The 72,089-nt window shown below is 38.6% G+C and overlaps 2 protein-coding genes and 1 long non-coding RNA gene across 6 annotated transcripts; 2 read left to right on the plus strand and 1 right to left on the minus strand.

Annotated features, from left to right (window-relative positions):
• Positions 1-6,410: 6,410 nt before the first annotated feature.
• On the plus strand, positions 6,411-12,387 carry LOC149836501 (10 kDa chaperonin, mitochondrial-like). Its single transcript, XM_090005383.1, has 3 exons — positions 6,411-6,515; positions 7,708-7,847; positions 11,902-12,387. The coding sequence occupies exons 1-3, from the start codon at positions 6,411-6,413 to the stop codon at positions 11,948-11,950; spliced, it is 294 nt and encodes a 97-aa protein (XP_089861509.1). The 3' UTR covers positions 11,951-12,387.
• Positions 12,388-13,978: 1,591 nt separating this feature from the next.
• Positions 13,979-20,131, minus strand: LOC149836502 (uncharacterized). Of its 2 annotated transcripts, none has more exons than XR_016432023.1 (6): positions 20,065-20,131; positions 19,639-19,689; positions 19,455-19,521; positions 16,820-16,860; positions 14,308-14,388; positions 13,979-14,162 (listed from the first exon to the last, which is right to left on the minus strand). It is a non-coding gene; the product is annotated as an uncharacterized LOC149836502 (long non-coding RNA). The 2 variants fall into 2 exon arrangements; XR_016432022.1 differs by having other exon boundaries at positions 14,248-14,388.
• A 38,282-nt stretch (positions 20,132-58,413) lies between these two features.
• Positions 58,414-63,512, plus strand: LOC149836503 (putative mediator of RNA polymerase II transcription subunit 26b). 3 transcript variants are annotated; one of them, XR_016432025.1, is made up of 11 exons: positions 58,414-59,845; positions 60,335-60,403; positions 60,527-60,609; positions 60,737-60,789; positions 60,891-61,006; positions 61,117-61,144; positions 61,233-61,645; positions 61,743-61,833; positions 62,029-62,376; positions 62,597-62,820; positions 62,962-63,512. XR_016432025.1 is itself a non-coding variant. In XM_090007024.1 (9 exons), exons 1-9 carry the CDS (start codon positions 59,432-59,434, stop codon positions 62,151-62,153), a joined length of 1,392 nt encoding a protein of 463 aa, XP_089863150.1. In that variant the 5' UTR covers positions 58,414-59,431; the 3' UTR covers positions 62,154-62,615. The 3 variants fall into 3 exon arrangements, 1 of the variants encoding a protein (XP_089863150.1); XR_016432024.1 differs by lacking the exon at positions 62,962-63,512 and having other exon boundaries at positions 62,597-62,955; XM_090007024.1 differs by lacking the exon at positions 62,962-63,512 and having other exon boundaries at positions 62,029-62,615.
• Positions 63,513-72,089: the final 8,577 nt, after the last annotated feature.

Raw genomic sequence — 72,089 nt, forward strand, 5'->3', positions numbered from 1 at the left:
TATTTGATAAGGAGGGATACCAAGAAGGACATGCCTAATAAGAATGGCCCTGTCCATCTTGGGAGAGGGTGGAGTATGTTCTCCCCCGATGATTCACTGAATCCCAAGTTTGTGTTCGGGGGTTTGAATAAGCACCACGTATACAAGCACATGGGGCTCGTATTCTCGTCTATGTTGACATCACTTAGCATTGGAGTCTGGTGTGGTTGCAAAGACTTAAGTACCCTTTCTTGCTATTCTTTTCATAAAGCGATGGTTTGAGAAAATAACAAAAATGCCCTTCATTCAAAAAAGAAAAAACAAACAGTTTAAAGAAAGGACAAACATGTCTTCTATCCAGAAAGTCGAGGATGATGTTGACTCTTCAAAGTCTACACAGCGAAACGAACCTTAATCGTTTCGTCGATGGTGATCCAGCGAAACGATGGTGAGTCGACGATCCGATGGTGAGCCGACGATCCGATGGTCATCCGATGAAACAAACCTGAGCCATCAAAAATGTCTGTTTGAACTTTTCGTCGTTATCTTCTTCTTCTTCCTTCTCCGTAAAACACTGTAAAACCCTCTCTCTCTTTAGAGAAGAAATCAAGGAAGGCAAAGAGTTCCCCCTAGAGAAGGCCATGAACATCAACCCTCTCACTCTCTCCCCCTTCTCTCTCTACTTATGTGCACATCAAACAAACGATCCTACATTGCTCCATCAAACACCGGCTGACTTGCACACTGACTGTAGCATCGTTCAACTTGATGAGTTGTGGAGTCTGATTCATAGTTTTTGCCATTACAGGAGGGGGTTTGGGGGCTCCTCCTAGCGTGGGTAACATCATTCAACTTGATGAGTTATGGAGCCTGATTTAGAGTTTTTGCCCTTACAGAAGGGGGGTCCGAGGGCTCCCCCCAGCGCGGATCCCGTTGCGCGGTCAGCGGGCGGGGGTCAGGGGGGGCGCCCCTGGCGGGGGGCAACGCCCTCCGGACCAGATTTTTTTTTGGTCTTCCAACAATGATTTGTAGTATTATCGGGCTTTCCTACAGCGATTTGTAGTATTTTTGGGTCTCCAACGAGCCCCACAATGATTTATAGTATTATTCAACTTTTCAACAGCGATTTATAGTATTTTCGGGTCTCCAACGAGCCCCACAATGATTTATAGTGTTATCCAGCTTTTCAACAGCGATTTGTAGTGTCTTCCGCAAATCACTATAGCGATTTATAGTGTTTTTGAGTCTCCAACGAGCCCCACAATGATTTATAGTGTTGTTGGATCTCACTATAGCGATTTGTAGTGTCTTCCGCAAATCACTATAGCGATTTGTAGTGTTATTCAGTAAGCAAATCGCTACCCGAATCAAAACCAACTTGTCAGGGTCATATCTCTCTAACCCAAGATCATATTCCAAATTCGTAAAAAGTGGTGTCTTCGTTTTGAGTCTAGTTTATTCCTGTAAATTTTCAGTGATTTCTATCATTCCTCATTTTAACTAAAAACCAGACCCCTATTATTCTATGTTATTTGAGTTGTACAACATCATTCTCACTTGACATCCACATCTTAATTCCGGCATGCTCCTTGTTGGATTTTCCATTGATTTCTTTCAACATTGCTTGTAACAAACATATGTCTTTCTCACCACGACACCCTGTGCATTTTTTGACCGCGACACCCGGGACCTGTGCTGGGGGAGAGCCCCGGCCGGGACACCCCTCTTGTAAGGGCAAAAACTCTAAATCAGGCTCTACAACGAATCAAGTTGAACGATGCTACCCACGCTGGGAGGAGCCCCCAAACCCCCTCCTGTAAGGGCAAAAACTTTGAATCAAGCTCCACTACGAATCAAATTGAACGATGCTATCCACGTTGAGAGGAGCCTCCAAACCCTCCTTCTATAAGAGCAAAAACTCTAAATCAAGCTCCATAACTCATCAAGTTGAATGATGCTACCCACGCTGAGAGGAGCCCTCAGACCCCCCTTCTGTAAGGGTAAAAACTCTGAATCAGACTCCATAACTCTTCAAGTTGAATGATGCTACCCACGTTGGGAGGAGCACCCAGACCCCTCTCATGTAAGGGTAAAAACTCTGAATCAGGATCTACAACTCATTTAGTTGAATGATGTTACCCACGTTGGGAGGAGCCCTCAAACCCTCCTCCTGTAAGGGTAAAAACTCTGAATCAGGCTCCACAACAATCAATGTGCAGGTCAGTCGTGCTTGATGGAGCAATGTAGGATCTTCTGCTGGATGTGCACAGAAGCAGAAAGAGAAGGGAGATAGAGTGAGTGAGAGGGTTGATGTTCATGGTCTCCTCCAGGAGAGATTTCTTTCTCGGATAATCCTACAGTGCAGAGACTAGGTCTTAAATAATCATCTTCGGGGCACTTAAGTCTTTATAACTACTCATTTTCTGGAATCGTCATTTTTTTTTCACCAATGGAGGAGAGGGTACTTAAGTCTTTGCAATCGCATCAAACTCCAATGTTAATTAATGCTGAGAAACATGGAGATACGAGACACACATGCTTACATACGTGGTGCTCTTTGGGACCCCCCAAACATGAGATGTAGCTAACTGCCCTGTTCGGGGGGGGGGAACATATAACCTGCCTCGCCATCTTGGTGCCTTCTAGCTTCGGGCCACAAGAGAGTTTTATTTTCAATGCTGCTCCACAAGACGCGTGGGCATAAACGGACAACACTTTAAAGCCAAGATAATTGAAGGGGAGGTTAGAACTCTTGTAGAAAGGAACTGATTAAGATGTCACTTAGAGTTATAGTCTCATGCACATGCTTCTCTCAAACATAATCACAATCCATTTTTATGTGTTTAGTTCATTTATAAAAGGTACTATTGATGACAATATAACTCACATTCTTGTTGTTAAAACACATGCACAAGGCACTAGATGCTTGAACTCACGTATCAACCAACAATCTTTTAAGCTAGACCATCTTTATCGTACCATGATATTCAACTTTAGTTTATGAAAGTAAAACTTTTCTTGACACTAAATAAAGATTCATATAAAAAAAAAACCGTGGTTGAGTATTTTGTTATTGGGATCACCTCTTCAATCACCGTCAATGTAAGCAATTAAATCGCATTAAACAATAGCAATTGATGTTTCTCTTCATTTATAAACATACATGAGAAGGATTCGAAAGCCTTAAGTAATGACCAAACCCACAAGATTTGAGCGGGGGATGACCAACCAAAAATAAGAATGTCGTATGCATGTCATTTTATCATACTTGAGAAGGAAGTGTTGGATCTGAACCAGGTCCAACTTTGAGGTGCTGGTAGGTATTAGGTAGCTTTTCTAGTCAGACCTGGATCGGGAGGACCAGATCAAGTCTGATATTGATGCTAAGAATCAGACCCCATAATACGGTCAAAACTCTACTTTTTAAAGGCTTTTGTATGTAAAGTTGTTGGATCTTGGTTAGATCTTGGGGTGAATTTAAGCTTAGTTTATGAACATTCAAACCAGACTAGGGTCCATCTAAAATGCAGACGTTAGGAATCGGACCCATTAACTAATCAGACCTAACTTAATATGACAACGAGTTGGGTTTGTATCGGATACCCGACCCAAACCTCAATTCTCGGGCATGGGCATTAAAAGCACCAAATAAAATTCAGGTCCACCCAACCCAAGCAATATGCGAGCAGTCATTGTTTTTTTCGAGAATAGAAACAACTAGACTCAAGTATTTTATATGTATTTTTAAGAATTTTCATCTTGGGGCCAACCTTTTTCCTCTAATTTCAAATATGGGTTACACATTTTTGAAATTTTAAATATCGGCCAAACTTTTCCTTTAATCTGTCAAACAAGAGCTTGCATTTATTATAGCCCTTTAACTCAGCTAAACCATGTCAAATTACAACAATGACCTTAATCATTAAATTGTTCACAAAATTCACTTGTTTTTTAAGAAGATAAGTACTTTTCATTTTTCAAGAAACATAAAAGGACTCATGTTTTCCAATACAATGGGTGGGTCCCTATTTGACAGTTTCCAAGAAAAGTTTGGTAATATTTAGAATTTCAAAACATGTGGCTCATATTTAGAATTATGGGCAAAAGGTTGACGTTAAATGGATTTTTTCTAAAATTATGCGGGTCCAGGTTTAAGATTCTATTTTCATGACCCGAAAAAACTCGACAATTTGTTATTTGGGCAATTTCGGCAAACCATGATGGGTCGATTACCTAACCGTTTGATAGCCATGTACCACTCCATGCCTTAATTCTATAGGTTTGATACAAGATCTGATCGGGTAAGACCCGATCCATTGACAGCCCTACTTGGACCCTTAAACCCGGAAGCATATCGGGTCATGCTGAACATGAGCGAAACAGGTTATATGTTCCCCCAAGAACACGCAGGTGCATGTTCTCCGGTCTGAATGAGCGCCACATATGTAATCATGTGAGCTCATGTTCCCATGTGTGTCGGCATCACTTAGCATTGGAGTCTAGTGCGTTTGCAAAGACTTAAGTACCCTTTCTCGCCATTAATGTCATAAAATGACATTTTGAGGAAATAACAAAAATGTCCTTCCATCAGAAAGAGTTAAAATCATCATCATTTTCGCCCTAAGGAGTAAACTCTTCTGCTTTGACAGAAACTCCTCGCAATATGGTGCCCTAAACATTCTGGATCACCCTTTGACGACGCACCATCTATTGTAACAGGAGCTTCGATTGACGATAGACCATTTGCCATCGTCTGATGTCGTCAAAGAACCTTTTGTCGCTTTCTGCTGTCGTCGGAGCACCTTTTGTTGTTGTCCGCTGTCGTCGAAGCACCCTTTGTTGTCGTCGTCATCTATTATCGTCAGATCACTCTTTATCATCGTTTGTTCGTGAGAAATAGTTGAACTACCAGAAAATCAGCATTTTGTCTATTGTTCATCATGACACCAGGGTGCAAGCGTCGAACTGAGTAGACAGAGAATAATGATTTACAGCATAAATAATGGTGACAACGTCAAACTGGGTAGAGTAGCGATTTATAATAAAAATCAGATAAAAGAGTAGTGATTTACAGTAGAAATCAATTTAGAGAGTAACACTTTACAATAGAAATCAGATAAGAGAGTAGCTATTTACAGTAAAAATCAATTCAGAGAGTAGCGATTTACAATAGAAATCAGATAAGAGAGTAGCGATTTACAGTAGAAATCAGATAAGAGAGTAACGATTTACAGTGAAAATCAAATTAGAGAGTAGTGATTTATAATAGAAATCAGATAAGAGAGTAACGATTTATAATAGAAATCAAATCAGAGAGTAACGATTTATAATAAAAATCAGATTAGAGAGTAATTATTTACAGTAGAAATCAAATCAGAGAGTAGCGATTTACAGTATAAATCAAATTATAAAGTAGCGATGTACAATAGAAATCTGACTTCTACTGTAAATCGCTACTCTCTTATCTGATTTCTACTGTAAATCGCTACTTTCTGATCTGATTTCTACTGTAAATCGTTACTCTCTGGTCTGATTTCTACTGTAAATCGTTACTCTTTTATCTGATTTCTACTGTAAATCGCTACTTTCTGGTCTTATTTCTAGTGTAAATCGCTACTCTTTTATTTGATTTCTATGTAAATCGCTACTTTCTAATCTGATTTTTACTGTAAATTATTACTTTTTGATTTAATTTTTACTGTAAATCGTTAATCTCTGATTTGATTTTTACTGTAAATCGTTAATCTCTGATTTGATTTTTACTATAAATCGCTCTTTTCAACAGAGAAATGATAAAAAAAATCATGGCCGCTCTGAGAGAAATCTTATTGCTCTTTTCAACAGTTATAAGAGAGAAAGAAAAGAAAGAATTTATACAAGGCAAGGGCGACAACCCTAAACCTAAATAAGTTGAGTCTGATCCATAAGAAACCCGCGTCGGAAGAACCCCCAAACCTTCCTTTCTGTAAGAGAAAAAACTATGAATCAGGCTACACAACTCATTAGGCAGAAATGAGAAAGCGGTCATATATTGTAACATAAGCTAAAAATAAAGGCGAAATGTGCAAATCTATTACTGAAAGTACATTTTTATCCAATAAGATGGAACATTTTTGTCAAAAGCATATCTACTTTTTTTATATATTATTTTATTATAAAGTTATCATGGGGCAACATTGACAAATCCAAAGACATTAGCGTTTTTGCACATGCCCACATCGTGGCCATCCGATTTGCATTTTAAAGACCTAAACAGTCAACGAAAACCACGTGGCATTCATCCAAAATGCAAACAGACGGCCACGATGTGGGCATGAGCAAAAACGCTCATGTTCAGCATGACCTGATCTGCTTCCCTTAAACCCTAGTTCTTTGTGTTTAATGGTTTACAAGCCAAGCTAAAACCCTACGGACCATCCTCTTCTCTAGCAATGGCGAAGCGTCTCATTCCCAGCCTGAACAGGGTCCTCGTGGAGAAGATCGTCCCTCCATCGAAGTCCAATGCCGGCATTTTGCTGCCCGAGAAGACCACCAAAGTAAAGAAATCTCCCCACTAACAAACTTGACTTCCATCAACGTTTTTGTTATTGTGGGTGTTGTTTTTTTTCTGCACAAGAGGCTTGTTTTGGTTTATTTTGGGACTGTTTATATGTGTTTCTTTTGCGCATTTGATGTGGGTACTTCAAAAAGTGCGTGGTTGGTTTGCCAACTTCCTCTTTCGTTTAATTGCTTGTTCATTGTGGTGGTTGATTGAATTGCCTTTTTCTAACTCTGCTTCTTTTGGGTATTCGAATTATATTCTATTGTGGGCATTTCGTTGATTTCTTTCTTCTGGCTGAATCCTGTGGAATGTGTAAATTCAATGGGGAAATTTGAAAGAATCTGCAGTCATTCTTTGTTAACAGTTCTATGTAGCTGTTGTTCTTGAACTATTGCAAGCATGTGCTCGTCAATGTTGTTAAAAATCAAATCGAAATCGGCCTGAATGATCCGATTCGAATTGAATCGGCACTCCACCGATTAATTGAAAACGCCCTGAATGGGGTTTTTTCTTTCTTTTTTAATATTTTGTGATAATCATGATATTTATTTTCTATTATGTTTTTTAAGTACTAAGTGCACATCTTAGAATTTGATTGAACCTCTAAGTCATCATTTGCTTCATTTCTATGTTTAAAATTTCCCGAGTGTTTTATTATTATTTTTTTTTATGATTGTTGAATTCTTTTAAATAGACCGATTCAAAATGATTCAGGCCGACTTTCTGAATCTTTTTGAAAAACAATTCTGCTCAAAAACCAATTCTGACGGCAATGGTGTTCATTGTGCTTGTTGTTTCATGAGTTGGGATTTGCGCGATAAGTCTATGATTGGATTCAAAGAGTATTTTATCTCTCTGATGTCATTTATGCCTTATAATGATCCTGTACCTATTATTAGCTTGAATTCGTTAATGGTTTCTGTAAAAAAATGTATCCAACATGGTTGGATTTGGAAATTGGTGATTGGTGTCAAAGATTTGATATCCGAGTCATTCGGTGGAGCTTTATCATTTCTACATTTGAACTTTTTTCCTTTTTTTGTTCTTCTAAAGCATCTGATGCATTGACAGATTTCTTACACTGCAGAAATGGATTTTCTGATGATGAGTTTGTAGCCTTTTTTGCTTTTTTAGACTTCAGGGAATTTTACCACTCGCTTAACTTTTTCTTAATTTGGTTGTTTTAGTTGAATTCTGGGAAAGTAGTTTCCGTTGGCCCAGGTACTTGTGATAGAGATGGGAATGTTGTTCCTGTTATTGTGAAGGAAGGGGACACCGTGCTTCTACCTGAACATGGGGGCACTGAAGTGAAGCTTGGGGATAAAAAGTAAGCCATTTCAGTTTTTCTTTTACTTCTTTCTGTGTTGGTTGAATGTTTGATCTTGCAATTTTACAATGTTTATGATTCTCTGATTTTATTGCTTCAAAATGATATGGCACAGATTGGCAATTGGAATCACAAAGTAATTGAAAATTGTTGACTATTTTGACCTATTTCTTCAAGTTGTTTGGGATCCAACAAGACCGAAAACAAAAAGACTTGCATTATTTTTAGTTTTTTGACCTTGATAGTATTTTGTTAAGTTACTAATGGAGATTAGAGAGATATCAACACAAGGAATATTCATCCTCTTAAATTCCACAAATGCACAATTTTTGTATTATGTGTTTGGCCTGTTTCCTATAGTTTGCTTCCTCATACACTTTTATGATAGAACTCAATCAAGAGAATATTCCCAACAAAGACCATTTTTAAAGCTCGGAAACTTTAGAAGCCATTAAATTATCCCCAACTTCATTAACAAGCAGTGTTTTGTGTGGAAAAAATGCTCTTTGGATGCAGGTTGTGTCATGTTTCTGTGATCTTGCTTTTGTACTGTTGTGTCTGGTCTGATCTGATCAACATGGTTTCTCTGGAAAATCAATTTGTATGTTTTACTTGCAATAACCTGCAAGAACAACCTTGTCCCTTTCTCACCTTGCAATCAGGTTCGTGGAGGACAACCGGCACCTGTTGATTGATAACTTGGCTCTAGTTTACAACAACAACAACAACTACGCCTTCATCCCAAAACAATTGGGGTCGGCGATATGAACCAAAAAAGAAAATCATTCTGGGTCTTCCACATGAATCCTTCTCCTCCAATCATTTCTATCCAATGCCATGTCCTCGGTGAGGTTCAAAGCATTCATATCCTGAGTTAGTTGTAATTTTGTATTTGAATTTGTGGAGAATTTCAAAATGTGGGATTTTGTTGACACACCTTTTGAACATAGTTACTGAAGTCTTATTCATCCTTCATTTGTTCACCATTGTATCCAATGTGCAATGCATTCAGAAACTGAAAATTTATGCAAAAGCAAATCAAAGATAAGATCATCATTTCAACCTATTATTTGAAATTCCAAATCATGAGAATTATTTATTATCCAAGGTCTCTAATGTGATGTTATGATAGTCAACAATTATTCCTGCCTTGGCAATGACTTTTCCTGAATAGAAACATCCACCAAAATGACTTATTGGTAAAAGAATCATCTAGAATATGTATGCTTTTGTTGTCCATTGATAAAAGAATCAGCCCAACAGTAGTGGTAAGTACTCATACTGATTTTTGAAGCATGATATTTTGTAGCGATTCCATTAACCAGTAACTGATTGTGTTAGGGAATGTCGTAACAGTGTAAAGGATTATGGCCCAAAGATGAGTATTGGATCCCTGCAGCTGAAACAACATTCTTCTCTAAACTTATTCCATGTGTTTTCAGTCAAGTGGTTATCATCAAACATTGATTATTGTCTTGATTTTAAACATAGGCTTGTGGTGCAAATTGATTGTCCATGACCGAAAAGGCATCTTATTCTCATATATGATTCTTCAATGAAAAATGCCCACATTGTATGACAAAAATGAACTGTACAACATAAATGACATGTTTCCTGAAAAACCTTGAAATTTCAGAAATCCGTCTGCTGTCCAAAATCGCAAATGCTATTATTTTTAAGACCTTTTTAGCCTTTGCACCTATCATTTTCGGTGTGAATTTTCTTCATATGCGAAATGCCTCTGTCTTCACTCGAAACACCTTAGCTGTCGCAATCGCCGACAATTGTCGCCTCAACCGACATTTGATCTCTATCACCCTGTCAAAAACCGATCTCTGGTGGTGCAGGTATGGCAGATTCCACCGCGACTGGCGGAGCCACCAATTGGCGATGGAGAATGGCCTGGGTTTTCTGTTGGAAACTCAAAGTTTGAAACCTCGCAAATACCTGAGTTACCGCACATTAAAAATTTATCAAATTCGCATAAAACACGTGCAAACGAACTTTTTTTTAAATTCGAACCCACAAACATCGCAAATACTTGAGTTACCTCGCATAAAAAATGTAATAACGTCGCATAAAAAATGTGCGCAATTTATTTTTAACTCGAACCAACAAACCTCACAAATACTTGAGTTACCTCACATAAACATTTTACTAATTGCTTATATTTTTATGCTTGAGCCCAATAATCGGTTCGAGTTTAAAAGACAATTCACTTGCCTATATTTTTTATGTGAAGTCAGGTATTTGCGATGTTTGGAGGTTTGAGTTTAAAAGAAAGTTTGTTTGCCCATATTTTATGCGAATTTAGTAAATTTTTTATACGCGGTAACTCAACTATTTGCGAGGTTTGGAAGTTCAAGTTTAAAAGAAATTTTGCAGCTTTCTTATGAGCATTTTTGAATTTTTTATCCGAAGTAACTCAGGTATTTACGCAGCTTGGAGGTTTGAGTTTGAGAGAAATTTTGTAATTTTTTATACGACATTATTACATTTTTTATGCGAAGTAACTCAAGTATTTGTGCAATTTATCGGTTCGAGTTTAAAAGAAGTTTTATAATTTTTTTATGCAAATTTAAGAATTTTTTATGCAAAGTAATTCAGGTATTTTCAATGTTTGGAGGTTCGAGAGTTTAAAAGAAAGTTTTCTCCTACTTATTTTATGTGAATTTCCTAAATTGTTTATGCAAGGTAACTCAAGTATTTGTGAGGTTTGTCGGTTCGAGTTAAAAGCAAATTTTGCAGTTTTTTTATGTAATGTTATTACATTTTTTATGCGTGGTAACTCAAGTATTTGCGATGTTTGTCGGTTTGAGTTTAAAAGAAAGTTCACTCGCACTTATTTTATGCGGATTTGGTAAATTTTTAATATGCGGTAACTCAGGTATTTGCGAGGTTTTAATGTTTGAGTTTCCATCAGAAAACTCAGACCATTCGTTGTGGCCAAGTGGTGGCTCCTCTTGCCGCGTCAGAATCTGCCATACCTGCACCACTAGGGGATGGATCCACTGGAGACTGGTTTTTGATAGGGTAGTGAGGATTTTGTGTCGATTGAGGCGACAATTGTCGATAATGGCGGCAGCTAAGGTGTTTTCGGTGAAGACGGAGGAAATTCGCATATGGAGGAAATTAACACCGAAAACGATAGGTGTGAAGGCTAAAAAGGCCGAGAAAATAATAGTATTTGCGATTTTGGACAGCAGACGGATTTTTGAAATTTCAAGGTCTTTTAGAAAACATGTTATTTTTGCCATACAATAGTCATTTTTCGATTCTTTAAAGATCTAAATGCGTGATTACATCAGATTCAAGAAAGAAGATATGTTCTACGTTCAAGTTATCTTGGAGAAATAAGGTTAGACACTAGGAGGTCTAGTGGCATACCTGGTGCAGAGAGAGAGAGAGAGAGAGAGAGAGATTTGCAAATGTGGGTGGGGAACATGGTGAAAGAGAGAGGGAGTTCAAATAAATTGAGTTTATTTTTAACATATAAGATTTTTATCACAAAATTTTATTCCTCAATTACGATTTAAAGGGTAGCTATCAATTCTTCAATATTATGGTGTGCTTTACAGTATCATTTTACATGGAAAAAGGCTGAAATATAAGAGAGAATGTAGGGCATATGAGGAATCATTTTGTACTCCTATTTTGATTAGATATAGAACGTGGGTTACACATGGAATTTTGTAATATGCATACCAATGCTCCTATTTTTATGCATGCATCCCTGAACAAATAAGAAATTGCCAACTTGTATCCACAACCAGGTGTTGGGCTTGGTTTATTGCTCATTACAATATATGTACAGATTTGATTGAACTTGGAGTTCATCCCTTGGCAATTCTTTGAGCTCAATCTTAAAATTTTTTATTTTTAATATGCTTCCTTGTTTTGTATAGTATTCTTCAAACTTACCCGTTACAGCTTATGACAATTAATAATGGTTAACCTAAAGGCTACGTTTATACTATTTTCATGTGTGATAAAACATTATATCTCTCCATGGATGATTTGAACCTCTGATAAATAGTTTTTTGGTATTTTTAAGGTATCATCTGTTCAGAGATGAAGATATCCTGGGGATTCTACATGACTGAATACTGATATATAAGGTTTCGTCAAGTAATCTTCAAAATACGAGCATTGCTGTGCCGTCCAAGGCTTTCTTTTGTTTTTTTGTTTTTCTTTAGGTACTCCGGTGTAAGTATGGTATTGATCTATCAAATGGTCATTTGCACATTGTTGAGAGGAACAATTTTGTGGTTTCAGTTTTCTGACTCTTGCCTTTCTATTAAGTGCGTTTGTATGCCTTTGATGTTTATCATATACCTTTTATCTTCTTTTTTAAAATCAAGAGCGATGCTTGCAGCCGCTAGTGGAATTTCATGATACATGTTGCTGCTAGATTCAATCAGTTCTCTTCATTGTGTATTTTTTCTGTCACCTTGAGCTACATATGCCATCAAATGTGGTAACCCTTGCTGGGTTGACCAGCCATGAAACCAACAATATCAGTCTGGTTTGCATGGCACTTTGGTTATGAATGCATGGCAGTATTCCCAAGACTTGCTGGTTTAACCCTGGAAAATATCAATACCAACCCAAACTGACGAACCTCCATTCACAGCAATTTTTTTGGTTCGAAAGTTGGGCGCTCAGTTGTTTGTGAAATGTTACTCCCCTAGGGAACATTTAGTAATGTTCTACCTGAATAAAAGATGGGTGGATCAAAAAAGAATTGTCAATCTCGCTATAACGCTTGCTGTATACGAAGGTTTTGCAATGAGTGGCAGCATATGAGCATAAGAGATGCTGGTTTAGCTCATCAATGTAAAAAGCAAGCACAAACCATGGCGATTGCTTGCAACTAAGGGTCGGCAACGGGCCCGGCGGCCTGATGGGCCAAGCCGACCCGGCCCACCATGGGCCGGGTTTGGGTTAAGGTTTTAGGCCTGGGCCCATTAGCTACTGGACCAAAACCCAGCCTGTTATATACATGGACAGGTCCGAGTCGGCCTGTGGGCTACCAGGCCTGTCCGATGGGACTGAGCTATTTATTAAATTTTAATAATATAAAATTATAAAAATTATTTAATTACATAGTAACTTGGTAACTACTATTATTTACCTAATTAGTTGCATTAATTTTATAAAAAATAGAAAGATAATTAGTTGGGTACATGAGAACTTGTTAATTATTTATTATTTATTACACTAATTAGTTGGGTTTAGGCTGGGCCCGCCCCGTTCACAATGGATGGGCTGGGTCATGGGCTGCTCTTCAAGCTCGAGCCCGTTAAGAACTGAGCCAAAGCTCAGCCCATTAGTAAATGGATCGGGCTGCACTTAAAGCCCAGGGGACTGAGCTCTAAATGGCCTGGGCCGGCCCAGCCTGATGCCCACCCACTAATTGCAACTATTAATGTTGGTTAGCTTACCAATCAAAGAAGCACACACGTGGGACTCTGGATATTACAGAGAGAGAGAGAGAGAGTATAGGGTGGAAGCAAAATATGATATCCGTAAAAATGGTTGTAAATAGGGATGGGCAAGAGGCTGAGCGGGTGGGCCAAGCCGACCCGGCCCACCATGGGGCCAGGTTTGGGTCATGGTTTTAGGCCTGGGCCTGCTACCTATTGGGACAAAACCCGGTCCGTTATATATGTAGGCTAGGTCCAGGTCTGCCTGCGGACTGCGAAGCCGGCCCGACTGGCCTGAGCTGTTTATTAATTTTTTAATAATATAAAAATTTTAAAAAATTAAATAATTGCATAGTAACTTGGTAACTATTATTATTTACCTAATTAGTTGCATTAATTTTATGAAAACTAGAAAGATAATTAGTTGGGTACATGGGAACTTGTTAATTATTTACTATTTACCTAATTAGATGCACTAATTTTAGGAGAAAGAGAAGGATAATTTTATGAGACTGGGTTTTCTGGAATTAGGTTTGACCGGGTCATGGGCTGCTCTTCAAACATGAGCCCATTAAGAACAAGGTCATCTCTGGGTCGGGCTGCACTTAAAGCCCGGCGGGCCAAGCTCTAAACGGGCCAGGCCAGCCCAATGCCCACCCCTAGTTGTAGATGGTTTAGATTTGCAATTTTCTGTCATGATTTTTTTTCTCATTGTAAAAGGTACTGGATAAAAGTTTACAAAGCAAAAAAACTGCAGCAAACTGCATACACTGAATTAGCTAGACAAAGTAAGAGTGGAGAACAAAGAAAAATGTCAGGGTTGTCATGTCGATCTCCCAGATGCATTGAGGATCCTCTTAACACTATCCGAACTCATTGTATCATATACCTGAAGAACAAAACATAAAGGTAAAGACTGGTTTAAAAATACATCCAATCAAGGAACAATATTACAATATAAAGGCAATGCTTACGAGTTTCTACTGAACATTCTGAATGACCTCGCAAAAATTTTCTGCTTATGCTGAGTTTACCTGTAACAGTTCAAACATGATTCATTGTAATAAGCACTCAAAAGCAGCAGTGATGCTGATGAGAACAGTAACAAGGGTTGGCTGCAACAGTAACAACAAGAATAATGAAACGATCATTTGCAATAAGCACTATAAGGATGATAGAAGTCATTTGCCGTTGAGAAATAGAGAACAAGAACAAAATTGACAACGATTTTTGCAGCAAGAGATGGAAGCCTTTAAAAGCATTCAATGAAATTACCACAAGAGTCACAAACTTGAAGCTACAGATTTCATTCATTGGTTTGTACTAGCAAATATACTAATTAGTTTTGGGCATGAAGGTCCAATTCGAAGATCAAAAACTTCATTTCCAGGCATTCGTTGATGTAGATAACTGTGTGCAATCTTCTTGATATATCTTTGACCTCCAACTAAAACATTTTGAATACCAGCTGGTGGAATGAACCAGACAGCTCCAGTTCACAAAGTCCATGAACTCATTTTTCTTGTGCCTTTACTATTTTAATTATGCCAACAGCACGCTCTACATTTCCTGGGCTCTAATTGCAAATTGAATAGACCATTTGGAAGTTTGCTTACTTGCCATATGACAGATGGGACCTCTGCAAATACGAATAAGATATTCGTAGTATAACAACACTTGTTGCTTACATGGCAAAACAGTCCCTCCACAATAAAGCTAAGAATATAAACCTCAAACAATATTAGATGAGATTTAAAAACAACCAATTCCTAGTCTAAATTATATTGACCAAATGCAACTACAGAAATTCCAGAAATTTTACCACTGATTTGAGGAAAACAAGAACTGGCAAACGGATATAGTTAAGAAAATAGAAATTCAAAACATGAGAGAGTTTGAGATGCTCATAATGTGGGCTTCGTACCCTGCTTGCATGTCTCATCCTCTCAAACTGTAGTTTTTCTTAATTTCTTGAAAAGTGGGAGAATGGAAACTCTGTTGAACCCATATCCAGTACAATACTGTGTAGTTCATGGCTGTGGCTTGCAATTTCTTATGATCATATTGAAAATTTATGAAACAGAGAAACTTTGGAAGTCATTCACATGATTGTGATTTTAAAATGAATCCATCAAGATGACATGATACCTGAGCACCTGAAACCCTTTGATAGAGAATGCATTATCATGCTAACAAAAAAAGATGACTTGCCTTTCGAAATGTGGGAAACTTTAGCAAAGAAGGATAAAGATGGAGAGAATTAAGGAGAGCTTGTAGTAAGTTCTTCAGAGGTCAATTTATTAAACATCAAATAGTACAGTTCTTTATCCATGCATCACTTCTCCTTGGACTACCGGAAAGAATTTCTTTACTGACATTCGGATCTGAAGAGACTGGAGGGATAAAACTCAAAATTCTGAAAGGTAGACACCTTTGAAAATTCAAGAATTTGGAATCTGATATTTTCTAAGTTAAGAAACATAAACTTGAAAACAGTTTCTTTCCTTTCAAAAAGGTGAAAGGATGGAAAACAAATGGTACTTGGGGATCTTGTGTTTGAAAATTTGGGATATGTGAACAAACATATATGCTATCATATTTTCTATGACTTTGGCTTGCTTGCCACTAATGCTTGGTACTGAACAGCAGTTTTTATTGGCCTTAGAATTCTGACTTTCTAGACTAGTAATCATTTATATTAATCTCCCATGTGAATTTTAGGTTGTTGTACTATAGCCTGTCACAAGGACACTTCACTTAGCATGCATATCTTGTGCGGACAGGACACGCCACTCGGACACTTCACGGATACGATACGACACTTCATGGATATAGTCAAACCAGTTTCTCACACAATCAATATTACTTATTTTGTATTCACTTGAGTTCTTTATCTTTTAAAATTTGGCATCAATTACATTACATGTCAATTTCAACTTGGTTTCATTATTTGATGTTCCTAATTATAGTGATTTAGAATTGTTGTTTTATACACACACACACACATACATTCATCTATCTGTGTGTGGCCGTGTCCTCGTGTCCTAATTTTTTAAAATTAGCGTATTGTACCAGGCGTATCTGCATCGTGTCCCATTCCTGCATCCATATCCATGTGACATAGACTATAGCAGATCCAGGCACACATAGATTTTTACTTGACATTCCAACTGTATTACAGCTAGTACAATCTAAATCTGAAAATAGATATTACTTTTATATTCTTCTTTCCAATTCAATTATAAATAGTTGAAGAATAACCACAAACACCAATGTCTACTACAAAGTCATTGAAATAGGAAATGAAGTATAACCAGATATAACAGTATAAAAGAATTACCAAAATATAAGAACTAGTCCATTGCCTATACATTATAGTTAAAAAACAAATGAAACCTAGAAATATTGCCAAGAAAAGAAAACAGAAAAGATGATTATAAGATATGTGTTGTTATGAGGCATACTAGAATGAAGGCAAATCCAACAACATCACAGGGAATAAACGGGATTCTCTTCAAATTTATTTACATGAAACAAAAAAAATACCTTTCCCTCTGCTACCGACCTTAATTTTTCCCAAAATGGATCTGTCAAAAGAAACATCATGATTATGAACAATGGCTCGTCAGAAGCATATATGATAGTGAAGATACTGCAGCATGACCATGAATCAGAGTCATAATAGGTTGTTTTGAAGGGTATATCAGTTACAGTGATAAAAAAATAGGAAGTATGAAACATTCCAATAAAAAAACTAGGCCAATGCTTTAGGCTCTGTTTGGGAACCCGTTGGAGGGAGTTGCAAGGAGTCGGGGGAAGTACAACTACTGGATTTGAAGGGAAATGGATTTCAAAGGAGTTGTGGACTCCCTTTTTGTTTGGAAGCATAAACAACTCCAAGGATTCAGGCTTTCAACTACTACTGATTCCTCACCTTGTTTGGAAACCCGTAGCATGGTATTTGAGCAGCAAAGAATGTAGAGAAAAGATATATCATATTTAATTGCATAATTGACATTTAAATTTTTTTGACAAACAAGTAATATTTAAATCATTGTCTTGTGTGGAAAACAATTTTACATATAATATGGATTACAATTGGATTGAATCTCATGCACATAAAAATTAGGTATACTTTTAAAGCTACTAAGTTTTACCCAATAATTGATTCATTCAGTTTTAATAAAAGTAAAAAAACTGAAAAAAGCAAACTAAAAGCATAAGTGCCTTTAAAATTTGAAACAGGAGATTGCTTATCATTTCACTAAACTATCTAATTTGTTAGGCCCACCCAAGTATGAACCTCAAGCTTCCTAATAATAATGGCCAAAAAACCTACATCTACAAGCTATTGATGAATTGGATTAGATCTAAGTCCAACCATATATCTGATTCCAAGTAGTGATTTTAATCCAAAACACTTTGAATATGTAAATCTAAATCGATATCAGAAACAAAGCTTAGGTTTGGTCCAAAGATTTGAACAAATCCAATCCATTTTGACCCTATTATTAAGAACCCAAAGAATTTAGATATGGATCAGATATCCAAGTGAATATGAGCCCATTCAGTTAGATTTGACAAAAAAATATATGATTCCTAAAGAATTTAGATATGGGTCAAATATCCAATTGAATATGAGTCCATTCAGTTAGATTTGACAAAGAAAATATCTGATTGATATTCAACCTAAATATGGATTTTATATAGAGATTTTAAGTCCAGATATGACTCCAAATCCAAACAAGATGCATCAATGTTATAGAGTCAATATTGTTTCTGATCCAAATCGAATGTCTGACCATTGTGTGGGATTTGTGTTATCTAGATCCAAATGAATATGAAACAACTAACATGAGAGAGAGGTGAATATCTTTCGGTAACTACCCACCGGAGGTGATCGTCTGTTGGTAACTACCCACCGGAATCCCTTCAAAGTAAGGAGTTTTTAATACCTCCTCACCGTGAAAGGAGTTGAAAGAGGGTAAAAGTGAGGATTTGTAATCTCCTGAATCCCAGCCTAAAATTCATGATTCCCTGCATTCCTTCTCCCAAAAATCCTCCAATGTTTTTTGTAGTCCAACTCAAAAAACTGTCTCCGACACCATCTCATCTCCTCTGACACCCTCCTCCCAAACACAGCGACAATTAAGCATATCTTAACACCAGCTTCAATACTAACTTTTCAGGAGGCTGACAATAAATCAATACCTCAAAAATTCATCCATGCATTATAATAGCTATATTTGATCATTTTTTCATATGTAAAACTGTTTGATCATAAATATATCCTGCTTCTCCCCAATTATGTGCAGAAAATTTCATTTAGATACACATTCAACTGTAGTACTAGAACCATGTTTTCATAGTCAAGGACATGCCTCAGATTCAGATGATACCCCTAGAGAAAACCATATTCCATATGAAATGCAAGACTTATGATGTGCTATGACAGGAACTTAAACTTCAATTTAAAACTGCATATTTAATTGAATAATTATAGCACGATACCTATATTTTGCACCAAAGCATGATTAAGGATATGGCTTAGTTTCAGAGGACACCACTAAGAAAACTGACAACCTTTCATACCATGCTCACTTATGATAGAGAGCAGGAATTTTCACTAAACCACAACCACTAGATCGATTCCATGTTTTTCATGTATATTCAAACTTCAAAGTTCACGCTAAAATCATAACTTGCAAACAGTTTCTGCCAACCACATAATCCATTACCTAAAGTAGGAAAGAAACAAAGGAAAAAAAAACACATCATGCAGTTACCATCCTATCCAAACGCAGCACTGCAACATCCCCTCAACTCAATCATACTACAGCTATAGAATAACTGGCATCGGCTCTCAACTTGTTTCACACTGACAAGGCGAAAACAATTTTCTTGCATCAAAATCCTAAACCAAATTGCTCATGACTATGATTACTTATATCAACTAAGCTAGTCAACCAAGATGGTCCAGGAATGCCACGAATATGCAATTGATCGAACAGCATTTCCTTGGTTTCACAATCCCATCAATTCCCTCAATGTTTCAATGGTTTGGCTGCCTACATCCAACACCTATGGGGTTCCATGAATGCAACCTCAACGTCCAAGCACCAAATTATTTGTGGGAGGAGCAGAAATCATAGATTTTGATGCGCCATGAATACAAAGATACCATTAATGTCGATCTCTTGATCTTCCTTCTTGTCCGCTTCATCCCGGGCGTCTTTCCTTTGAGTTAACTGAAACAACATAACACAATTCAAAAAGCTACCCAAGAAATACCCACAAGTAACAAACACCATCAAAAACCCAACAAAGGAAATCGCAAGTAAATCAAAATCTCAGTTTCTTTCTACCTCATTGCTTGCCATTCGCGAAGTCAACATTCTCAGCATTTCATCATCGGCCTGAAACACAAAATGGTGTTAGAAATGAATGCTTCAAACCCTCTAATGCCACAACAGACCCAAAGAGAATGATAATAAACCGAGAGTTTGAACAAAGGAAAAATGTTTTGGCCTTTATTCGAGCACGGGCAACTAAATTTGCGGACACCAACAATCCGAAATTAAGAAATAATGCTGAAAAGGAGATGTGGGTATCACCCTCTTCTGAAAAATGTGCTATAGATCCAAGGGGAAGAGTCCCCAACAGAATCAACACCCTATTTTTATTTTTCGTTCGATGCACCAACAAGATCGGAAAAGAAAATCATGGAAATAAAAGCACCATGAAACGCAAATCGAAGGAAAGAAATCAAGAAATCGAGTGTGGAGAATTACACAGTAAGATCGAGATCGGACGACGGGGAAGTGATCGAGGATACGTTGGAACTCGGCTTCGTCCATTGCTTGTAGGAGTCGGGGTTGACGAAGTGTCTGTTTAATATAGCCTCCGTTGGAATGTTTTTGAGGGGTCCAAACGGATCGGAGATATGGTTGGTTCATGATTGATCTGACTCCGAATTTTAAGCACTAAAAGGCAAATGAAAGCGGATCAGGTACCATCAGGGACCCTCTGACGCTGTTCATTAAATCACTCGCTATTAGGGATGTAAAACGGTTCGGATTTGGGTCGGATGTGGCCAAGTTTTAATGGCGTGTTGGCTAAATGGGTTCAAATTTAGAATTGGATTTGGATGATGAAAAGCTCGTACCAAATCCGTTGTTTTTACACGTAAACAGATTTGGATATCTATCAAATTCGGATATTCGTCGCCGTAGGAAAAAATCAAAACCACTGGATATGGTTTGGCTTACCAAGTTCTATTAAATAGAATTGGATTTTGTAGGATATAGGATAAAATCCGGTCCATTGACATTCCTAATCCCCATGGTTTTGAGATGCAGTAGGCTCCATTCAGGATCAGGATGCGAACTAGATCCGATGAGGTAAAGTGGATTCAATATTTGAATTTTACATAGTAGTACTGGATCCTATAAATAAGGTGGACGTTCTGGGCTACAGAACTCGAATAAGTAGGACAGGTTTCTCGTGTTGTACGTAATTGTTAGCCGAGAACATGAGACTAAGGCTGTTAATTGGTTGGGTTTGTATTGGGTACCCGATCCAACCTGAACTTGAATTTCCGGATATGGGCATAAAAAGCACTGAACCTAATGATATTCGTGTTGACCCAAACCTGACTAGAACAATATGCGGACTGGCTTTCAGTTATGATTTTTATCGGGTACCTAATCCAAGTCGGGTTTTTTGCCTTATACCCGACCTGACCCGAGTCTCATATATGTTTTTTCAGTAAATATAAACTTCTGAGATTATATTGAACCGGGTTTGGAGTTTTATTTTTGTGACCCGAAAAAACCTGAAGCCGAACCTAAACCCGACAATTTGTTATTTGGGTAGGTTCGGGTACATCCTGATGGGTCAGATACCCGACCAGTTGACAGCCCTAGCAGAGCACGCATTAGCACTTACCAGGCCAAAACCCAATTGCAAACGACCGAGGCTGAAACTCACAAAGACTACTCATCTGATAGGGATGGCCTGTGAAGGACTTAGTTTCAAGAATTTTATACTTTGCTTATTTGCTTTGCCATTCTTTGGAAAAAAATCATATAAATATTTAGTCCGATTCTACGTGACTAAGGGCATCTTGGTATTGAGATACCAGTCCGATCCAGATTGGATATGAGACAACCAAAAACAATAAAACCTCCATCCTCGATCCGTATGATCTACCCAAAAAAAAAAGGAATAAATGTGATCTACCCAAAAAATAAATAAATGTTGAAATATGGATAAGATTCAACCTGATATGATCTAATTTGACATGGGTAGAGAGTCAAAGTTACAGGGCAATTATTGTAACTGCCCATGCAAAGTAACCACCCGTAGTGGTATCTACCCACTCTTCCCACTAAAAGCCTCTCTTAGAAGCCTATAAGAAGGGGCTTGGTTGAATGATGAGAACAATCATAAGGTATCATCTTCTTCTTCATACTCACCATCGACATGACAGCTTGGGTTCATCGTGAGCATCGATAGCCTGAGGAGAACGTAGAGCACCCACACATCGCAGTCCACCTTGCATGTGGGTGTCGCCAGTGCTGGTGGTGAGGAATCGTTGTCGGCAGGTCGCCCTGGGGGGAAGGTTACCTTCACCGGCAGGTCGCCCTGGGGCGATGTAGGGAGTTTGAGAAACAGCTTCGGTTTCTCAGAAATCGAATGTATTCGATTTTATCGGTTTCACAATTTCGAGTGGGTCGGGTCTAGATGTGAAACTTACCCGGTATGTAGTCGATCCAAACCTGATCCGTGTGGATCGGGTATTGATCTGTTCCCAAGGTCGAACCCGATATGGAATCGAATCTGTTATGGATCCAGTGGATTGGGTCTGTTCTCGTTGCCCGGATTGGACCTAGGGTCCAAGATCATGCTCAAACCCGAAACCCAAATGGGTTTGGGTTTGATCCAGTTTTTTCATACCCAGGATTCGGATCAGAACCGAATTCATTACGAATCGGGTCCGCCTATGGATCGATAGCTGAATTCATATCCGACCCGGACCCATTTAAGGTTCTGGGGTCTGGGTCAGACTGGGTCAATTCTTGGATCCGATGTGGGTCCTGTTATGGATCAGATCCATTATGTATCGGGTTGGACTCGTACCCAGTGAATTGGATGAGCCGGATACAGGATCCGGATCCGAACGGGTCCGTCTCTAGATCGTGTAGGATTCTTCGGTCTGAATCAGATTGGGTTATTAGATCAACCTGGATCCTGTTATGGAACAGATTTGCATTCATATCGGGTTTAGATCATTGGATCCAATTCGGGACTCGATCATTATGGGTCTGGATTCAGATTGAGTCTGGACCAAAGGATCCAACCTAAGATCCATTGGTATTGGATCTGGATTCTGATTGGATCAGATAAGATCCGAAAATGGGTCTTTGTGATCGATATAAGGCTCTTCGAGACTGGTTCAGTGCCTTTTTTACCAGTTTCGGGATATAGAGACCCTGTTTTCATGAATTAACGAGGGAACATGGATTTTCTCATTCAGTTTTAGGGTACTATGAGCTCTTGTTTATATTTTGGGTTGGTTCATAAGTTTTGAGACCAGTTACAACCTTTAGATGAGTAGTTTGGAGCTGTTTTAGACCGATTCAGAGCAGTTTGAAACCAATTTCAGCATGAGTACCCTGGGTTTTACCCAAAAGAACATTTGTTATTTTCATGTTTTATAAGTGTTTATTGTCATGAAATAATGACTTTTTACATACATTTGATGTTATTTTAAGTTATGCATGATATTTAAGCATGAATTATGACTAAATTCATGACATTTATGATATATTTTCATCAAAATTTATTTGTGCATATAAGTTGAAGCATGAATTATATGTTTTGATGATATAATACATGTTTTGTCATGAATAAACATGCATTATCAAGTATGCATAAGCATCCTTCATAATATGTGTAATAACCACGATTTTTAAAAACTTAAGTGATTTGGGCCTGGGATCCAAGTCGCGGATCCGGGACCCATAAAGGGGTCTTTATATATATATTTATTTCATAAAACATATATGTACTTACATAAGTGCAAAATTTTTTAATTAGGTGAATTATTCAAGAGATAACTACGTATATAATGTATATATGGGCTTGGGATCCATATTTCGGATCCAATACCCAGATAGGATCCATTTGGATATAGGTAAAATACCCTATATATTCGTATACCTGATTAAATATATATAAAAATATATATTATATGAGTATTTTTAGGGGATCCACGATTGGATCCATTTGGATCCAATCCGTGGATCCATACCAAGTGGGAGGCAAGGGTCCGGTCGGGTTTGGATCCCGAACCGCAGGTCGCAGACCCGGACCCGGCCCTCTCGTTAAAAAAATAAATAAATTTTAATTTAAAAGTAAGAAAACTCTTGGACCCGGGTCAGACCCGGGTCGGACCCGACCCGGATCCATAACCCGATAGGGTTTTAAAACCCTATATCGGGCTGCAGGGTTTTAAAAGAGGGGAAAAGCAAGAATCGTGCCTAGGGCACGATTCCTGTTGTTTCTAAAGGGGAAAGGAAGGAAGGGGGGTCGGCTGGCGTAACCGATCCCCACCCATCTCGGCATGGAAGGGGGGGGAATCAGACGATAAAAGGGAGTGGAGAGGGGGTCTCTTCCCTCATCTCCCTCGTTTCTCCCTTCCCTCGTCTCCCTCTCTCTCGTGTGGGCGTGCAGTGGAAGGCTGGAGGTCGCCGGAAGGCTGCAGCCACCAGCAGCCACCGTAGGCTACGACAGCCCCTTCTCTTGTCCTTTCCCTTGCGTGTGACTACCACGACACCGGAGCAGTCGAGGCCAGTGGAATAGCTCACCTTCTCACGACAGCCGCAACCCCCAAACGTTTGATTTTAGAGGTACGGGCTCTCTCTCTTGAAATCGGATGAGAAAATGGGTATGGACTGGATTCCATGTAATCTTTTGGGGAGATATCATCTTGAAATTCTTGTTCCTTGTCTCTTTTGGGCTTTAAGTGGGTTGAATCTCAAGGGGGTTAAATTGTGAGTTTTTCACACGCTCAGATCTTCACATTGTTCCTTGAGAGGGATTTGGTTTCAGTAAGCTAATGGAATTTCAGCTCGTACGGGTTTTTCTTTCTTTTAATTTGAATATTGAAAAGTGCCTAAATCTGATGTATATGATATTTTCGGAGGAAACAATGAATCGGATTTAGATTCCCAAAATCAACCTATGTAATATTGATATATGCTGGACATAGGTATTTCAGATTTTTTTTACCCCTTTTTCTTGGCAAAAGCAGGCTGTCAACTAATTTAAGGCTCCTTACAGAATTCTTCAAATGAGGAAACTAGGTGGGTCTATGGAAGTACTTTGATTGATATATACCCTGAGGATTGGGACAGTGAGTTAAGAGTCTGTGAGTTATGTACTCTATACATGCCTATGAAAAGACGAAAAGGAGGAGCAACTTGTGGTTGTCTGGGTGGTGGATTTCATGATAACTCCTGTGGTGATCCATAGCCAAATAGGAAATTATTGGCAGGAAGAAGGTTGATAGAGGAGATACATGAAACGTTTCAAGAACCCCCAATCCTTCTTGTGTAGGGTTACAGACCATAGTCTTCTACCTATCTTGAAAAAAAAAATTTACTTGGTAAAAATGTTTTCTGCTGAATTACAACTATGAACTGCATGTGCATCTGATGATTCTGATCAGTTGGTTGGCCTGGTGTTATAGCTGCAGGTTTGCATCTTGAGGTCTTTTTATTTCTTTTAGCTGTCTGTAGAATTATCAGTTCAAAAGGTTTTCTAAGCTACAACATCATATAATGCTGGGTTCAGCCAACATCATAGTAATATTGTTGAGCGTTTATTATCTATTGGCAGTTAAGCTGCAGATTGTTATAAATCATGTCATGCATTTAGTCTGATTGGTACTCGTGCAAACTCAGATGCTATTCATTATTTAGTTGGCTTGACTTTTTCACAGACCATTATGTTGGGTTGACCACATGTCTCTGGATAATGAAACTGGGTTGAACCCTAGTCAATTAAGTCGGCAAAGCTTGAATAGCCAATTTCAAGAAAAATCTTATATAAACTTGATGTTATTTTAAATCCATAATTTGACTCATAGTGTGTGTTCTAAATTTCCAGACCCTAGTTGTGGGCAGGCAAGTTGTCTTTCAATACATGTTACGAATGGAAAGTCTCATGTTTTGACTATGTATACATCTACTGGTGTTATGTATGTTCCACATGCCTATTGGTTATGTTATGCTTATTCAGGGTGATGTTTCCTTATGTGCTTAAACTTGATAAATAATCCTTGTTCGAAATTATTGTTGTAAGTGAGTGTACTTGTGCATATACACATATGGAATTTAGATGCTTTTGCAGGGTCAAAATGGCATGGTTGTTCGTATGTTTTAATTGGATTATTCATGAATGAACTCTTGCATTTGACACGAGTATGTGCATGTCATGAAAACATGCATTTAATGTGGGTGTGTGAATTTATGCTTATGCCTATGAAATTATTGTTTCATGCACAACTTGCATACATGAATGCGCATTGAAAAGCATGTGAAAAGAATGCATAAGTGGCATACTCTTTATGATTTTTGCTTATGAATGCAGTGATGATCAAATTGGATCATCAGGGGCTGGGTGAGCCTCGAGAACTAGTTATTCTTCGTTTTAATTATTTTGATGCATTGCAACAAATCAAATGTGATATTGTTGTTTTACCGCAATGTTCTATGTTGTCACGGGCTGTGGTCCCGTGAAAAGCTTAGCATGCTGATGTGCAAGCTTATGTTATTAATTCTGCGTATAAATTTGCAAAGGTAAAAGAAATGAATTAATAACCAGATAAAAGAAAGTGAAGAACAGTGTAATTCACTTTCAACTTGATGTCTCTGCTTTAGCGTAGGAATCTTGGATATTGCGGTTTAGGGGAAACCGTGAGGATACAAAAACTCCATGTGCGTTTTGTTGCCCCTGAACCCGATATTGAGGTTTTTCTCTTGGCCACGGTTTTAGGGAGAATCCGCCACTTTACCCGGGAGTGGTGTGCTAGTCACAGCTGTGAGTTTGTTTTGGTATACCAAGAAAGTGGCGCCAGTGGATGCTGTTTTCCCTGGTGTCCCCAACTTTGGATGTTGTTTTCCAAGGTTCCGATGGATGTTGTTGTTTCCTGATATCGGTCGAGGGCTAAGTGTGGAACCCGGTAATAAAATACAAATTGTGTGTCAAGCTACCCCGGGAACCCTACTTGACCTCGGGGACTGTACCCGTTTGGTGTATCCGCGAGCAATGGTAAATTAAAAAAAGGAAATTAAAGATTATGTGCATTTAATAAGACATGCATATGGAAAGAGGGGAGCTTAAATGAAAGATAATAAGGGTTCATGCATTGCACATAAATCATGCATATTGTTGCTATACATTAGTTCATGCACGTTTACCTGTTCACTTGGTTGTTATATATTGATCATTGCATGATATTGATCTTTTTGCATTTAATTGCTTTATTGATTAAATTATAATCATTGTTACTTACTTAGTGTTCTCTCATGCCTAATGTTTATTTTATTGTTGCATGAATGGTTAATTGCCTTATAATTTGGTTATAATTGTATCCTTCTAAAATATTACATGAATCTTATTTATGCTCTTTTTCTTATTTGATTCATTAGGGAAACCTGTACGCAGAATTCTTCAGATTTCTGACCCTCTTCTTTTATTGGTTTTTCCCAGACGCAGGTGATCAGTGAAATGGACTCGCTTCTGAGGGGATACGAGGGTCACATTTGTTTCAGACGGCTTCACTTACGGACAGAGTGGCTCTACTGTTATTTTCTTTTAGTTCTTATTTACTGCAAGTTGTTATTTCACTTTTGACATTGAATATGACTCTTTTGATTCATTAATAAAAGAGTTCAGTTGGTTGGTTATGAATGATAAATGTAAGTTGGTTTGTGGTGTGTGGTTATCCAACTGAAATTGGAACTGTAGGGACCCCAGGTCTCTGGGAAGTTTTCCGCAACTCTTAAAAAAAAATTCCGCATTTTTCAATGGTATGAGTTGTATTGATTAAGGATTCTGTTACAATACGAATATGTTTGCGGTAAAATATCTCGATCAATTGACTCATATAATCACCAAAGTGATCTAAGTTGTATTGATTAAGGATTCTCAAGACCGTGTTAAAATTCAGTATTATGATTGACTTTATGAAACAATGATTTTACTCAAACGTAGGTGATTGTGTTCCAAATTCACACAGGGTGTAATAGTATATGTGTATGCCAACCCATAAAATATGTTTGTATCCAAAGATACAATGTTGAATTACCTCTGATTATATGATCTGCTAATTTCATCAATTGAAGTCAATTTCTTGTGAATTGAGGAGACGAAGCAACTATGAGTATCAACGTTTTCATCAAAGTGAAATGATAATGACCTAATTATGCTTGTTTTAGAAAAGATGAATAATAAGGGGTCTCGCATTTACCTTTTCAATATGAATCTCGTATAGAGCAATTTATCTTTCACTTGTACAAAAAATAGAACAGACGCTCTGAAGGCTATCTATGAGAAGTGAGAGTGCTTAAACGGATGTTTATAAGAAGTAGGAGTGCTCGAATAATCTTAGTGTGTTGCTTTTGCAATCGCGAGTAGCTGAGAATATTCGAGGTATCATATCTTACTGCAGGACAGTGAAAAAAAAATTGAAATTTATTGGGGCAAAAATTATTGATTTTATACGAGATTTTATCTCAGGCCATATGAATAACAAACTTTATTATGAGTCTTGGTATTATGGACTCTATTGAGAGACCAATAAAGATCTTATGTGATAATGAAGCTGCCATGTCCTTCTTGAATAACAACAAGAACTCAATCTTGTGTCGACACATAGAGTTAAAGTACTTTGTTGTTAAAGAAAAGATTGAGAATCATTTAATATGTATTGATACAATCAATACAAAAGAAATGATTGTGGTTTCCTTTACTTAAAGGCTAGCACCGAAGTTATATTTCCAACGTGTAAAGGGGATGTGTCTGTTTGATTTCTTCTAATGTATGACAATACATTATGGTTATATGTGATCACATTTGTGAAGCTAAATTGATTCTCTATGATTTTATGTATTTTTTATTGTATATAAATGACTTCTTATTTTGTTAGAGAGAATAGCAGAATAGCAATATTAAAGGACCAATAAAATTAGTTAGAGACCAACCTATTCATAATGGTAATTTTAACATGATAAAACACTTAAAATGAATTATATTATAATGCATGGAAATAAGACATTTTATAAAAAAGTGTTCATCTCCATGATTCGTATGATTCATTCTTGTGATAAAGGATAACATGTGAACCCTCGTGAAAATTAAATCAAGATAACAGTAAAACCTCGATGTAGTATTTTTCATGTTAATGGGTCAAGTGAAAGAATATTGCAATATGGATCATATTCAACCTGATGTGACCCAGTTTGACATCGATACATCATGGGGTGGAGTGAGAGTTACATGGCAATTATTGGAACTGCCCATGCAGAGTAACCACCAGTAATGGTATCCACCTATTCCTCCCACTTCAGGCCTCCCTTAGAAGCCTATAAGAAAGGGCATGAATGCATGATGAGAACAATCATTGGGTATCCTCTTCTTCCTCATACTGGGTTTAGGGTTCTGCTCACCATTGACATGACGGCCTGAGCTCATCGTGGGCATCAATAGGCTAAGAACAATGTCGAGCACCCTTTAATCATTCCATCCATGGTGTCTACCAGTATATATTCCTGTTTCACATTCCAGTTCTGTTTTTGAAGAACGCCAACAATAAATGCTATCAATTCAAATGTGAAAATTACAAATAGGCTGTGTTGGACCTGATTTGTGTTTGATTTGACCACAGTTTGCCAAATTATGGACTCAAATCTTACAAAAAAACAAGCGTCGAATCTAATCTAGATTCATATATACAATTCCCATATCAGGAAATCTGATTCGATCTGGTTTGGACCCGGGTCAGAACTCCCACCAATATGCTTTCCTATTTGCATGTCACAGAAACATGAGTGTAGACCATGTTCCCAGAGGGCACGTTTGCATCATGGGATGCAATCGTCTACTGGATGATTTGGCCCACAACGATGGGCCTCATATCCCACATCAAATATGGGACCCTTCAGTCCTGCCCAAAATGAGATACAAGAGTTCCTTCAGGGGCATTAAATTTGAGGACAGTCCTGGACAAGTACACAATGTCTTGTTTTGTGCTGTCCAAGACAGTTACAGTAGTGTCCTTGTCCAAGTCTGTCTGTGATACCTTTTTGTTTTTTTTTTTGCAAAGGTGTTCAGACACCTACTCCAGGGTGGAACTTCAAACACCAAAAAGTGTCTCTGTGGAATGCGGTGTCCCATGCATCTCGCATTTGTGTAAGCACGTGGCCCCATGCATTGCGCCACGCACTCAAACACATCCTCTCCCATATAGCCAGAACAAAGGTCAGAACCCTCCCCACGACAGTAAGAAGAACCACCAAAATGAAAACATCCTTTTGGGACAGTTTGATTGCGGGAACGGACTCGTCTGTCATCCCAGCAGGCGTGGGGCCCATGTGATAGATCCTTGGAGGATGCCATGCCCTTGACCGCATAGGCTCGGCTTGCACAAACCTTGCTCAATAGGCACATGGCTAGGCTACTTTGGCCTTGAGCACAAATTGCACATGATAGTCTTTTGTGTTGGCTTGTTTCACTTTGCTTTTGTTGATTCTTAGGGGACGTTAGAGAGGGTGGTGTATATTCGCCCCCGATGATTCACTGAATTCCACGTCTGTGTTCGGGGCTTTGAATAAGCACCACGTATACAAGGACATGGGGCTCGTATTCCCGTGTATGTTGACATAACTTTGCATCGGACTCTGGTGTTGTTGCAAAGACTTAAGTACTCTTTCTTGCTATTTTTCTCATAAAGTGATGGTTTGAGAAAATGACAAAAATGCCCTTCATTCAAAAAAGGAAAAATAAACAGTTCAAAAAAAGGACAAACATGTCCTCCATCCAGAAAGTCGAGAATGATGTTGACTCTTCAAAGTCTTCTTCTTCTTTCTCCGTTCAAAAAAAGGATAAACATGTCCTCCATCTAGAAAGTCGAGGATGATGTTGACTCTTTAAAGTCTTCTTCTTCTTTCTCTGTTCAAAAAAAGGACAAACATGTCCTTCATCCAGAAAGTCGAGGATGATGTTGACTCTTCAAAGTCTTCTTCTTCTTTCTCCGTAAAACACGGTAAAACACACTCTCTCTCTCTAGAGAAGAAATCAAGGGAGGCAAAGAGTTCTTCCTGGAGAAGGCCATGAAAAGCAACCCTCTCACTCTCTCTCTCTCTTCTCTCTCTACTTTTGTGCACATCCAACAGACGATCCTACATTGCTCCATCGTCATCTTCTTCTTCTTCTTCTTCCTTCTTCGTAAAACATTGTAAAACCCTCTCTCTCTCTCTAGAGAAGAAATCAAGGGAGGTAAAGAGTTCCCCCTGGAGAAGGCCATGAACACCAACCCTCTTACTCTCTCTCCCTTCTCTTTCTACTTATGTGCCTGATTTAGAGTTTTTGCCCTTACAGGAGGGGGGTCCCCCTCAGACCAAATTTTTTTTGGGCCTTCCAACAACGATTTGTAGTATTATCGGGCTTTCCTACAGCAATTTGTAGTATTTTCGGGTCTCCAACGAAACGCTATAGTGATTTGCGAAAGACACTACAAATCGCTATAGTGATTTGTAGTGTCTTCCGTAAATCGCTATAGCGATTTATAGTGTCTTCCGCAAATCGTTATAGCGATTTGTAGTGTCTTCCGCAAATCTCTATAGCGATTTGTAGTGTTATTCAGTAAGCAAATCATTGTAAATCGCTACCCGAGTTAGGACCAATTTGTCAGGGTCATATCTCCCTAACCAAAGGTCATATTCCAAATCCGTAAAAAGTGGTGTCTTCGTTATTGAGTCTAGTTTATTTCTGTAAATTTTCAGTGATTTTTATTGTAATTTCATTCCTCATTTTAACTAAAAACTAGACCCCTATTATTTTGTGTTATTTGAGTTGCACAACACCATTCTCGCTTGACATTCACATCTTGATTCTGGCATGCTCCTTGTTGGATTTTTCATTGATTTCTTTCAACCTTGCTTGGAACAAAAATATGTCTTTCTCACCACGATACCCTGTGCATTTTTTGACCACGACACCCGGGACCCGTGTCGGGGGGAGCCCCCAGACATCTCTCCTGTAAGCGCAAAAACTCTAAATCAGGCTCCACAACGAATCAAGTTGAACGATGCTATCCACGCTGGAAGGAGCCTCCAAACCCTCCTCCTATAAGAGCAAAAACTCTAAATCAATCTCCACAATGAATCAAGTTTAACGATGCTATCCACGCTGGGAGGAGCCCCCAAACCCTCCTCCTATAAGGGCAAAAACTCTGAATAAGACTCCACAACTCATCAAGTTGAATGATGCTACCCACGCTGGGAGGAGCTCTCAGAACCCTCTTTTTGTAAGGGTAAAAACTCTGAATCAGACTCCACAACTCTTCAAGTTGAATGATGCTACCCACGTTGGGAGGAGCCCCCAGACCCCTTTTCTGTAAGGGCAAAAACTCTGAATCAGGCTCCACAACGAATCAAGTTGAATGATGCTACCCACACTGAAAGGAGCCCCCAAACCCTCCTCCTGTAAGGGTAAAAACTCTGAATCAGGATCTACAACTCATTTAGTTGAATGATGCTACCCACGCTGGGAGGAGCCCCCAAACCCTCCTCCTGTAAGGGTAAAAACTCTGAATCAGGCTCCACAACAGTCAATGTGCAGGTTAGTCAGTGCTTGATGGAGCAATGTAAGTTCTTCTGTTGGATGTGCATAGAAGCATAAAGAGAAGGGAGAGAGAGAGAGTGAGAGGGTTGATGTTCATGGCCTCCTCCAGGGGAGATTTCTTTCTCAGATAATCCTGCGGTGCAGAGACTGGGTCTTAAATAATCATCTTTAGGGCACTTAAGTCTTTACAACCACTCCTTTTCAAGAATCGTCATTTTTTTTGGCACCAATGGAGGAGAGGGTACTTAAGTCTTTGCAATCGCATCAAACTCCAATGCTAATTAATGCTGACAAACATGGGATACGAGACACACATGCTTACATACGTGGTGCTCTTTGGGACCCCCGAACATGAGATGTAGCTAACTGCCCTGTTCGGGGGGGGGACATATAACCTGCTTTGGGGACGTTCGGTTGGATCATTCAGAATCGCTTTCTCAGTGTTAATAGCCTGAAATCTCATGTTCAACTGAATATGATATTTCAGGCAACCCTATTCTGATTATAAATCCCATGAAAATTTTAGGTATTAGATCTTGAGTATATATAGGGATGGCGGTGGACAGGGGAAAAATGGGCCCCCGCCCCTTTTGGACTGGGGATGAAGGGCATGAAACAGGGATGGACTTATGCATTCTCCCGCCCTGCCCCATCCCCATCCCGATCCCCGCCCTATCCCCAATCCTTCTAAAGGATGACAATAGACAGAGGGGAAACAGGGCTTGATCTGCCCTGCCTCACCCCCATTTGGACCGGGGACGGAGGACATGAAACGGGGATGGAGGTGGGGGTGGAGGTTAAAATTCATCCTCGTGCCAGAATGGAGGTTCAGATTTTGAGATGGGACTGGGGGTAGAGACCTTGTCCCCCGCCGCGATCAACTGCCATCCCTAAGTATATAGTGTCTCATTGTAGCACCCCATTCAAGAAATAATCGTTTCTTCTCTACATCTCTCATCTTCTCTCTCCATGTTCTCTTTTTTGCAACTAATCTTACTGGAGCTCAATTGATCATACTTTCGGCAAACCTAGTCAATTGCCTTCTCTAGTGCGCAATTGGTGGCTACCCAGATGTAGGAGCGTAGTTCTCTCCTTCACCACCCTCACTGACGGTGCTCAAATGTCCCTAGAGGTGCTGGAGCTTCCCAAGAGTCCAAGACACTAATCAACTCCTTAGTGTCAAGCACAAGCAGCCACACTCGCAATTTCTGAGTACTTGGAAGATCGGCTAGCTCTCTTATCTGGTTGATTGTAAGTGGCCGGAATCCTCATCTTCATTCATGAATTTCTGCATTTTCGGCTGGCTTTTTGGCCTTAGAGAGGTTGTTGATCTCATGTTCTAACCGGTTGTGGATCGAACACTCGTAAGGGAGATCTCATTGATCAATCATTCAGCCCTTTTGCATCAACTGTGCATAATTGGACGCCTTCTCCGACCAATTCTGATGATCCCACTCTAGAGCACAGGCCATGGATATCTTCTAATATATTAGAGACACCCACTAGAGGCGCGTGCATCCTTAGGTTGGCTGCCCAAGGTCGTCGGAGTCCTTCATAATGTGACCGGTAGACATAGTCTAGTTTGGCAGACTTTAGCCACAGTTTCCGACCGTCAGATTCCCCTTGTGGCTGACCGTCGACCAAAAGTCAGCCGACCCTAGGGTGTGTTGTGGTTTGTGTCCAAAGTGGGCCTCGTGTTCACTGTGGTGACTGTTCACTGAGCACAAAGTTTCCCAAAGCAGGTTATATGTCCCCCCCCCCCCCGAACAGGGCAGTTAGCTACATCTCATGTTTGGGGGCCCCAAAGAGCACCACGTATGTAAGCATGTGAGTCTCGTATCCCCATGTTTGTCAGCATTAATTAGCGTTGGAGTTTGATGCGATTGCAAAGACTTAAGTACCCTCTCCTCCGATGGTGTAAAAAAAATGACGATTCTTGAAAAGGAGTGGTTGTAAAGACTTAAGTGCCCCAAAGATGATTATTTAAGACCCAGTCTCTGCACTGCAGGATTATCCGAGAAAGAAATCTCCCCTGGAGGAGGCCATGAACATCAACCCTCTCACTCTCTCTCTCTCCCTTCTCTTTATGCTTCTGTGCACATTCATTAGAAGATCATACATTGCTCCATCAAGCACCGACTGACCTGCACATTGACTGTTGTGAAGCCTGATTTAGAGTTTTTACCCTTACAGGAGGAGGGTTTGGGGGCTCATCTCAGCGTGGGTAGCATCATTCAACTAAATGAGTTGTAGATCCTGATTCAGAGTTTTTACCCTTACAGGAGAGGGGTCTGGGGGCTCCTCCCATCGTGAGTAGCATCATTCAACTTGAAGAGTTGTGGAGTCTGATTTAGAGTTTTTACCCTTACAGAAAGGGGGGTCTGAGAGCTCCTCCCAGTGTGGGTAGCATCATTCAACTTGAAGAGTTATGGAGTCTGATTCAGAGTTTTTACCCTTACAGAAGGGGGGTCTGAGGGCTCCTCCCAGCGTGTTCATGGCCTTTTGCCCTTACAGGAGGGGGGTCCGAGGGCTCATCAACCCTCTCACTCTCTCTCTCTCTTCTAATTTTGCTTCTGTGCACATCCATCAGAAGATCATACATTGCTCCATCAAGCACCGACTGACCTGCACATTGACTGTTGTGGGTCCTTACTGATGAGCTGTCTCTAAATTTATTCGACTCTGGGTCCTTACTGCACTTGAAGTTGAGTCGTTGTATTTTTTGTTGTTCGGTGGGTGGTGAGGCCCTCCTCTACTCTCTCAAGACTTTTAGCTTGGGCAATCTTTCTTTTGATGATTGTGGTTGTAATGTATCATTGAAGTTAAAATGGGGAATGAAATGACAATAGAAATCGCTGAAAATTTATAGAAATAAACTAGACTCAATAACGAAGACACCACTTTTTACGGATTTGGAATATGACCTTCGGTTAGGGAGATATGGCCCTAACAAGTTGGTCCTAATTCAGGTAGCGATTTACATCGATTTGCTTACTGAATAACACTACAAATTGCTATAGCGATTTGCGGACGACACTACAAATCGCTATAGCGATTTGCAGAAGAATCTACAAATCGCTATAGCGATTTGCGGAAGACACTACAAATCGCTATAGCGATCCGCAAATCACTATAGCGTTTTGTTGGAGACCCAAAAATACTACAAATTGTTGTAGGAAAGCCCGATAATACTACAAATCATTGTTGGAAGGCCAAAAAAAAATTGGTCCGGAGGGCGCTGCCCCCCGAGCCCCCGCCAGGGGCGGGCCCCCCTGGACCCCCGCCCGCTGATTTGTAGTATTATCCGCGTCGGGGCTCCCCCCCGGCGCGGATCGTCTGTTGGATGTGCACAGAAGTAGAGAGAGAAGAGAGAGAGTGTGAGAAGGTTGATGTTCATGGCTTTCTCCAGGAAGAACTCTTTATCTCTCTTGATTTCTTCTCTAAAGAGAGAGAGGGTTTTACAGTGTTTTTCGGAGAAAGAAGAAGAAGACTTTGAAGAGTCAACATCATCCTCGACTTTCTGGATAAAGGACATGTTTGTCCTTTTTTTGAACAGAGAAAGAAGAAGACTTTGAAGAGTCAACATCATCCTCGACTTTCTGGATGGAGGACATGTTTGTCCTTTTTTTGAACAGAGAAAGAAGAAGAAGACTTTGAAGAGTCAACATCATCCTCGACTTTCTGGATGGAGGACATGTTTGTCCTTTTTTGAACTGTTTGTTTTTTCTTTTTTGAATAAAGGGCATTTTTATCATTTTCTCAAACCATTACTTTATGAGAAAAATAGCAAGAAAGAGTACTTTAAGTCTTTGCAACAACACCAGAGTCCATGCAAAGTTATGTCAACATACACGGGAATACGAGCCTCATGTCCTTGTATACGTGGTGCTCATTCAAAGCCCCGAACACAGACGTGGGATTCAGTGAATCATCGGGGGCGAACATACACCACCCTCTCAAAGTTTCCAAAGTGTTCGGTGTGAGACCCTACAAAGTACAAACCCTAGTGCCTTTGTTACTGTATCGGGGCTTATGCGCCTTGGTGTATACCTTCCCCAGAATAAGAGGAAACTTCTCTCAAGTGTGCATCACCATCCGACATCTATTGGTACTTTGCACAAGTCATGGAAGTCAGCCGATTGTGCAGTTTGCGCCCACTGTGCAGTGTGCACAGTCTATCAACCTACACGGTAGTGCCCGGTCTTCACCCCTCCATTTCAGCACATGTGCCCATGCACATTGGGAGTTTTGGACCTCTGTAGATCCTCCATCAGCCACCTCGTGTGCAACCCCAGACAAACCTTTGTTGCACCGTGAGGGCCCCTCGAAGTTGCTACATGTACAAGCTTGTGTTGTGCACCTACACACGTGCATAAGCGTTAGCTGCTGCCTTGGTGTCGCAACCTTCTACACACCCGCATGCCACATGTGGCCGGTTTCTATGTGCTCATCACATGCATGCCTCGTGACTGCAACGTTGCTTCGACACCCACTCGCTGAGCGTGCAACCTTTCTTCCGTCCTATTGGGAAAAGAATGGGTGAGAGAGAAAGGCTAGAGAGGCGTGAGATAAAGAGTGGGAGGTTGAGAGGGATTTAAGAAAGGGGTCACAGTTTGAAAAGTGGGGGAAAAAGAAGGTATCTTCTTTGAAAATATTCCAGAGCCAATGTCTTTTTAAAAAGACAGTAGACCCAAATTAAGAAAGACTCAATTATGTTTGAATTCAAAAATTGGATATTTTTATAATACTGTATTTATAGTTCTCAAGCCACTTCAACGTTTCTGCTTTAGAATTCAATTTTGGAGAGATTGTCTCCTCTGCCAAAGGATGAGAAAGACCCTAGGGGGCATTGAACTTAGTTGAATGACCTTCTTGCTCTTGGGGGCATTGATCCTGGTAAAAGGACCATCTTTCCCTGGTGGGGAGCCTGGTAAAAGAACTTTCTTCCCCTTTAATTAACAATTTAATTATTTTCTATATATGTAGCCCTTAATTACCTTAAAAAAACCTTTGTATCTCTCTCAATAACCTCTAATACCCCCATACGCCCACTTGGATCTTCAGATCCATGAAATCCTAATGAGACTAATATCGAAAACCCGCCCCAAATAGAAAATAAAGGAATTACAAGGGTGGGACAAATCTACTATCAATCTCACATGCTTCAAATCCGCCTTATCTTCAAGGTTGGAATTCAGGGAATTGCTTCATCAGCTGATCCTCTATCTTTCAAGTGGTGTTGGCTAGTTCTCACTCACTCCATTTCATGAGAACCTCTATATTGATTCGTTTTTGCCTTTTCTCCAATATGTGAGAAGGCATAGGTTGGGCTAGCTCCCCTAAGTCGGACACTGCTTCCGAGAAATCTCGGAAGGTGTACCAATATAGGGCTTGAGTCAAAATATGTGAAACACATAATGCACTTTAGCCTTTGGTGGAGTTGGAGTTTATAAACCATCTTCTCGATTCACTCTAATATTGGGTAGGGCTCATAGAAACAAGGAAAAAGCTTATGATTTTGGGCACTTCTTAGGGTCATCTGCCGGTAGGGTGGTGGTTTCAATAACACCCAATCTCCTACTTAGAGTTACTTATCTTGTTTGTGCTTGTGTTATTCTTGCATTTTGTTTTGGGCTCCTTAAGCCTAACTCAGCTCAAGATTTAGTCATTTTCAATGAGCAGTGAGTTTACAAACTCAGTCTGTGTAGATCCATCCATATATGAAACTATATAAGAAGAGTGTCTTATGTATAATGCTTCGATTAGAGTCATACAGATAACAAAGTGTTGGCCGGTGTTGTAGGATCACTCGGCCCATGAAAGTAATATGACATACTGCTTGAGTACTCGATCGCTCATGAAAGCCAATAAGTATGTTTTCAAGCAACGATTCAATACCTCAGTTTGATCATCTATCTAACGATGGTAAGCAATACTAATATTGGTTAACTTGGTTTGTTAGAGTTTGAAGAACTTTGTTCAAAAAGAACTCTAGAAGGTAGGGTCACAGTAACTCATAGTGACTCGTGACATCCCATGGAAGATGTGTTGAATAAACATCTCTACCACGGTTCAGGCTGCATAGGGTTGTGCTAAGGCAATAAAATGCCCACACTACCAAAATCACAGTGTAACCGTGGATAGGTGAAAGTTCGCCAATAAAATCTAGTAAAATTTCTTCTCAAACTTGCATCGAAATTGATAGGGGTTGTAGAAGCCCAACTGAGGATGTCTTCTCATACTTGACACGTTGGCACGTGTCACATTGATGCACATATTGCCTTACATCCCTTTTCATCCATGTCCAACAGAATTCTTGGTTGACTTGATAGTATGTTTTCTCTAACTCCTCATGTCCTGTAGTAAGGGAGTGCTCCAAAAGTTGAGGAATTATGAGTGAGGACTTATCTGGCCAGAGGATCTCGCCTTTATAGAATACAAAGGATCCTTAAAGCTCTTAGTTGGGTTTCGGTTGCTACTCTAGTTGGGCTTTAAGTTTGCCAATGCCCTCATCTCGTTGGTACTCTTGTGCTAGCTCCTCTAGAAAGAGAAACTGACTACCTTGTTTTCGGTCTCTTTTTTGTGCTGGATCTTAAAGTCATACCTCATTAGTTTGGAGAGTTATTTGTATTGTATAAGCGTTGAGATCCACTATTCCAACATGAACTTCAGACTCTTGTGGGACTATGAAATGATGACCCAAAAGGTACGAACTCCGTTTATACACTATCATGATAATCGTCAAGAACTCTTTTTCATAAGTAAATAGGCATTTCTTCCTCTCAGCTAAAATTTTGTTGAAGTAGTCTAAGGGATGATTGTTCTAGATAGGTCAAGATTGCGCCTATTTCAAACCTAGAAGCACCATTGTCAACTACGTATGGAAGTTTGTTGAAAGTCTGATAAGACCAAGACGGGAGTGGTAATCATATCCTTTAAGAGTTTCGAAGACGGTTGTCACCTTATCCTCCCAAGAGAAGGCATTCTTCTTGAAAAAGTGGGTCAATGACCGGTTGATTCGGGCGTAATTTTAATACAAACTTTTGATAATACCCAGTGAACTTCAAAAAAAACCCCAAGGCCTTGAGGGTTAGCGGAATTGGCCAATCATCCATGGCCTCAATCTTCTAGGATGGACCTACACTCTTTGTTTGGAAATGTGGTTCAAGTAGTGAACGCAACTCTGCGCAAAACAACAGTTGCTTTTTTTTAGGAAGAGTTTGTGTTCCTTCATAAGTCCTAGAACAGATTAAATATGTTCCAGGCTTTTAGTCTTTTAGTTTTAGACAAAGGGTATAATGAAAATTTTGTGTTAGGGCTTCAGTATATATATATATATATATATAGTGTCTCATTGTAGCCTCCATGCACTTCATGCAAGAAAGTTTTTTCTCCTCCAAGTCTTTCATCTTCTCGTTTTCCTCTCTCTCTCTCTCTATTTTCTTCTGTCATCGGCGCTCAGTTGAGGTTGGTCAAGCATGGTTCTTTTGGCAAACCTAGCCAATTTGCATTTCCGGCTAGCTTATGGCCTTAGAGAAGTTGTCGTCCCCATTTCCTGGTAATCCGCCCCTAACCGGTTGCAGATTGAGTTCCCCAAAGAGAGCTCTCCTTACCGGCGGGTCCTTCAGGCTTTGTGTACATTTCGTGCACAGTTGGACGCTTTCTCCAGCCACTTTCGGCCATCTCCGGTGATCCCACGCCAAATCACAGGTTGTGGGTCTCTTCTAATATATTAGAGACACTCACTAGAGGTGTGTGCATCCTTAGATTCGCCGCTCAAGGTCGTCGGCACACAGTCTAGTTTGGCTGACTGTGATCAACCAGCCGACTTTAACCGCAGTTTTCGACCGTCTCCAACCGCCATTTCCAGCTCCACTGCAGCCACCAGACTCCCCTCGTGGCTGATCGTTGAGCAGAAATTAGCCTCCGGTCAGCTGACTCCAGAGTGCATCGTGGTTTGTGCCCAAAGTCGGTCTCGTGCTCACTGTGGTGACCACTGATCAGAATTTTTAAAGTGTTCGACGCAAGACCGCACAGACCCTCGTGCCTTCGTTACTGTACCGGGGGTTCTGTGCCTTGGTGTACACCTTCCCTATAGTATATGGAAGCTTCTCCCTAGTGTGCATCACCATTCGACGTCGATTGGTACACTGCATAAGCCGTGGAAGTCAGCCGGTTATGCAGTTTGCACCCACTAAGCACCTGTGCAGTCTGTCAGCCTACGCAGGAGAGCCCGTTGCAAACGTCCTTGCCCGTGCACAGCCCCAGACAACCCACCCACATTGGGGGTTTTGGACCTCTGTAGATCCTCTGTCGGCCACCCCGTGCACAGCCCCAGACGAGCCTGCATCTCGCTGCAAAGCAGGTTATATGTTCCCCCCCGAACAGGGCAGTTAGCTACATCTCATGTTCGGGGGTCCCAAAGAGCACCACGTATGTAAGCATGTGTGTCTCGTATCCCCATGTTTGTCAGCATTGGAGTTTGATGCGATTGCAAAGACTTAAGTACCCTCTTCTTCATTGGTGCCAAAAAAAATGACGATTCTTGAAAAGGAGTGGTTGTAAAGACTTAAGTGCCCCGAAGATGATTATTTAAGACTCAGTCTCTGCACTGCAGGATTATCTGAGAAAGAAATCTCTCCTGGAGGAGGCCATGAACATCAATCCTCTCACTCTCTTTCTCTCCCTTATCTTTCTGCTTTTGTGCGCATCCAACATAAGATCTTACATTGCTCCATCAAGCACCGGCTGACCTGCACATTGACTGTTGTTGAGCCTGATTCAGAGTTTTTACCCTTACAGGAGGAGGGTTTGGAGGTTCATCCCAGCGTGGGTAGCATCATTCAACTAAATGAGTTGTAGATCCTGATTCAGAGTTTTTACTCTTATAGGAGAGGGGTTTGGGGGTTCCTCTCAACGTGGGTAGCATCATTCAACTTGAAGAGTTGTAGAGTCTGATTCAAAGTTTTTACCCTTACAGAAAAGGGGGGTCTGAGGGCTCTTCCCAGCGTGGGTAGCATCATTCAACTTGAAGAGTTGTGGAGTCTGATTCAGAGTTTTTACCCTTACAGAAGGGGGGTCTGAGGGCTCCTCTTAGCGTGGGTAGCATCATTCAACTTGATGAGTTGTGGAGTCTGATTCACAGTTTTTACCCTTATAAGAGGAGGGTTTGGGGGCTCCTCCCAATGTGGATAGCATCGTTCAACTTGATTTGTTGTGGAGCCTGATTCAGAGTTTTTGCCCTTACAGGATAAGGGTTTGGGGTCTTCTCCCGATGGTCATCCGACGAAACAAACCTGAGCCATCAAAAATGTCTGTTTGAACTTTTCATCGTCATTTTCTTCTTCTTCTTCTTCCTTCTCCGTAAAACACTGTAAAACTCTCTCTCTCTCTCTCTCTCTAGAGAGAAAATCAAGGGAGACAAAGAGTTCCCCCTCGAGAAGGCCATGAACATCAACCATCTCACTCTCTCTCTCTCCCTTCTCTCTCTACTTCTGCGCACATCCAACAAACGATCCTACATTTCTCTATCAAACACCGACTGACATGCACACGGACTGTAGCATCGTTCAACTTGATGAGTTGTGGAGCCTGATTTAGAGTTTTTGCCATTATAAGAGGGGGGGTTGGGGGCTCCTCCCAGCGTGTGTAGCATCATTCAACTTGAAGAGTTGTAGAGTCTGATTCAAAGTTTTTACCCATTTATATTTTAAGGCATTAGATCTCATGTTTAAACATCCACGCATGTGCAGTTTGCTTTCATCATGTTCAGTTGCTTTCTAGATTATACTTTGAATTCTGGTGCATTTTAGATTTATCGATTTGTATGTAACCAGAACTCATTTTAATCTAAATTTTTTACTGCAACTTCATGCATATGTCTTCATGCTCTCCACCAAAAATCAGATCATTCTGAGTTTGTTTGACCCACTTTAAAAATCAAGATTCAGAACCTGTTATTTTGCATCGTCAGGATTTTAGCAGAATCAGGACCAACTTGCGGGAGTGATTTCTCCCTAACCAGAGATGATCTTTCCGATCCGTAAAAAAGGTTGTTTTTTAAATTGAAATTAATTTGTTCATACCAAATTTCAGCGATTTCTATGGTGTTTTCATACCCGTTTTGGGTCAAAAACCATAACCCTGTCACCATGTGTCATTTTAACAGCTCAAATTTTGATCCATTTTGTTTGAATTTTATTTCCCTAATGGAGATCATTTTTTAATTCTGTAAAACAGGTTCTCTTTGTTTATGTGTCTAGTTAATCCCTGTAAATTTTCAGAATTTTTCATGGTCAATTACTATTTTATTTTTATTAAATACCAGAACCTTATATCCAGATTTTATAAATGTTCTGATTTTGGCCCTCATATCATGACTGTTGTAGCAGTTCTTCAACAAATCGCTATTTGATTGACAATATTTTTCAGCAAATCATTGTTATGATTTTTTTGGGTCTCTAATGAGTCTATACTATGATTTGTAGTATTTTTGGGTTTCCAACGAGCCTTACAATGATTTATAGTGTTGTTCGGTCTTTTAACTATGATTTATAGTGCTTTGGGGTCTCCAACGAGCCCCACAGCGATTTGTAGTGTTTTTTTATCTTTTAACTATGATTTATAGTGTTTTTGGGTCTCTAACGAGACCCATAGTGATTTATAGTGTAGTTGAACCTCGCTATAGCGATTTGTAGTGTTTCTCGCTAAACACTACAGCGATTTGTGATACAAATCGTTATCCGAATCAAGACCAACTTGTCAAAGCTATATCTCCCTAACCAGAGATCGGATTTCAAATCCGTAAAAAGTGGTGTCTTCTTTATGAAGTCTAGTTTATTCCTGTAAATTTTCAGCAATGGCATTGAACAACATAATCTTTTTATTATAAATATCGTGATCGTGGTATGCTTTTCTTGTCACCACCATGATTTTGTATTTTATTAAATTAACAAGAACTGTGGAAGAGAATTTTGGTTTAGGCTTGTTAAATCCAAATAAAAGATTATATATATATATATATATATATATATATATATATATATATATATATATATATATATATATATATATATATATATATATCACAATAATTTTAAAATAATTTATGTATTATATTTTTATATATAAATATACATTGTTTTCAAATAGTGTACATTTAATCTTTGTAAGGCTTAAGAGTTTAATTTGTATAAAATATTATTATATTTTACTTTGAATGTAAAAAACAACAAATAAAATGTATGGACTATATTTTAAATATTTATATGCATTACTTTGGTTATTTAATTATTTAAATTTCAATATTTAATTATTTGTTCATGAAGCTTGCTCCTTAACGCCGCGAAACCTACTCCTCACCTCAAGTATATCATGGTGCCTCACCTCTAATGAATACTTTTTACAGCATTGGCTTTGGAAAGCTAATGTCCTCAATTTTAACTATCTTTTAAGTTAAAAACCAAATTCTACATTTTAGTAGTCAAATTGAGATCTACCTAAAAAAAATATTCGATATTGTATCGACCTTATTTCTGTGACGTTGAAAAGAGAAGATTCTTTAGTTTAAACTTTTTTTTGGATAAAAAATCTTTTTTTTATGATGAGGAACCCACGCCCAAGCGAAGAAAACCCCAGGTGGAGCCCTAGCCTTACGTGGCCCACCTCTAAAAGTTATGGACACACCCATGAGCCAGCAGGGTTTGATCTGGTGCCTTCATCTTAGCACCTTCATAACGACCCTGCTGGCCACCCAAGGCTACCCCATTTTTGGATAAAAATCATTGAGAATGTCATTTTGAAAGCCAAAAATAAGATTAGATCAAGACTTGCCCTATAAAAGACCTGATATACCTTGTTCTCAATATCATGTATTTTCAAAGTGCGCAATATTTTAAAAATATACCTTTTAGTTTAGATAATATCATCTTTCCAAATTACTGCAATAACATGGTGTCAACGGGTCGGTTTTAACCCGACCCAAACCAAACCCTATATGGTGTGGGTATAGTGATAAATAATAAGACTCGGGTCTGGACTCAAAGGCCCGATTAATACATGGGCCCAGGTATAGTTTGTGAAATTTTATACCAGACTCAGACCTGACCCGAGTTTTGATTAAGACTTGCAATTTTTCAATGTAAAAACAATAAAAAATATAGTTTTATGGGGTCTGGTTCATGTAGTTTTTATCGGGTCCAAGTATGGTTTTTCTTATAGTGGACCCAATTAAACCTAAATTCTGACCCGATACCTTACTCAAAAATCAGGTCCAAGTCTGGTTTCACCTGGGTTCAAGCCAAACCTGACCCGTTGACACCCCTAATCACAATATTCTAGATATGCATTTCATGTGGTGATTGCCAGGCATGTTAATTTGGACATTGGGTATGATTTGGAGCAATTCCAACCCATCTTTGTAAGCCTCGTAAGGCATCAACTCCGCCTCGTTATGGATCAAGAAAAAAGCCAAAACTTGCATGTGTTGGATCCAGCTTGCTGGGTCTGATCTGATCCAGATCCAATAGGCACAATCATGTTTTCAGGTGGGTCCGACCTATCATAACCATTAATTATGTTTTTTACAGAATGAAAGATAATAATGATATAATCAGGCCCAGCCTCTATAAGGTTAGACCCAGACCCGGAAATGACCACATAGGATTGTGCCAGATCTGGTTGGTTGCTCGGATCGGTCCTGGGCCTACGTCCGATTCTATTCCATTGACAGTTTGAACTTTGACGGCACTTGACTCGACAAAAAAGATTCTAAATAGATACGTGACGAAACAAAATAAAAAGGATACTAAATAAAACGAATACAAATATAATTCCCTTCATTTTGACTATAAAATCTCTTTCTACTTACAGTCATTCATCGATTTATTGTCACTTGTCCTCTTTGTTCCAACCCTATGTATTTTACAAATTATTAGTAACAAATACAAGTCAGAATCATCATACCAAACGCATGATCTTGAGATTAATTTCAGCTGTTCATTCTTTTATGATCTAAATCATCATCTAGCGCATCAAAGCTTCTCTTTTGGGACCCATCTAAGATTAGAATAACACATTCATGTGGTTTTAGATACTGTTCATAAGCATCATGGATTATCATTAGGGATACGTGTTTTGATCTAATAATTAAGCACTCGTTTTGAAAGTGGATTATCATTAGGGATACGTATTTTGATCTCCTAAAACTTGGTTCCTCTACTTCAAACGATTGACTATATTTTTCAAGTGTACTGAATGCTCTCCATCACCACATCTAGAGCAATGTTTGAATTCAAGTAAGTTATCTACTAACACTTGATTCATTATTCTGTTTTATATTATCAATGTTTTTACAATAATCATCGATCTCAATATTAGACTTAAGCAATAAATCAAACAAAAAAGCATATTTGGATTTCTTCTTAGATTTTTCAAGATCAAATCTTCTTTTTTTTCAAAAAAAGTAATATTTTTAGTAACATAAAGTTTAACATTTTTTAAATCACCTGTAATAACTTTTTTGGTCATCGATATATCCAAAAAATACACTTTCAGTAGCTTTGAGAGAAAGTTTGTCATGTTTTTGAAGAAGCACACTCTTAATCCTTTCAAATTCGAGCTAGTTTTGAAAAGTTTTATATTAAAAAACTTGTTTTTTAAAATTTAAGAATGCATTCTATTTTATTAAATAAACCACACTAATATATAGTGCCTTCGACCCACAACCTTTTTTAAACTCCTTTTGAAATAAGTAAAGTCCTAATAGTCTCAACCAATGTAGTAAGTATTGTATCGTTACTCATATCGATAAGCCCAAAATGAAATATGTTTCATATCGTAAAAAATCATAATTTTTTTAAAAACATCTTAAAAAACCATGAAAAATAAAAAAAAATTAACAACAATTCTAAAAAAATCAATCACCGAACACTTTCCACACAGCGCCTAAAGAAAAAATGCTCTACCAACTACAATGTGGTCAGGAGATAGCATTGTGGATCTTACCCGTGGGTCCAGAAGCTTACCAAACCAGGTACGCAGATTCTGATCATGGTTGGTCCTGGAATTGTTTGAGTATATCCAAATCCAAAAAGCATCTGAACCCATGCACATGCCATCCTAATTAATTTACCGAGAGATGTGTTCAGACCCAGATCATTATGGAGTGGGGCTGGATCGATAATCCAACACATCAGTAGAAGATTCGTAAAATTCAGCATATAGTCAAGTATCTGGCCCGAGACCCAAATGTGGACCATGGCAGTCAACCACAGCCGCACGCAAAGATGCTACCAGATTGGATATTTAGGAGCTCGACAGTATCCGGACCCACAAGGATCCGAATGGGGTCCGAAATAATTCATGTCCTTACTTACAGGGGCAATTTCATCAGTTAAGTCAATGGCTATTTCCGTCCGCATTGAAATTTTTTCTTTCCCCCCTCGAAAAGCGAACAGCACTCAGTTGGCAGCCGCCCTTTTTACAAGCGCCACGCTGTCACCCACATTGCAACGTGGCTCCATAACTGCGTGGCACGTGGGAATCGTGTCAGCGCGCGCAACAGTACGTTATCGAGCCCGCTGACGCTATACAGTAACTAAAACAACCAGAGATGACGTGTCAATTTTTTGTTGGGTAATGACATTATTTGATATAAGTAGCGATATATGTCCCACTCATCTTGAGAATGGACGACATCAAGAAACCGCCCAAGCACGGGCGTCCTATCTACAGCCTTTTTAATTAGATGGAAGGGTTTTTCATTTTCATAAATTTTTATTTTTTAAGATGTTTTTGTTGTGGTTTGTTTCCATGAAAAAGATGTTTTGGACGAGCTGAATTTTTTATTTAACGCTAGAAGAACCATATATAGCCACTCGAACTGAGATTTTCATGATTTTTTTTTATTTTATTTTTCATAAATTTCAGGATGTGATTTAGAATTTTGGTTTTACAGAAACAGACTCCTGAATCATCCCATTACAATGCATAATGCATAAGAAGGATCTTTTAAAGCTTGAGAATCAATGGTTCAAAGTTTTTATAAATATTTAAGCAACTAAAAATCATATTTTCATAAAAATACATGATCAAATACTCGGTTTCTAGCAAGTGAATCACGCTGAATGCATCTGCAGGGTTAGATTTACAAAAAAAACATCAAAAATGCCTAGTTTACACTCTAGCTGATATATTTTTAGTTAATATATATATATATATATATATATATATATATATATATTTGTGTGTTAATATTGGCTACCCTCGATTGTAGCATACTCTTTAGTAGAAATAACCTTATTCTTCATATTTTTTTATTTTTATTTTTATTTGAAACAAGCCTTACTGCTATGATCAATACTGTTTATTTTAGTCAAAAACATGTTTTAGATTATTTGATTGAGTTGCATAAGCAAAAAATTTGAAGGCTATAAAATTCAACTGTTTATAATGGGATAAATTTTCATGGTTGACACCAACGGGGGGGGGCTCTGCTTGTCTAGTAGGAACAGCTAGTGCACGTTACCTTGTGTTGGGACTTTGCAGGTTCAAATCCTAATGATATCGTTGTATAATTGCTAGGGGTCTGCCTAACCCCAACTATGGTTGACAAAACTATGTTTTTATGTCATAACCACTCAATCCAAAGTGTATTTCCTAGTAAATGGACTCATGATATGAGAGGCCAAATCGATCATATATCAGTCTTATCTATAAAAAATGGTAATGTGTAGCCAATATTTTTTCAAAAAAGGTGAAAAGACCAAGTTCTCATGTAGACATGGTACCCCCAACACACCTGACCATCTGACTTGGTTGCCATCACACTCCTTCTAAAGGGAGGCATGGGAGACCATATACAAAATATTACTATTCAACAAAAATCATCACTTCTTAGTGTTTTGATATATTTTTTTTTAAGTCAAACTCTACAAACGTGATCTACATAGTTTGTTTAGTAAATAGATTTTGGATCATGTGTTTATGACCTGTAAGCTTTTAATTATTTCAAAAACCAATTAAGCAAAAGTGCCTTTGAAAAAACACGTGGTTGAATGGAATAATGAGCATTTTCTTGCAAATAGCATATAAATTTTCTTTTTTCTAATTGTTATTTTATAGCAAATAATTGAGGGAGTCACTAGAATATGAGAACTAGAAATATGTCCATTTCCAGCATTTTTTTTGCAAATCCAACCATGTGGATGTGCTTGGCATGGTGAATTTGAATTGATAGGAATCAACCATTGTATTGTGTATTTTCCATGAAAAAATGTGATTTTTGAATGCTTGAATATTCATAAAGATTATGAGTCATTGATTTTAAAGTCTTGAAAAAATATTGTTTATGCGGATGATTCAAGAGAGGGTTATTATAAAATCAAACATGTATATTACATCCCTAGTGTTAGATTCAAGAGAAAAGAACAAAAAATCCATGAAAATCGTGGTTCACACATTAGTTCTCATATTCTAGTGACTTATAATTGAGGAAACCCAAACACATCCGGTGGCAACAAATCCAAAATGGCAACTTTGACCTTTGAGCCACTTGTGTAGAACTAAAGCCACTCGAGCAAGTTTGGTTGGGCTAGCTTGACATGGACTTAGCATCTTAGTTTAGGTACGGTTTGTCCTCAAAGGTTTGGCTCCAACGAACTAATGCCTTGTTGAAAATATATTTGTTATTTTGTCTACGACAATGGTTGTTGCAAGTTGCAACTAAAAGTTTATATGTATTTTTCATAACTGATGCATTCCTATAGTTTTCCTATCGTTTGGAGGATTTCTGGTTGCCGATATTTAATGGCAATAATAATATAATAATTAGTAGGTATTATTTTAATTACAAAATTGCATGGCACTAATTAACCTGAACCAGTTCCTTATCTTGAGGGAAAATTGTCTTAAATTTTTTCCATGTCCTGAAAGTTATGTCATAAACATTATTACCACCGTGGGGTCATCTGTGTGGTCAGCGGGGTAGTTGTGAGAGTGCTGAGATGAAGGTGCCTCATTAAACCCTTCTGGCCAACGGGCCGGTATGTCTGTAGTTTTCAGAGGTGGGCCAGGTAAGGGAGAGTGATTGTGAAGTTTCACGGCGCGAGGTTTTCCTCACTTTGGCAAGGTTTTCTTGTCATAAACATTATTGTGTTATTTGGAGTCGACGTTTTTAAAGCATAATCTAATGAGGTGTTATTTAAAAAAGAAAAAAAATATATGGTGGTTATGTACCATGATACATATTTTTGTTTATATAGATTTAGCCACCAAATGGTAAATCTACATATAGTTTTTATTTAGTGTTGAAGAGTACGAAATCATACCTTTCACGTTGTTGCGGAAGCGGAAAAAACAGTGGATCGATGATGCTCACTTTTGCTCAACGAATGCGTGCTCTCACTCGGAGAGAACGATGATTCCACGAGTCCAAATGCTAACCACGTTGATTCACCACAAAATCGCACTATCTTCTTCTTCTTGCTGTTTCTTTTTTCTGTGCACAAATCTCTCTATTGAGATTTCTCTCTCTCAAAGACACAATGCACTGTAACCCACTGTGTACCAGCGTACACAATGCTTTCTCTTTCCCTTAAGCACACTCCAAAAGAAAAAAAAACAGCCTATTTGTCTTCCTGTATTTTTTCTTTCTTCTCTGTTTTCACCCAAATGAGAGAGCCTTAGTAAATGGGGAGTGGGTGGTTTCCAAAACCGTCCGTCCCCTCCTCTAATGGTGGGCCGGGTCCGGATCTTGCCCATCATGGGCGGACCCAGTACCCAACCCAACAAGTATATTAGAAGGTTTTATCTTGTCTAATATACTATGAGATTCTATTTTTTGAGACGTTGAAAATCAATGGCTCACAGTTGACGAAAATAAAAGTGGTTTACAAATGATACTAAACAATCATATTTCAGTGAACTAATGAAAAATAATAAATAAAACATGTTATACATGATCTAATGATTAGATTTTGCTTTTAAAGCTTAGATCTTATTCAAATATAGTGTGTGCCACCACAAGCCAGAAGAAACACCTAATTTAAAAATGTATGCATGGTGCAATTCTTGGGGCGTATCAAGGCATAAGTGTCAATATCTTTTGAGGCATAAAGGTTACAAATATTAAAAAAAATTATTATAGTAAAAATTATTTTTTACTTGAAACAAAAATAACTAATCCAAGTAGTCAATCAAACAACACTAGACTTGCCATCATTCATTGATGTCTTGAAAAAACAAATATTAGTAGGAAACTGAGTTGTTTGCATTAATTCATTTTGAGAAGGATCCCACATCCAAGATGGAACTTTGACACATTACTAGCTTTAGAGGAAATTTATTTATTGTTTAGGAAAATATGGTAAGACATGATGTAAAAAATAACCACATATGATTATAATTAAATATATAATTATGAAAAAATATTATCAATAGAGCATGACATGTTCACATATGATTGCAATTAAATATATAATTACTTTATTTTATGAAAAACAATCACATACTTTTTTTCAATAACCATAGTAATGTGATAAGCTATACACTTCTATACATGATTCATATGTCATGTCAATTATGAAAATAAAATCTTTATGTCCAAATCAATTGTCTAAATTAGTATATATGACCATAAATAATTAATTAAAATATCTAAGTTTATCTATATGGATCAAATTTCAAATAATAGATACTTTTAATTAAAAATAAATATGTAATTATAATCAACAATCATAAATATAATTTTAATTAAAACAAAAAATAAGATCAAACTTATTTAAATAAGCAATTGAATCTACTAAAACAGAAATTGTTTGATTGTTATGAAATTTCAAATATGATAGAAGAGGAATTTTCTCTTGGCTTAAAAAAATAGAATTTAGAGAATTGTCCGAGTCAAATATATATATATATATATATATATATATATATATATATATATATATATATATATATATATATATATATAAGATTCAAGCATGAATTTGAATAAACAATATACATGAATCAATAACAACATTAAGAAAGATAGGAAAAGAAATCATACATTTCACTAACCAAAGCTCTCAAAACCATGTTGATTGAAAAAAAAAACACAATGCTAGATTAACTTACTTTAATTTGAACCACCATCAAAATAGAATCGGGCTCAAGCTTTTCTATCCACCCTAGGTTTAGAAGCACACCGAATGGGGCAAACCTAGGCTTGCCTCTTGGCTACATGATACAAGGCTACCCAAAAAGATTTTTCCATTACTCCTCTCTAAGGTGAGACCCTATATTTATAGGGTATGGGAACTTCAGACTCTCATTAAAAAAATAAGTCTCAGTTGATGCCAACCTCCTATTACCACTACAAGGATGTGGTTCAATAGCGATAATTTTTCTTGCCGCTAATGCTCCATTTATCGTCACTATTGGCCTATAATGGCAATAATTCTTGTTGTTAAGTCGTTGTAAAGAAATGACCATTGTTGACCAATAACGATGATATTTATAGGTCATCATTAAAGGCGACCCATGACAAGCGAGATTACTCGTCAGAACTGGAAACACAAATAGCGGTGAGGTAGCCTATAACGGTGAGATACTTTATAATGGTGAGATCTCTGAATCGTCGTTATTGGCTATCTATAGGTTATAACATTCCTATGTCGCCATTATAGCCTATAATGACGAGCACTAACTCACAGTTGTAGGATACAACAGGGAGAATTAACTCACAGTTATAGAGAGGCCATAACGACAAGAAAGAGAGATCTTGCCTATAACGGCAAGATAGAAATGTCACCATTATAGGATATAAACCTATAAATTAAAAACTATCAATTAGTTTTAAAAATAAATTACATTAAAAAATATACAATTCAATGACACTTCAAATATACTACAATTAACAACTAAAACATACATTCAACAAAAACAATATTACACTTCAAATATACACTTCAAACTTCAACTTCACATATACGTTATCAAGCATTCACTTCAAACATATATCCTCAAACATTCAATATACTTCAAACTATTGACATATACTTCAAACATACATTCAACAAAAACTTCAAATACACTTCAAAAAATAAACATATACTTGAAAAAGTACAAACTCCCTACATCCTCCCAAAGCCTGCAACAAACACACTTCAAATACAAACCCATTACATCTTCTCTAAGCCTGCAACAAACACGCTTTAAATACAAACTCCTCACACTCCATTTCATCCTCTTCAAGATTTAATTGTAGTAAAGAGTTAATTCATCAAAACATATACACTTCGTATATAAGCAAAGAGCTTAAAAAATTTAGATCTAGGGTGGGAGGTTCTGTCATTACACATCTACGAAGGCATGCATCTCCTCTCTGAGCTTTCTAGTTGTTTTTCTCTCTCTCACCATTTTATCTCTTAATTTTTTGGCATCCGTCTACGTCACTTTCAACTGAGTAGATAGTTGTGACATTTAGGCCTGACTGGAGTAGGATGGTTTGGATGGAGAAAAAAAATGCATTCACCCCCCTCACATGTCTGCACTACTTCCCAAGAACATTGGCAAAGACGTCTCGCTGCATCATCGATGGGCTTTCTTGTGAAGAAAATGTTGAATTTCCAATTTTCATAAATTGAAATTTCGTCTGCACATCGTTAATAATTAGTTATAAGTAACTAATGATAATATACAAAATAAAATAAATGAATGTGGTACTATAAAGTGTGAGTTACTTGCAAAGGTGTCTTCCACTTTGCTACGTATGAATATCATGTGATCTGAATGGGTGTGCGTCTCTTTGTAGGACACACTCACCAATAATCTTAAAATTTGAATATTTATTTATTTATAAATATACATCCAATATTTATCGTCCAATAGTCTTTAATAAAAAATGTGCAAATCCCTTTCCACACTTCAGAGTTAACTCTCTCAGGAAGATATTATTCTGCTATGTCATGGTTTTGAATCTTCTGGTAATGCTTGTAGAAATCTTCTCTCACCCTTAAGTATGATAGTTGAAATTGTTTCTTCATGCTTCACTGGTGTCCAACTATATCTTTATTTAAATCAAATTCTTTCTGCACCAAATTATCAAAATATAGTAGAGTAATAACCTCGATAAATGTATGTCCCTGTTATTACCTATCAATTAGCAGGAATAAAAATCCCATCGTTATTGTTTGATTAATAGTGGCAAGATTTTTTTTCGCCGTTAAAGAGTCGCCGCTATTGACCCCATCCTTGTATTGCACACTTTCTTAATTGACAAGGTCGTCCTTAATATTTATAATTAAAATAAGACTTTAAAAGTTATAGAGATTTTAGGGATACAAAATCCAAATTTAATAAATACAATAATTATGAACATGTCCCCAAAACAATATTTATAAAAAACTTATTTGGCAAATCATGACTTTGACTCAATGTATCCATATTTATTAGTATATTTTTTTGGAGGTCACATTGAAAGACATATTAAAGGTATGGCCTTAATCTAATGCGGTCACGCTAGTTACCCTTACAAGTATAAAAAGAACTTTTTTCACCTATTACATAGACATAAAGTACCAATATAGGACATATTGATTGTCTAAGAATAAAGTTCACATGGTCAATCATATCTCGAAGGCCACTAATGAGTGTTGTTATTAACCATTGCCTCTCAATAAGGCTACTAGTGTAAAACCCATCCAAATTTTACTGTTTTCTTTTTCCTTAATTCTTCTTTTTTGAAAACACAAATAAAGACCGTTCATACTAAGAAAAACATTAGTTTTTTAAATGTAGGTTTTCAAACAAGGATCCAAAATTCACAAGACAATTGCACATTCATGCAAACTATAAAAGTCATTCATTTTACAAAATATAACTTGTAAAAGATGTTTATTAACATTTACAAAAGTGTACAAAGTTTCCAAAAATCACAGAAGCAGTCTCAGGTCCACGTTCACAATTGTCTATGAGCTACCCACATGTTCTCCATTGCCTATCATTGGATGCCTGAAAAATAGTAATAATCGTGTGGTGAGACAACAACACAACTCAAATTGATCCAATCTGCTCGACGAGAGCATCACAAGACAATAGCACAAGATCAAGTTAATTTGAAAGGTAAATTTGCCTAAAAAAATTCTTTAAACAAGAAAAGTCACTTCAGGAGGACTTTCACTCAAGAGACTAAACTCAAAGGAGTTGACTCGCCCCACATTGAGGTCGGCTCGAGGACTAAAAGAACACATATAAAAAAGAACTCAAGCGGAGTCGACTGTTTCAACTCAAGGGTCAACCCTCAACTGAATTAATTGATTTTAAATAGTAAGGAGGAGTCGACTTGGAATCATCTGAAGGTCAACTCTAAAAAAACTACACATAATATCCAAAACTATAAAAGGAATCGACTCTCCCAACCTAAGAGTTGACTCTCGCCTCAATAAAATCATCCATCATAAATGACTAATAAGTCGACTCTGAATCATCCGAGAGTCGACTCTAAAAGTAGAACATAATACCAAAACTTAAGAGGAGTAGACTCTTTTCATTGAGGGGTCGACCCTCAGGCACACAATCTCATGTCATATCAGTTTTACACTGCTGGCACGACGACCATAGGTATGGCAGGCTGAGGCAATGCGACTATGTCTATGTGTTCTTGGTGCAGTTTTTTTAGCTTATAAATCTAAACCAAAAAAATAATCCATATTATCCAATAAGAGATCCATTGCACCCCCATTGGGGTATACCGTACGGGCAATTTTTGTAAGACAGGACAACGTTGTAATAATGTATTTAATCAGTGACGAAATTGGAAAAGTCTGCACTAGATTTCAACCATTATCCTCCGACACGTGTTATCTAACTCGTGTTAGATTCGACTACGAAATTTTTTGCGACCACACTTAAAATACCAAGTTGCCCTATTTTTTCCTTCAATGGCAAGGATGTCCCTTGACGGCTCAAAGTTACTCACTCATCTTGGTCAATGGTCAAAGTTTGATTTTGAAGAAGGTTTAAAGAGTTACACATTGGCCATTTGACTTTTAAGGCATACTGTTGTGGACGCAGTTAGGTTAAGATCCGTGTGGTTGCAAAAACTGAATTGCGTAGAGTGAAGTGTTTTGCAAGCCTAATTGTCCTAAAAAAAAAGTTCATCAAGTCAAAGCCTCTTCAAGAACTACCCAAATCTTGACAGGGTTTGTGACTCCACACCTCCACCGACCAATCCTTCACGATGCAGCCCAATCTAGTAGCCATGAGTTTAGATGATCGATCCCCTATCAAAACCAACTCATGAACTCTGGCATTGAGCCCACATCTTGAATTTTAACCCCCTTTACTACGTAGAGTTTGGATAGGGTGCAATATGATTGTACAAAATTTGTGCATTAAGCACTTGATAACCCTCCATCAGGTCTTAGGCCTCGCACCTGACATGCCCTGTCCTCAAGATGGACTCGATGCACAAATTTGTGTACAATCATATTGCACCTTAGGGTGTGTCACACTCACTGGGTCCGGTCAAAGAGAAAGGCGGTGAAAGGGCAATTTCGCTACTCTCTAAACCATGTAAAGCAGTAAGGGATATTTACGTCAAAAAAAAACACGTCCGAAACTTTTTACCACGAGATGTCAAAACTGAAAAATCCCGGGGTGTTCACGGTAGAAATTTTTTGCTAAACCATGGTTAAAAGAAAGGTTAAAGCGGGGTTAGAAAACGAGGCGCCATCTCAGTACGCAGACACCTCTAGCAGTGGATGGGTTATCGCCATGTGTCCCTCAGCTACTCTCTCTCTCTCTCTCTCTCAGAGATCCTTAATGACTTGGCGATTAATCTGGAGTTTCATAGATCCGCCAAAGTGGGGGACGACCGAAAGATCCGATTAGGGCAAAGCGTGCAGAGAAATTTCTAAAAAGGGTGGTACAAATCTTTTAAATTCACAATCCTATCCCTCCTCAGGCTTGGCTGCTGAAAGATTGCGTATCTTCTTCGATCATTAGCTAGCTTTCCTTCCTTATTAAGGGTACTATACAATATTATAATCTTTGTAAGATGTTGAAGGATCTATCGTGATTTTAGCCATTGGTAGGACGGTTAGGATTGAATATAGGCCATTGATCTCAAAAAAAAAATTTATAACAAAGGAAAACCCTAATCAAGAACCAGGTCACTTACTGGGCCCACATCCTTAAGAGATAAAACACCGGGTTGATCCCAATATCTTGCAAGAACATTTGTCCTTCTTGACCCACAAAATGTGGGGGGCTCATGGGCATATCTTTCTGCATGATACGTTGGGTGATATAGCCAATCTCAATCAATCATCTCTAAGAATGTGTCCCTTCATTGATAAAATGCAATGTTCATAGGCATGTGTGTTCATGGAATTGCTTATTCGATCGAATTGATCAAACTTAATCTCATAAGGACACTTGTCCTACAAGAATGCAAGGGGCCAAAGAGCATGTGTTTCCATAGAACTGGTCGCTATGAACATTATCAAAATCAATCCAGGTAGGCAAACTAAATATTGTGGTCATTCATGTAAAACAAGTACATTGCTAGTATAATGTATCATTCATGAATCACACTTCATTGTACTTCTTGACTGATAGAATGTGAGGCTCGTGGATGTGCGTTTAGAGTTTAGCCCATGACAGTCTCACTTCCTCTCCCAAACGCATCAACTCTCATTCCGACTGCCAGTTTCCAAATAGAACCTTAATGAACATTGCTCAAATCCATTATAAAGATCTTCCAAGATTGATCTATGTAGCTAAACTTAATCTTGTGATCTTTCATGTAAAAGCATCGGTGTATTACTAATGGAATTTTAGTCTTGCATCAGAAATCAAACTTCCAACACATAATGTCATACATATACAAGGGATAGTCATTTTCCATCCATATTGGGCTGTTTGCACCATGCTATGCTGATCATGCGATCTTTTTTAATAAGCATTATCCAATTGTATTATAAAAATCGCCCGGATTGACCTAGATAGCCAAACTAAATCTTGTAGTCTTTCATGCAAAGCACCAACACATTAGTTGTCGAATTGTAATCTTGGATTACATAATACCCGAATAGAACCTCCTCACCTAATCACGTCCAGTTCTACTAAGCAAAAGTTCACCATTTAGCATGATAGGCACCAAGACTCCAATCTCTCTCTCTATCATGCTGTCTTCATTGTGATTTAATCAAAGGTTGTTTTCAGATGTTTCGAACCCTGAGTCTTGTTGGATTGCTTTTCGGATCACACAGTTTCACAATCAACATCATGAAATAAAGCAGGAAATACAACAGTATTGAAATCATGATTGACAATCGATCAAAACAAGAACAGGGAGCAAGCATGACGGTTTTTGCATAAAACCAAAATCCAGACAACAACATATGCACAAAATACAATAAAAATAAGAAAATTATGGTAATACTGTGTAAAAGGCTAAGGCATACGAAAGTACTCCCCTTAAAAAAGATTCGCCTCAACATACAGTACAAACGGAAATCGAAGAATTGAGATCCGTTAACGAAATCCGACGAGCCATAACGAGCATGGATTACAAGAAATCGTGACCCGTTATCATTTCTCATAACCCGTTAAAGAATCTAAATATCCACATAAACTTTAAGCAAAAAGATACTTTGGTTTTGATTGAATATAGCCCTAAAAGGCCAATTACCTCAGCTCGGCTCGCGTGTATAGTAGTCATCCCAACCTCTTGTTCTTAGAAACAAGTGTAAGAGTTTACATATGAGTTATAAAGCCCACAACAAACTCAAACAACATCAATACGAGACTATTCTATGTCATCAAAACCAAACTTTTTCTAAAACAACCTACATTTCTTTTTTTGAATTCTCTCTCTCCTCCCTTCTTACACCTAAAGAGTTTCTGATCTTGAGCATAGTTTCTTAATGTAGTAACAAAAAAAAAGGAAAATGTAAAAGCAGTTTAAGCACAAACGAGGCCACAATTCAAGGATGTGAAAGTTAGATTGAAGAAAAAGGGGGTTACAACAGTAACAGCACAGGGAAGTGGACAAGCGAAATCGTCTCGGAGGAGGACTCGTTTGGACACGTGAGAGCAGCCTCCAAATTACACAAAAATATGAAAACACAAAAAAGGAAAGAAGGCAGGAAAGAAAAAAGACGAAACCGCCTCTTTCTTCAACTCTGCTCCTAAAGTCCTAACTCAACAAAACCTCTCTCTTGCTCTCTCTCTTGAAACCCACTTATCCACATTCATTCGTATCCCAATAATATTCTCCCAAAAAAGGGAGAGAAAGGATGAGTGAGAAAGTCTGAGCTAGAGAGAGAGAAGAGGGAGGTAGTGAGTAGGGTGAAACGGGGGAAGGGAGAGGGGCCGGGTGGTTTGAGCGAAACGGGGGCACACACAGAGAGGGAAAAAAGTGAATAAAAAAATAGAGAGCTGTTATTTTTTTCTCTCTTTTTTTCCCACAGGAGAGCTATCTTCGTTCCCTGGAAGGAATTTCTCAGGGAACGAGTCAAACAAAGACCAAGGAGACGTCCCGAGGGGGCGGTTTCGTGAAACCCGTAGAGGTGAAAACCAGGAAACGCACAGCTATCATCATCATCAACTCCTCGTAGGAATTACTCTTCACAGAAAAAGAAAAACAAGAAAAAAAAAGGAAAGGAAAACACGTCGTCATAGGAACAGGTTTGGCGCCTCTTTTGATCGCCGGTTTTTGGCATTCCCATTTTCTGGCCGACCACCTTTCTGTCTCTTAGACGATAGGAACGAGTAAGAAGAAGAAGAAAGGAGGCTAATAACCGATCAACTTCTTCTTCTTTTTCTTCTTCATTTCCGTTCATTGCTGGATTGGTTGCGACTTTTCCACCGAAGCTTTTCCCATTTCATCGGCGAAGATCCGGGAGTAACTTGAGCTTTCATTGGATAATCGGACTGAAAATTGATTTCGAGGCCTTTATCCGGCGGAATCTGCCTAATCTCCGACCACTTTTCGCCTTTGCCGCCGAAAATCGGGTTACCCACCTGGGTTATTTGTGATTACTCGAGTGTAGCTGTCATCGTAGACCGTTATCCGGCTGGAAATCTGATGACCCATCTCTTTGTTTCCGGCGATTAGACGTTTCTCCCCAATTTGAGAAAAAAATAATTCCGAAAAGCATCGTTTCTTGGGTGGAAGGATCCCCGATTCTTTCTGAACTGATCGTTACGGTGGACATCTAGGTGAAATTTTCCGGCGGGTCGTCGTTTTTCCGCAGCATGAATTCGAAATCGGACGGCATCGATCGGTGGCGGAAGTTTTTCCGGGGGGCGGACGGCGATATCTTCGAACTCATGGAGAATGCGATCCTCGTCGCCGCGTCGGATTGCCCGAAGGAGTTCAGGTTGAGGAGGGACGAGATCGCCCAGAAGTTATTCGCTTGCAGATTGGTCCGATGCGTCGCTTGCTACTCCGTGGCGTTGGCAGTGCCGGCGGACGATCAGGACGGCGCTTCCGAAGGCTGCCATGCTAAGGAGGGCAAAGTCAATAGCAGCAGCGACGATAACGGGAGGAAGAGTTTCAGCAACTGCAGCTATGATGAAGCGGAGGCTCTCACTTTGGAGATTGAGGAAGAATCTCAGATTGTGGGTGAAGTCATCAGGATCAAAGAGGTTCTGGAAAATCCTGATGAGGTATAGCGATTACTCATTTCCTTTCTCCCGTGGTAAAAAATTGGAGTTTCGATGGACCATTCTGGCCCAGATGAAGGTCTACTGTTTTCTCTGTGGAATCAGAGTGACGTAGAAGGAATTGGTTCTGTTCTGTTCCTTTAGTCTAGATGGTGTGCATATTCGTATTGTCGGGCCTCTGCAAATGCAGAGTAAATAGTCGCATCTCTACCATTGATGATGAATTTTTTTTGTTGGATTTCATGGGTTTCTGGTTTGAAATGGATGAATGTGGAGTCTTGGAGTTGTAAACGATGCTGCAATTCTTATTTTGTGATTCATGTGTGTGTGGTTTACTATAAAAATTGGGATGATATGCTAGTTATGGATGTTTTTGCTTTGTTTCTTGAATATGGTGTGATTGGTAACCTATGCAAAACAGAGTCTTGCAATGTAGTGTGTTTGCTATGATGTTGGTGTCTGATTTCCATTTTGGTGTTTTTCTTTGAACAGTCTGATGCTTCCTTGTTTGAGTCACTAAGGAGGCTGCAGTTGATGGAGCTCTCTGTCGACATCTTGCAGGTGCACATAACATGCTCTCGAATTTCAGTAATGGTGGTCTTTTTTCTTTCCTCTTGGTTTGTGTTGGTGTTGGCGACCATGATTGAACTGCAATTTTGCGAATTTCTCGTGTCCTTTCGTTAGGCGACAGAGATTGGAAGAGCTGTTAGTGAGATGAAGAAACATGGGTCCAACCAAATAAGAAGTCTGGCAAAGATACTTATAAAGTAAAATTGGTTATTCTTTTTTGTTCTCATTCTTGTGAAGGCTTGCTACCTAGTATTTCTGCTGAAGCTGGGAATGGGGAATATGTCCGTTCTCTTACGGTCTGGTTTCTTGTTTTGATTGTTGCAGCTGTTGGAAGGATATGGTTGATGAGTGGGTACGAACCACAAATACTGTTACTGGTAAATGCTTTCATCTTGTTTTCCTAAACGGAGTGTTGGTGAGTTCACAATAAGGCAATTTATAAAGAATCCTTTTTTTCTTGTTGTTGCTTCAATGTTAGGCAACTCGCCAGACTCTGTGAATCCTTCCACAATCGATGAAGAAGAAGGGCTCCCATCTCCTCCACTGGATGAAGCTTTCCTGGCTACACAGCCTACTTCAATTGAATTCTCCCAGGTAGACTTGATGATTCATAAATCAGAATATTAGCATTCTTGATATTCTTTGGATCATGCTGGTCTTAATTTTGTGTTTGTTTTGTGGGTTTTGAATTCTTCAATGTGAAGTTCTTCGATGGGATGGATGATGATGGAAGTGAGTTCCCACTTTTTGAAATTTCTGTTATTTTCTCCACAGAGTTTGTATCATTTAGTACTGATACCTTTCACTTACATTATTGCAGACCTAAGGAATGGTTGTGACCATGGCAAGAGCAAGGAACATGGAAGAAAATCAGATCAAGAAAAAGATCATCATCAGAGGAAAGCAAATGTGTACTGGGAGAATGCAGGTAGGGAAGAAAAGGAGATGGTCAGGAAAGAAGAGTCCATTGTGACTAACAGGCAAACCAAGGTTTCAAATACCCATACTCCGGTCAGCAACTCAGGTCCAGGTAGACCTCCAGAGCTGGTTAGAAATGAAGAGTCTATTGTAAGTACAAGGCAGACCAAGGCGATGAATAACCATACTCTGGCCAGCAACTCAGGTCCAGGTAGACCTCCAGCAAGATTGACGGATACCAAGCTCCTAAATAAACCGAAGCTACAGCAAAGACCAGACTCCATCCAAACAACAGCATCAGCTACCCTTAAGGATGTAAGTACAATTTAAAATGCAAAATTGTGTTTGTCATTAAACTAAAATCTCGGGTATCAGAAATGATACGTACATTGTGTCTCTCTTTGGTTTCTAGAAATCCAAATGTTCGGATGACATGCTGGTCAGAGTGAAACTGGAGGCTGCTAAGAGAAAGCTCCATGAAGGGTACCAACAAGCTGAGAATGGTTTGTTCTTTAATTTCAGTCACTTCATAGAATTGCACTTTTTTCATTCAGTAGCATTTTGGATTCTAGAGAAATTTCTTGATTTTAGCTTTTCTGTTCAATCTGTAGCACCATATCGGCTTATGAAGTATCCTTCAATGAGTCTTTTATGAACTCCACTGGTTCTCTGTGTAATTTCTGGTCTTTTCGTAACAGCAAAGAAGCAGCGAACAATTCAAGTCATGGAGTTGCATGATCTGCCCAAACAGGGATTGATACAGAGACATCCCCACACAAAGCCTGGTTTTCACAATCGACACTGGAACAACAGGAGGCACTAACATAGTCCTGTGAAACAGATACTTGCTCCAACGGATGGCTTCCATTTTCAAATAAACAATGAAGGGAAGTCTAAACCTTGTAGCTATGCAATTGACAAAAGCATGTCATTCATAACAGTTACTACAGTGCTGAAAGTGTGGCTCCTCTTCCCTTGTGCACTGGAGTTCTATCCACCAAAGTACATGAACCGTGGCCTTTCATTTCTAATCAAGACTGTGGAAGGTAAAAATAAGAAACACTGTAGAATTGTTTATATGGAGAATAACAATTTTATGACATTTCGGTCGCCATAATTATGGAACTGTATCTTGAACTCTTCATGAGTCAGGAATCAAATGTCTTTTTTTTATAAACTGGTCAGGACACAAATTCGTCAGCTCATTTGTGATATAGATTTATGAGAAATCTGAATCTGTGGCTATTTGTTTCATAATTTGTACAGAAACTCGGCAATTTCTTTCTGTTGGGGTGGTGTTTTATGCTTTGTTTATTTATGCTGGCAACTATGGTCATATGGAACTCATGTATGTTTGGCATCTTGGGGAACTAATAACATGGAGCAATAGCAAAATTGGTTGTCCCTAAGTTTCAAACATGTATTGTAAGTGGGAGCATCGCTTCTAACATCAGGAGAGGATCATGCCAGAATTTAGCCTTTGGTATCAGGTAATAGTGTTGATGGTGAAGAAAGAATTCTTACTTTGTAAATGAACTGAAGATAAACATTGAAAACGTGGCAGCATCTTTTGCTTCATTAAGAGGACAATGCCACTATTAGCAACAAACTGATATTATTATTGTTCACAGAGTTGTGCATCTCACTTCAAGCATAGGAAATATAGCAACAGATTTTGTTTATGTTGGGAAAGACACCGGCTGCAAGTGACCTGTTGTTGAGGCAGACACCAGCTGCAAAGGATCAGTAGTTTTCATTACATGTTTTAAACATTGGAACATATATACGTAGAGTAGCACAAAAAGCAAATGGCATGAAATCCCAATGTTGACAAAGAATGCAAGATGTAAATAGCATACCATAACTTTACTACTAGTTTACTCTAGCAATCGACTTGTAGTTGATATACTTGCACTTGCCTAACCTAGTTCTAACTAGTTAATAGTTTTGCCTTAGCGGAGTTCCATTCTTAATTTGGTTGTTTTTTCGAATCAAAAAGCTGGTTCTTTGTCCCAAATTAGAGGTGGAAGGATGGCAGCTGATTCTTTTAGTATGACTCATAAATTCCTAAAACTCTTTGCAACCTATATCTAGATATATTTCAACAACATTCAGTATCTAGTCTTTTGGAAATTTACCGTGGTGAAATATGTAGAGTTATCGTCGCCCTTCTATGTTAGGTACATTTGACATTTTCACTGAGGTGTGAAGGGCAAAAGGGATTGTCACCCTTGAATGACAAAGTCATCCACAAGGATGATGGTGGCACCCGTTTGGGGAAATGTGGGTCACCCTACATATGATAAACGCTATGAGAGTTGGGGATATTAAACCATTTCAAAAGTACTTTTTATTTGCTTGTGTTACTTTTTGTATCCACTGCCTTGACTTGGAACTTCCATGGGCCCCCATCTGGTTCAGTTGTCTAGAACGAGTCAATCCCAGTCAACTCAATCTGGGTCGTGTCCAAGCAACAATCTCACAATTTGATTCATGCCAACATATATATTGCTGAGACTATCTATATTGCTGAAAATGTGGTCCACGAGCCCATAACCGGACATGGTCTAGCCCCCATGGGCCCTGCACACATGGCTAGATGGTTCAGCTGAAGGCATTTAAGCTAAGGACTTTTTAGAGTTCAACAATCGGGGTGCATGTCTTTTGTCATAAGGACAAAGCAACAGAATCAAATGTGAGCATAGGCCCTGGGGGCAGGGGTCCTAGCCTCAGAGTTTTACTCTGCCGGCACGATGACTATAGGTATGGCAGGCTGAGCAGCGAAGCCAGGTCTTCATGCCGGCCTCGGTTTCTTCGGGTTATAAATTCAAAAAAAAAAAAGTATACGAGAGCGTCTTCAAGTGTGTGATGCTTTCGCTATCCGTAGTTTGCCTGAATAACGAAATTGGCATATAAAAGATTTTGCTGGAATTTCTTCTTCACATTGGTAAATGGTAATTCCTAGTCTAAAAGGTTCATGATTTGCAGATGTGGTATGAAGATTTTTTAAGGCATGAATTAGATCTATCCCGAGTCTACCTGCTGGGTTGGTGTACCACTTGAGAGACTTGGGTACATCAACATCTTAAAGTCAACCATGGGCTTGGCACCTAACCAGAAGGATATCTCTGTCAAACATTTATGCTTCGGACCCAGTCAATGCCTAGTTGACTTGACCAGCAATATTAGATTGGTAACAAAGTCAAGGAAGGCCTCATACCATGCAGCCAAGTCCATGCCCATGTTCTTGAAATCCTTTGGGCCCGTTTATTTCAAGGGTTCGGAAGAAAATTGGCCTTTGGTATGAAAGCCACGCATAACCATGGGAAAATACTTCCCCAAGCGGGGAAGGTATAAATGGATTTTCGTAAGAAACAGGTGTTTTTCCTAAAATACTTAAGGAACACAGTGCGTTTGTTTTTCATTGCAAATCTGGTTCCCAGAAAAAACTCAAGAAAGAAAAAATCTCACATTATTTTGAAAATACTGGTTTTCTTGAGAAAAGTCTCGAGAAAGTATCATATATATTTATGTGTACAGCAAAAAAAAAGTGGTTTTCACGATAGAAAAGCGATATTCTCAGAACAGACAATATTATGGAAATATCAGTTTTTTTGTATTATGTTAGCGTCTTGAAGTATCAGAATAAAGTCAAAATAATTTTGAAAATCACGATTTTTGTCACGTAGGTTTCACCCATAATGGGACTTACCGCCATTTTAAGCGAAACATAGTCATATGAAAAATTCCTAACCAGAGAAAACACAATCGTCACATCTCCCATATGGTTGCTTTTTTTCTCATGCCTAAAGCCACTTCCTTCCTCATTTGGAGGAAAAGGAACGGAAAGCTTGAGAATCCTTGGGCCGTATAGGCCTTAGGGGTGAGGGTACTAGCCTCAGAGTTTTACGCCTGTGGGCCAACAACTATAGGTATGGCAGACTGAGCTAGCGTGACCCGGTCTCCGAGTTCAGATGCAGCTTTGTCAGGTGATAAACCAAAGAAGAAGATGGATTCTGCAGAGGAAATTACAAGGTGAAAAAAGTGGGGATAAGTTGGGATATTGTAACGTGTTCTAAGATGCAATATCCCAGCTTATCCCATTTATCTTGTTAAGTGGGTTTGCCTAGTCTTACATTGACATCTGGCCTTTGACTTTAAAAAATCCAAACACCTTCAAACCCTCGATTTGACTCAACGTATTTGAGATGTAAAAATCAGGATGGTTTGAGATAGAGGTACAAAAATATTGGTTATTTAATGCTGTTTGGATCATAATTGTCCTTATGAAGCAACTGACTATAAGTTGGGAGGTTGGGAGTTGGGAGACTTTGGTAGTTGACTGACCCTCGACCTCTCGCGCCGAGGACCCCATTATCATAGTTGTTGAGTGGAACCCATATTTACTTTTGTCATATATATATATATATATATATATATATATATATATATATATATATATATATATATATATATATACATGAGTCACCTTGGGGACGTTGCAGGTTCAAAACCCATTGGTAATAGTTGTATAACTGGTAGGGGTTTGCCTAACCCAGTTTGTCTTTTTAAAAATATATATATGAGAACTAATGTGTGAATCATGATTTTCATGAATTTTTTATTCTTTTCTCTTGAATCTAATGGTACGAATATGATCTCATTGGTTTTATAAGAACATGCTCTTGAAAGGACCAAGCTGTGGGGAATTGTTAAAGAATGGGAGCGGGGCAAATTCAATTTAGGGTCTTCTCTATTTGGTAGGGGTGCACAATGGGCCAAGCTAGCTCGGGTTTGACCCATTTAAACTCGGCTCAAACTTGTCCGATAAAATAAATGAGCTGAGCTTGAACAAGGGTTCAACTCGGTTTAGATAAACGAGCCAAGCTTGAACAGGTGATCCAGCTAGGTTAGGCTCGGTGCATATTTATATGAGGCATCAATTTTTATAATAAAATAACAAAATAGGTATTGTTTCAATAGTTTACCCGTCAGCCACTTGCTTGGGAGGCCGTGAGTTCAAATCCCATTTATGTTAAAGTAACCAACAACACCCTTTATCCGCAGCCAGCTCGAGCTAGACTGGACTCAGCTTGAGCTGGTTACATTAACATAAAAATAAAATAAAACAACACTATGAGGGAATGGGGTTTTACCCACAAAATTTTAAAAGAACACCAAAAAATTTATAACGAGCTGAGCCGAGCAAGCCCAAGCTCAGCTCTAACCCAGCTCATTTGTAACCCTACTATTTGGATGTTAAATCTATATATTTAATCACACTTAAAATTTAAGAAGCCTATTTGAATTTAAAAGTTTATATTAATTAAAAACCTTTTAAAATTAGAAAGTTTAAGCCATCAAAATTATAATCCCTTATCTATAAATAAATTAGAGATGTAGGAGATTAGAAAGACAAAGATATAATGTGGCAATTTTTAGTTTTTCTTACTTTATGTTATTTCTACCTTTTATATAGTTTAATTTACAGTTATTTCTATTTTTTCTAGATATTGTAGTTCGCAGTTTGATTATGATATCAAATCTGTGGGTTTCAAGAACAACCTTCCTAGGGCCGTGAATAAGGAATCCACAAGATAAAGGTTTTTAATAAACTTTCAAAGGTAGGTCGAAAAATAGTTAGCTAAAGGAAATAAAACTAAAGGAAATAAACCCATGTACTTGGGTAAGACACATGGGTTGTATTCCTACATTAAGTAAGATATAAATTTAGCTTACTAACCGCTGCATAATTGGGTGAGGACTTGTGAGTATGAAAATTTTATATTCATCATTAAATGAGGGTAAAAATCTTTCAAGATAAATTTTTTTTTTTTGGAGAATGACCCTGATATCGTTTTTATCTCACAACTTGTTAAAGTACCTTCCTTGTTGTAATAATAGTGACATCCCTTTGAAATGGACTTCCCTTTCATTTATGATCTTGTAGGTAGGGATGTCAACGGATCGAATGTATCCAATATCCGAACAGATTCTGGATCCGATTAGTCAGATTCGATTAAGAAAACTGAATCGGATTAGTAACTGGATTTGGATTACATGCAATTTTTTGATTCGGTATTAGTCTTTTCTCATTTGAATTTGAATTCGAATCCGAGTCCGATTGATAGGATTTGGTGGTTACATCCAACCCAAATCCAAACTGTGTACATCCCGGATCATAGCCTTTGACCCGAATCCGATCTGTGTCCATCCCGGCCATAGCCTTTTTTTTTTTTAACATCTTTGATAGGTCTCTTTTGTGACACGTTTTCATGTGCAACATGTGGGTGTTGTTTGTCAGCAGGGTATAACATAACTTTGCTTTATGTGAGGCCAAACTATGCACAAAAGAGGTGATGTGTGGCAAGCACTAACCAAAAGTAGCCCCAACTGGTTTTGGGAATGGGGCCTAGGCCGTTAGGCAGGCGGTCTAGGTTCAAATCTCATGGGCATTGCCTTTTGCGCAAGCCGAAACTGAGGGCAAGGGTAAGTTCAGAGAGTTAATTTTACGCTGCCAAGACAGTAAATAGCAAGTACGCATGCAGAACCAGCGCGGCTAGGTCTCTGATTCTGGGAGCGGTTTCTCCGTGTAAATGTAAAAAAAAAAAACTAAGCAAAAGTGGTCCACTGACTCTTATTATAAACCAGCAAAAGGTGAAGGCCTACCTCACAAGTCTAACAGAGGAAGAAATTAGAAAGCTACAATAACATCTGACACAAGTTGGGTGTGTTAGAGGCTTACAACACTAACGTGTTTGGGTCTATGTGATATTTTTAGGGTGTCCTTTTAAAGAGAAAATTATCACAGTATTTTCAAAATAACAGGATATTCTCGTCAAAATGTAAACAATGTGATTTTTCTCAATCTTTTCTTTTCATGGTTTTTTTTAAGGAAATGGCAGATTATATTTTTATATTTTTTATTTTTAACGGTTTACAAATATTTTTTTTTTGTCGATATTTTTGCCATTAACAACTTGAGAAACGTGAAAAGTTTTAAGATTCTCATGAGAATTGGCAACCGTTATTTTGCCGTTTTAAAGGTTTGTCTCTATGGTATGAACATGATGTTTCACAGTTTGACGCTTGTCCTACAAAATTTTCAATATCCAAATTTACCTTTTTCTTTTTAAGCATAGTTTTGTTTGGAGAGCGAATCAAGTGATCTGCCGAATCACTTTTAGAAAAGTGATTTTGCATCCTCACCGTACACAAGGACCATGAGGTCCTTGGGATGAAGCAATGGAGGGTGAAGATGTCAAATCACTTTCTTGAAGTGATTTGACAGATCACCTGATCTGCTCTTCCCACATATGCGACGGGTGTTAGAGTTTACTCAAATCTATCACTTGTACAGCCGATATTTTTGAAAATACCATGATTTTATAATTATATTTTCAAACGTTGATATACAACGAACAAAATTGTTATATTTATAAAATACTGCTTATTTTAGAAATACCATGTTTTCATCCCAATATCGATCAAATAAAAACAAAATTTGTAATATTCTTGATATTGTTATATTCGTATAGGTTTTTGTATATATTTTATACATATTTTCTTGAGATTTTTCTCAAAAAACCATAATTTTCAAAACATCACAATATTTTTTCCTCGACGGGATTTTTGACATTGGCACGGACCCTAACCTTCAGAACAGTCTGCTTGATGCTTAGATTTGATCTCGTCTTGCACCAAAATTAGGGGTGTCAATAGGTCAGGTATGACCCGATTCCAACACATATTGGATCCAATAGGATCCAAGATTGGTAATAAAGAAGGAGGTCTGATTAAGAATTCAACTCGGACTCAAAAGTAGGGTTGCAAACCTGTCAGATTCAGGATGAAGCTTTAGAAATTTTGCCTGTGTCGGATCCAATCCGATCCGACTCCCCAATGTATTTACTGATCCGAAATACGAACCGTTTGCAACCCTACTCAAAAGGTCTGATTAGTATGTAGAGCTAGGTATGTTTTATGAAATTTCATACCAGACTCTTCTCCAACCTGAGCTCTAATTAAGATGTGCAAATTTTCAATGTAAAAAATATTAAAGGCATTATTTTACTAGGTACGAACAGGGTTTGGTTTTTGTAATCCTTATAACACTCGGGTAATGGTTTTCTACAGTAGGTTCAGTCAGACCCCAGCCTTGACCCGGTGCCGGCACCTCAAAGTCAATTTGGAGTCGGGGTTCACCCAAGTCTGGTGAAGGTGACACTCCTAACTGGAATGGTTTCATAAATATTTTTCACATTTTTTATGAAGGATGAATAATATTGAAAAAATGTAATATTTTCAAAATATCACTGCTTTATCCTAATATTAATGCACTAACAACGAATTTCATATTTTTTTATTTTTAAACTTATTAATGATTAACATTTATATTATTATACGCACCAATATTTTTCCAAGGTTTTTTTAAAAAAGCCGATTTTTCAAAATATCATGAGATTGGACCTTGCCAATTACGAGATTTCTGTCATTCATCCACAATAGTAAACAAAAACTTATATTTAACACAGAGGTGGTATCCCATGTGGTAAGCGGGGTCCTGTGTCAAGCTGAAGGCCCAGGATCGAATCCCTCAGCCACATGGACCGCTGTTGTTCTGGTAGGGGTCTGCCCATTGCCTAATCCTAGCTTGCCTTTCAAAAAAAAACAAAACTTATATTTGATAATGAGACTTGATTTTTTCTTTTCTCGGATAACTGAGAAAAAAAATGCCTTGCTCACCCAAAGGACGCATACCTGTGGGTTTTGAACTTTGTTATGTCCAATCAGCTTGGTATTCTCGTACTGGATTTAGGGATGGCAGTGGACCGTGGTGGAGGCGGGGGACAAGGTCTTCACCCCCGCCTCGTCTCAAAATTTTGCCCTTCATCCCCTTACGGGTTTTGATTTTAACCTCCATCCCTGATCCATTCCTCGTTTCATATCCTCCATCCTCAGTCCAAATGGGGGTGAGGCAGGGCGGGGCGGGGCAGGGCCCTGTTTTCTTTATGCTGCTGCTGCCTTCCACCATTAAAGGAAAGAGATGAAAGAGAGGAGAGAAATGGGAGCTTCGATAGAGGAAAGAGAGATATGAGAAAAGGTTTTATGTTTGGGTTAGGAATATATATATATATATATATATATATATATATATATATATATATATATATAATGGTATAATAGTAATTTCCATAACGAGAATCGGAGGAGGCAGGGCAGGACGGTGAGGGGGCAAGAGTAAGTTCATCTCCACATAGGTTTTGATTTTAACCTTCATCCCCAGTTCATTCCCCGTTTCATGTCCTCCATCACAGGTCCAAACAGGGCGAGGACCAAGGATTGATTCAAGTACAATCAGTAGGGATATCAATGAATCGGATTTTATCCAATATTTGACCGAATTCAATTTAGTTTAGATGCATTTGATAAGCCAAAGCCATATTTGATTATAATAAGATGTGGATATGGTTTTGACTTTTTGCAATCAAATCTGATAAAATATCCTAATTTGATAGATATCCTAATCCGTTTACATGTAAAAAAGGGGATATGGACTGAGCTTTTCACCATCAGAATCTGATTCTGTTTAGCCAATATACGATTAGCCTGGTATTAGCCACATCCAATCCGTTTACATCTCCAACAATCAGAAACCGCTTATGCACAGTATAGTCACTCATCTTGGGTAGCTGATAGGGACGAGATGAGTGTCTGGTCGGCTCAGGGTGAAACTCCAGTGGCCTTTTGGGCGCATGAGAAGTCCTGGCTCGGGCTACTTGGATCTTATTTGATCCAGCCAAAACCAAGCATTTTGGATGGGCAATAAGGTAGGGCTGGGAAATGAACCAGCAGCTCACAGATTGGCTTGGTTTGGCTTGCCCGAAGCTCATTCATGTTCGTAAAATGAGCTCGGCAAGACAAGCTGCTCGCAGCTCGTATAGTGCAGATGAGCCCAGTATGAACAATAGGTGTTCGTTTCGGCTCGGCTTGTGAAGGCTTGTATAATATATATATACGGAGAATATGTCACAAAAAGTGACCAATGGGGCTCCGCTTGTCTGGTAGGAGCAGTTGGGACGTTGCAGGTTCAAAACCCAAAGGTATAGTCGTATAACTGGTAGGGGTCTGTCTAACCCCAGCTTGCCTTTCAAAAAAAAAATGTCACAAAAAGTGTGTTTGGTTTTTTGGTCACGGCTCGCCTAGACACAAGCCCAAGCCCGAGCTGGGTCCAATGGTAAAAGAGCCGACCCCGAACACACTGTGTTCAGTTCGTTGGGCTAATTTACCAGACCTACATGCAGGTCCATCAGCTGCAGACGCAGGTTGGACTTGGGCCGAGCTCAGGTGACACCAAAGGGCCTAATCTGGCCTGGGTAAAATCAGAACCAACACTAGGCCTGGTCTGGCTCACATTGTGCTCAAGCTTAGGCCTAGGGCTGGAAATGAGATGAGCCAGTTATAGCCCAGCTGGTAAAGTGCTTGTTCGAACCCATGAAATAGGCTAGGCAAACTGAACATGAACAATGAGGGTTAGACTCGGCTGGTATAGGCTCATTATATATATATATATAGTGAGGGTAGCTACGCAATTGCATTGGTTGTCCATCGCAGGGTGTGATGGATGGCCACAAAAAAAACCTGCAAAAAGGGGCAAAACTGTCACTAAAGGTCTCAGTGAAAACTGTTTCCTTTAGCGGGGTAAAAAAAATTGTTGCTAAAGGTCCCAGCAGAAACTAGAACCTTTAGCAACGGTAAA

This window comes from Nuphar pumila, chromosome 5 (assembly GCF_984573655.1).
Source record: "Nuphar pumila chromosome 5, dmNupPumi1.hap1.1, whole genome shotgun sequence".
NCBI classification, from domain to species: domain Eukaryota; kingdom Viridiplantae; phylum Streptophyta; class Magnoliopsida; order Nymphaeales; family Nymphaeaceae; genus Nuphar; species Nuphar pumila.

Excerpts from the sequence above, each read along its gene's own strand:
- LOC149836501 (XM_090005383.1), top strand. The coding sequence starts at position 6,411 with ATGGCGAAGCGTCTCATTCCCAGCCTGAACAGGGTCCTCGTGGAGAAG. Across the intron at positions 6,516-7,707 it reads TGCCCGAGAAGACCACCAAA|TTGAATTCTGGGAAAGTAGT; the intron begins GTAAAGAAATCT and ends TGGTTGTTTTAG. Across the intron at positions 7,848-11,901 it reads GTGAAGCTTGGGGATAAAAA|GTATCATCTGTTCAGAGATG; the intron begins GTAAGCCATTTC and ends GGTATTTTTAAG.
- LOC149836503 (XM_090007024.1), top strand. The coding sequence starts at position 59,432 with ATGAATTCGAAATCGGACGGCATCGATCGGTGGCGGAAGTTTTTCCGG. Across the intron at positions 60,404-60,526 it reads TCTCTGTCGACATCTTGCAG|GCGACAGAGATTGGAAGAGC; the intron begins GTGCACATAACA and ends TCCTTTCGTTAG. Across the intron at positions 61,834-62,028 it reads GTACCAACAAGCTGAGAATG|CAAAGAAGCAGCGAACAATT; the intron begins GTTTGTTCTTTA and ends TTTTCGTAACAG.